This window comes from Chrysoperla carnea, chromosome 2, assembly GCF_905475395.1.
Source record: "Chrysoperla carnea chromosome 2, inChrCarn1.1, whole genome shotgun sequence".
Taxonomy (NCBI): Eukaryota; Metazoa; Arthropoda; class Insecta; order Neuroptera; family Chrysopidae; genus Chrysoperla; species Chrysoperla carnea.
This window is the reverse complement of record NC_058338.1, coordinates 61,123,401-61,195,489: the sequence shown is the minus strand read 5'-3', so window position 1 is coordinate 61,195,489 and position 72,089 is coordinate 61,123,401. Positions and strand designations below refer to the sequence as shown.

At 29.0% G+C, this 72,089-nt stretch overlaps 6 protein-coding genes across 6 annotated transcripts in view; 4 read left to right on the top strand and 2 right to left on the bottom strand.

Annotated features, from left to right (window-relative positions):
* Window positions 1-2,717, top strand: part of LOC123292445 (probable methylmalonate-semialdehyde dehydrogenase [acylating], mitochondrial) — a 6,356-nt gene extending 3,639 nt beyond the window's left edge. Inside the window, exons 3-8 of the mRNA XM_044873111.1 lie at window positions 278-440; window positions 525-805; window positions 932-1,202; window positions 1,274-1,425; window positions 2,113-2,317; window positions 2,381-2,717. Coding sequence (XP_044729046.1) covers window positions 278-440; window positions 525-805; window positions 932-1,202; window positions 1,274-1,425; window positions 2,113-2,317; window positions 2,381-2,649 — 1,341 coding nt within the window. The 3' untranslated portion in view covers window positions 2,650-2,717. The remainder of the gene's footprint in view (window positions 1-277; window positions 441-524; window positions 806-931; window positions 1,203-1,273; window positions 1,426-2,112; window positions 2,318-2,380) is intronic.
* Window positions 2,718-6,384: 3,667 nt separating this feature from the next.
* On the top strand, window positions 6,385-8,674 carry LOC123292825. Its single transcript, XM_044873538.1, has 2 exons — window positions 6,385-6,513; window positions 7,677-8,674. The coding sequence occupies exons 1-2, from the start codon at window positions 6,456-6,458 to the stop codon at window positions 8,672-8,674; spliced, it is 1,056 nt and encodes a 351-aa protein (XP_044729473.1). The 5' UTR covers window positions 6,385-6,455.
* Window positions 8,675-15,343: 6,669 nt separating this feature from the next.
* Window positions 15,344-17,639, top strand: LOC123293511 (uncharacterized PE-PGRS family protein PE_PGRS3-like). The gene is made up of 2 exons (XM_044874361.1): window positions 15,344-15,478; window positions 16,193-17,639. The coding sequence occupies exons 1-2, from the start codon at window positions 15,385-15,387 to the stop codon at window positions 17,581-17,583; spliced, it is 1,485 nt and encodes a 494-aa protein (XP_044730296.1). The 5' UTR covers window positions 15,344-15,384; the 3' UTR covers window positions 17,584-17,639.
* Window positions 17,640-18,380: 741 nt separating this feature from the next.
* On the bottom strand, window positions 18,381-22,668 carry LOC123291831 (kinetochore protein SLK19-like). Its single transcript, XM_044872257.1, has 4 exons — window positions 22,542-22,668; window positions 19,817-21,849; window positions 18,985-19,235; window positions 18,381-18,737 (listed from the first exon to the last, which is right to left on the bottom strand). Exons 1-4 carry the CDS (start codon window positions 22,593-22,595, stop codon window positions 18,421-18,423), a joined length of 2,655 nt encoding a protein of 884 aa, XP_044728192.1. The 5' UTR covers window positions 22,596-22,668; the 3' UTR covers window positions 18,381-18,420.
* Window positions 22,669-25,794: 3,126 nt separating this feature from the next.
* On the bottom strand, window positions 25,795-34,546 carry LOC123292136 (splicing factor 1). Its single transcript, XM_044872693.1, has 7 exons — window positions 33,970-34,546; window positions 33,477-33,608; window positions 31,465-31,540; window positions 28,103-28,255; window positions 27,931-28,037; window positions 27,700-27,866; window positions 25,795-27,316 (listed from the first exon to the last, which is right to left on the bottom strand). The coding sequence occupies exons 1-7, from the start codon at window positions 34,418-34,420 to the stop codon at window positions 26,396-26,398; spliced, it is 2,007 nt and encodes a 668-aa protein (XP_044728628.1). The 5' UTR covers window positions 34,421-34,546; the 3' UTR covers window positions 25,795-26,395.
* Window positions 34,547-68,956: 34,410 nt separating this feature from the next.
* The window catches only part of LOC123292089 (nose resistant to fluoxetine protein 6-like), a 13,131-nt gene continuing 9,998 nt past the window's right edge, over window positions 68,957-72,089 (top strand). The window contains exon 1 of the mRNA XM_044872617.1: window positions 68,957-69,099. Coding sequence (XP_044728552.1) covers window positions 69,007-69,099 — 93 coding nt within the window. The 5' untranslated portion in view covers window positions 68,957-69,006. The remainder of the gene's footprint in view (window positions 69,100-72,089) is intronic.

The following is a 72,089-nucleotide window of genomic DNA, read 5'->3' as shown; positions in this document are numbered from 1 at the left end:
TTTTGACCGTAATTTTTTAAGTAGTGAGATTAGTAAGAGTATCAAAAAATTGTGGAAACTCTATTCAGCATTAAAATGAAAATGAATGTTTTGTGGATTTTAATTACCTTGAGACACTAATTTTTATCAAAATCAGAAACAAGCTTTCCAAGCCGAAATAGGATCCCACAAATTTAAAGAAACGAAATGAATTGTACCTTTATATCTCTTTTAATCTGTTTCTCATTTTTTCAATGCAAAATAAAATGCATTACAGTTTTGCTTTAAAATTTAATAGGCATTTAAAAAATGGAGCAAAACATCAGTTTTAACACGTCAACAATTAATGTTGAAATATCAAAACATCATTCGGCAAAATATGAAAACATTAGCTGAAAATATTACACTTGAACAAGGGAAAACTCTGGCTGATGCTGAAGGGGATGTCTTACGTGGTTTACGTAAGTATAATTCTCTTTCTAAGCAGAATTTCGACAATGAAAATATAAATTAGAAAAATTTGCACTTTGTTAATTATTTCGTAGAGGTTGTCGAGCACGCATGTTCAGCGGGATCATTAATGATGGGTGAATCTTTGCAAAATGTAGCTAAAGATATGGACACAATTTCATATAGGGTACCATTAGGTGTGACAGCTGGCATTTGTCCATTCAATTTTCCCGCTATGGTACCTTTATGGATGTTTCCAATGGCGTTGATTGCAGGCAATACAGCCATTGTAAAACCATCCGAGCTAGATCCCGGCGCGACGATGCTTTTAATGGAAATGTTGAATGAGGCAGGAGCTCCACCCGGTCTTGTAAATGTAAGTATATATATTTATAAGAATGAGTTACCGTAAAACATGGTTTGGTTGTATTGTATTGAATTGGCCTTTGCTTTTGAATTACATTAATTTCTAATTGATAATTTAATTGATTTGTTTCATTAGGTAATTCATGGAACTCACGATACAGTAAATTTCATTTGTGATAATCCAGATATCCGTGCTATTAGCTTTGTTGGCGGCAATGCAGCTGGCAAACATGTATATACTAGAGGGGCTGCCGCAGGCAAACGAGTACAGTCTAATTTAGGTGCCAAAAATCATGCTATTGTAATGCCCGATGCAGAGAAAAAACAAAGTATTGAACAGTTGATTGGTGCTGGATTTGGAGCAGCTGGGCAACGATGTATGGCACTCAGTGTAGCAATTTTAGTGGGTAAGTACTGATTCGATTCAAAAAGTCGCCAAAATTCATTTAGAAAAAAATAAAATTTTATTGAATTTCAGGTGAAGCCAGAGAATGGATACCTGAGTTAGTTGAAAGGGCTAGCAAGTTAAAAGTTTCAGCCGGCATTGAACCAGGTGCAGATTTAGGGCCAGTAATCTCGAAAAATGCAAAGAAACGAATTTTATCATTAATTGAATCTGGAATAAAAGAAGTAAGTATGCTCAAAATGCTTTCCAGATAAAGCATAAAGATAAAAGTCTTGTGTGTAGTTTTTGTGTAATTGATTTTTACACAATATTAGGCATTTAACATTATCTCTTGCGAAACTTTAATAAATTTACCGAAGGTGCTGCAATTGAAGATTGAAAAATATTAAATTTCTGATTGATAATTCGGATATCTATATGCTTTATTTTTGAAGATCTACTTTGTTTTTGATTTGAAGATTCAGAATGACCACTTGCTTCTAAATACATTGAGTAACATAAAAACTTTTAAATTATTATCTTTTACTATTAAGAGGTTATATTACTAAAATAATATTTTTAATCAATGTCGCAAAAAGAGAGAAGTTAAGCTTGACTTGATTTTCTTTATTTGAATCGGATCAATCTCTGACGCAAAAAGAGAGGTGTTATAACTTTGACGTATTTATCTGTGTATCTGTGCGTTTGTCTGTGGCATCGTAGCTCCTAAAGCTATGAACCGACTCGATCGAGAGTGTTGTATAGCTAAGTTTCAAGAAAATCGGTTTAGTTTGGAGGGAGTTGAAAGGAAAAATCAAGATTTGTCGAGGGTTTTCTTTTTAAATTTGTAAATTTAACTTGTTAATTTGTTCATTTTTTATGAATATCACAGTATTAAAATGAAACAAAGATGACAAAAAGTATTTTTTTAGGGTGCTAAATGTGTTCTGGATGGCAGAAATATTAAAGTAGATAAATATCCAAATGGTAATTTTGTTGGGCCAACTTTACTAGCTGATGTTAAACCACATATGGAATGTTATCGAGAAGAAATTTTTGGACCAGTATTAAGTTTAATGACAGCAGACACTTTAGAAGATGCCTTAAATATAATTAATACAAACCCCTATGGAAATGGTAATTATTTTAAGAAGGAATTAGCATTTGGGAATTGTATATTAATTTGTGTAAATATTTTAGGAGCTGCTATTTTTACACGAAGCGGTTCAAATGCTCGACAATTTGTTGAAGAAGTACAAGCGGGACAAGTTGGTGTTAATGTTCCAATTCCTGTACCATTACCAATGTTTAGTTTTACTGGCAATCGTGGAAGTTTCTTAGGAGATTGTCATTTTTATGGTAAACAGGGATTAAATTTCTACACACAAACCAAAACAATTACTTCACTATGGCGTAAAGGCGAGCCGGTGCTAGCGAAATCAGCAACTACAATGCCAGTAATGAACTAAAACTACTATAAAAAAAATAAAAATAAAACAAATACAAAAAAAATATATAAAATAAACAAAAACAATAATCAAGTCTTCCATAATATATTTTTTATTATTAATTCAATTTATTGATATTAAAGATGAAATTAAAACAATTAAGTAGTTTTTTTTCAACGTATTCTATTACCCGACTAAAACCGAAACGAAAGAGCTGGGCTAAGTTTAGCACCGTATGTATGTGTGTATGTGTACGGATTTTCCTCATGTGACTAAAATTTTTAATGAATTTTACGTGACAGGCTAGAATTCTAAAAAAAAACAAGTGAAAACAAACAATTGACTGAGTTAATTGTTGAAATACCATGTGTTGATGACGCAATCGTTTGTTTTTTGACGTCACGAAAATAAAGAAAGATCTTAAATAGCCACACACACATCTCATATTCTCATATTAATACATGCTCTAAAATTTGCACCTAATTATCGCCCTCGTGGGTAAACAGTGATGTTTACAAAAAAAATGTTTCAAACAAAAGTTGTTTATTTTTTTATAAGGAACATTTTTTACATTTAAACTTTTGACAGACAACCGGAAATGGGCTAATTAGGTGATTCTATGAAAACCTATACCAAAAATGTTTTCGTAGCATCAAAATTTTTAAGCGTTACAAATTTGGGACTAAACTCAATATACTATGTATATTTCATATATACATGGTATAAAAACTATACGGTACACTTACCAATCGACAACAGCGCTGCCTCTATGATATGACCAGCACTTTCGAATAAAATCGTAGAGAGCAAGTTTGGTAGGCATGCCAAAAGGAAGCCACATACGAAATTTCTAGTATATATTCAAGTTTCCTTTACCTAGTTATGAAAATATACATTTTCTTATTAATTATTATTATAAAAATATAAAATTAATCATTTTAAAATTTTATATCAAATGCCATCTATGAACAGAATAAATAGAAGTTACCAAAGTTCACAATCACTCACTTAGTGGAATAGCTTTAATTATTATTACATAGGGTTCGTTTTTTGTTACACTATATTTGATTATCTTAGAGATAATATATATTTGTTACGATTTTTTTAGTGTAGCCTCTCAATACGCAAACAAACCACAATTGCGCGATAAAGAACATAGTCGCGCCAAAAAGCAAATAAAGTAACTCCTGCAGCAAATTCTTTTAAGGATCCTTCTATTACGCTCAAATGACAATCGATGTGACCAAAATTGTTCTGTAATAAGTGGTTTGATATTTTGGGCCAGCGTCTCATAGTCAATAAGCGTACTTACAATCAGTTTAATAAAAATGTAATCGAAATATTGATCATAAGTTGTAGAAAATAAATTTTGCTATAATTGACCAATTAAAAAAAAATACTTTTTAAATAAAAATTAAGTTATTGTTTTATTTAATTTAAGTAAAATGTGTTGGTGCATATCAAAATAAATATCATATAACAAAATGAAAATCTATACGTTATATCAATGAAAAATTTGACAACTCAACCATGAAATATTTTATTGTATATTTATTTATTTTATAGTTTTAATTTAATCATATTTTGATTGATTACAATTAAATTTAATAAAAACGAACAGTTTTCATGTATTTCTGGATACTGAATAGTTGATTAACTATATAAGGCTATCTATAGTAAATTTTCTATTGCATCAAGACAATTAGCTCTGAATTTCAAAATTTTGGGGTCTCGTTGAGGATTTGATTGTAGAAACTTGAAAGTGAGCGTCGAAAAAGTGGGAAATGAAAATTTAAAAAACATTTTTCCCCCAGCAACTCAGAAACTACATTTTCTGATTTTATTTTTATACCCATACAACTCATATTTTATTTGTATATACTACTTTCTAGCATTAAAATTGATCGAGATATGTTAGTTTTCTTTTAATAGACCTTTTCATTTCAATTACGATTCATTATTGTTTCGTACACATAGTAATAAGTTGGACAAAGACACAAGATATTTGTTATTCATTTTATCACATTAGTTTTTGAACAAACTGTCCGAAACTAATCACTTTTTAAAATGAAAAGGTCTATATGTGGGGCTCTGTATAATTGTCGCACTATGTAGGCCCCAGAATTTTGATTTAGTGTGGATCGAATTTATTTAACTTAACCGCGATTTAAAAAAATATATGCACATGTTAATAACACTTTAAAGTTTAAACGAATGGATATTGTTAAAGTCAATTATTTTTTTGAAATAATATTTAAAAAAAAAAACTTTTTTTTAAAGATTTAATATCTTTTATATGTTTTCGTAGTCGTATAGTGAATTTTGATAGCAGCCTGGGTTAAATGATCCCCTTTTTTGTGTATAAAATTAATGAGTAAAATGATCCTTCATTCTGCCTTTTATAAGGCGGTTCTTGGAATTGCCGAATCATATGTTTTACAACACAAAACAACAATTAAAATTTTATATTAACTATTTGGTAAAGAAATTCAATACCCCTTTGTAAGTTCTCGAAAAATATTGAATATTTCTGGAAAGGAGATAATTTCAAAGAAAGATCATTTTCACCCAATCTCCTCTACATTTCGAACAAATGGAAAATTTTTTCATCTTATGTAAGATTTAATTTATTTATAGATATTCAAATTAACTTAAGTTCGTTATCAATGATTAAGAAAGATAGATGATTTTATAGAGTTAAGTTACGAAAATACTGAAACATTTAAATACAATACCCACTAAAATTTAATACTAAGAATAATATCGAATATCGACAGTATTATATTGGATAGGGACGAATTTAGGATAGTTTAGTAATCTTTTAATGATTGAATAATGATTTTGGAAATCGAATTGAGAACGATTTTTAAACAAACAAATTTGCAAAATAAACAAGATTTTGTATATCTTTGAATTATTCAAGGTACAGAGGATTTAAAAAAAATGAATATCCAGCTCTTTAGATGATTATTTTTCGAAATATTTCCAGAATCGCACCGAAGTAAAGCTTCTCGTACTAGATTTTAGGCGATATCTCAAAAACTACTTATCCAATCAATAAATGAACCCGTTTTTTGTATTTTTCAGATCAAAATTACTCAATAAATCAAGACTTATTGAATTTTAAAACAAAGTTATTTTTGCAATTTTCTCGATTTTTACAGAGAGGTGGGTGTACCTTAAAAATTGCAAAAACGTTCGTCCCCGATTTAGACAAAAAAACAATTTCTAGAGTAATTTTTACCCAGAAAATATAAAATTCTCTTCGACGTTAGACCGAATAGTTTCTTAGATATCGGCTAATATCGTGTTCGAGGAGTGATGTTCAATCTATACCTCGGAAACTTATCGTTTATTCGCAAAACCAACCAGATTTTCTAACCTTTGGATTATTTAGATTAGATCAAAATCGTAAACGCTTTTTGACGATTAGATGAGTATTTGATTAAAATTACTCAAGAAGCCAAGTTCTTCGATTTAGATAAAAGTTCAATGTTAGGTAACGAAACAAACTAAATGTAGAAGCAAGAAAAATATAAAATTATTTATTACTAAAAAGTACTAATGAAAAGGTCATATTGCCTTGTTCAAAAAATTTTCTGAGAAAAAAATTTGAAAAAGTTATTGAGAATCTAGTTTAGATAACACGCTTGACTTTGCAAATACTTATACTGTTACTAAAAACAGAAATGCGGTTCTGTTATAGCAATAATTATTAAATAAATAAATATTGCACATTCAAGTATATAGGCAGAAGAAACTTGAATTTCTTTTACTTATTTCAATAAATGTTTAGGAGCAACAGTTTCTTCTAAAATTCCAAAATTATGGAGAATATATTTCTAATTTTATTAAAAATATTAATTATTCACAGTTGTCTATCAAGTAAGTAATTTTGTTTTATTAAAAGCTTTTATTTAACTTAATTTGCTGTTTGTTTGTCTACCTGTACAAATTTTGATTAGTTTGACCGAATTTAGTTATCCATAGCGGAAATATAACAACTGAGCTAATGCTGATAGTGTAGTATACAGCACTAGACCAGTTTTGGTTTTCAAGCTAATATATTAACATCATTTCAATCTTGGATATCAGATATTGACCCAAGCCTATCCCTTTGATAATCTAATATTTGCTATGTAACGTAGTCAAATGATTACGTGTGATAATCAGTTTTCAGATTTATACATATTAGGTAGTAGATTTAATAAACGGGTTTGCCATAACCGTATAATTTCAACCTGTATCTGTGCTTGTTGTAAACTAAGCTCATTAGCTAACAACAAACTTGTTCATTAACGTGGGCCAAGTGTTGACAAAGTCAGCGTTGATTTATTGGTCTTAGGCAAGGGCTGTCAAACCAAGGCTTGGAAAAGTAAGACTGGCCCAACCTCGATTCAATCGTCAAAGTTCGCATTTCCTACTTGAATAAAGCTTCAAAATGTTAATGATGATAATAACACATTACAACTTTAAGTAGAAAGCAAGAATATGCTAAAAAATAAGTTTCAGCTTTGTTTAACATGAAGCTCTTTTTAAAAAACTTTATTTTTTTTTGTAAGATTTTTATTCTTGCGAGAACTTTAATCCACTTTGGAAAATACTGTAGTGCATTTTAAGGCGATCAAATAAAGCACATAGTTGCACTTCTCCCAGAATGTATTGAGAACTTAAATGCATCATAATCCTAACCGACATCATTTCCATGCACTTTAATGATCACTCTAGATTCTAGAAGATTTAAAGGAAAATTTCGAGGCAATAATTCAAGTTAAACTGCTGTAGCCTTTTTTCGCTATACCTATATAAATTAATTTAATTTGAACTTTTAATACGAAAAACAAGACCAATTATTTTAATAATTGACACTCTGTAAAAAAGATACTAGTTGCAAGATAACAAGTAAATATTTTTCCTGGTCCACGAATATTTTTAACAGTCAGATACTCATTTTCTTGAATTAAGTATTGAAATCGTTGACTCAAGAAATATTTACTTGTTATAAGAAGAGTAGCGATCCTATACTAATTTTTCGAATTTTTTTACAGCTAATTACAAAATTTTTACTGATTCCAAATCTATTCAGACAAGTGAAAAATCGACTCATTCTGTAATAAAAAGAGAAAATGGGGTTGTTACAGAATCATTCAATATTCCTAATAGTGGAGTCGTGAAAATAAACTTCCCTAAAGCTGACCCTAGTAGAAATTCGGTTGAACGTATTAAACGTGCATGTCCTAATTCTAGATTCCTGAGAACTACTAGATCTTCTGATTATTCCAGGAGGAAAAACTTTATTAATGCAAAAAGGGGATATCCAAGAAAATCTCCACAAGCATTTGTAAAAAAACATCCAAAAATATTTCCAAAAAATTATCAAAGTAAATCCTCAAAAAATTCTCCAAAAGCATTTGTAAAAAAATATTCAAAAAAATTATCTGCAAAAGCTGCAAAAAATTTTATAAATATAGTACCAAAAAAGCTTAACTCATATCGACAGAACTATAATAAACACACTCATACCCCTAAAAGAAGCAACCGATACCAAAACAAAAGGTACCAGCCAAAAAAATACAAAAAAGCCAAATATTCAAAACCCTCCAATAAAGCAAAAGCACTCAGATCTTTTACGAGACCAAAATCTTCTAAGACTCAGCTACATAAGCGACCATATGGAACGCACACACCCGGCCGCATACATAGAATGAAATCCTCAATGAGTCGTGCAAACCAGGAGAATTTAATTCCTTACAATTACTGGAACCGAATCTATAAACCAAAAAGTCTTCGTGAAACCACGAATGTTAAAGTGACAACACCAGCTAATACATTAGTAGGGACAACGAACCCTGACGCGTATGCTACTCTAGCTGGTGAATTAGATACTGGGAACAATGACAATGCTGGAACAACTGAAGATTTTGAAGAAGATGACGATTCATTTGAAAATTTAGATGATGATGGAGATGAGGGAGACGAAGTTGAAGATGGAGAAATCGACGATGAAGTGACAACTAATGTTCCAGAGATTCAAACTCAAACATAATTTCAAAATTTGATTTCATTTCTACTTCTTGTTTTATTTCAAATTTTCGAATATTCATAAAATTATGTAACTTTGTGAATAAGATATTTGTTAAAATAATTCCATTATTTTTTTATTTCGTAAAGAGAGATACAGTAAAATTTGAAAATTAAAAAAATTAATTAAATTATAAAGTTTCAAATATTAAAAACATCGAAAATAGGTAAGTATAAAGCGTGTATAGGTAAGTGATCGGCAGAAAATCCACGATTACCGATTTTGGATGTATTTCGAAACAAATTTTGTGAAAAATCTTTACACTGGTCTTCAGGCACATCGGAGAGTATTTTAAACATCATATTCGTGATTGGCGACTACGAAAACCCCCGGGTAACCACATTTATTCGATTTCGTTAATTACTTACCAAGTAATAAATTTTTGCACGTACAAAAAAAATTCATCCTGGCGATGCCAAAAAAATGTTCATGGATTGTATAGAATAAAAAATTTTATAATTTTATAAGAAATCCTATTATCTCAAACTAGCTCGACCCGTGCGCAATTCCGTTCCCCTGCTACCGGTACCCGTTGCTAAAACAAGCTCCGCGATCTTAGCACCTCATGTGCGGAATTTCGATTGACCAATTATACCATCTGAAAGGTCAGAAATTGGTCATAAAAGGTCAGTTGGTCTCATTAATTGGTCAGCATCAGAAAATTTTTTATTAAAGATTGTAAAAACTCCACCTATGCGCGATCGGGAAGCATTCGCTGATAATTGGTCAGCTAATATAAATAATTGGTCAGTTTAATTTTATATTCAAAAAATAATATAATTTCGAAAAAATTTTCAATTTTTTCAACATTTGTACTAGGAGAACATAAGTGGGAATTAGTAGTTCCTGATAAGGAGAAAGGTGAGTAAGTGTTTTCACCCCGAAAGTCTAAAATTTTATTTTGGCAGAAAGTTATTGGTCTGCCCACTAGAGATCACACTCACCAAACACGGGTGTGCAGACCACTAACTTTCTGACTTACGAGGTGACAACAATTACCTTGCTATCAGGTACTACTTATTCCGTCCGTCCTTGATGTTCTCCTAGTAGAAATGTGAAAAAAATTGAAGTTTTTGAACGAAAAAAAACTAATTTTTTCATCATTTACTAGGCAAACATGCTGTGGTGGAAATTTGAAAAAAAATGAAAATAAAAATCAGATTTTGCTTAAAAGATTTAATGACCTTTTTTTTAATATATGTCCTCACCTAGTTTCGAACCAAGGGACTATTTAATCGAAGTCAGATACGCTAACCATTATACCATTAGGGCTCTGTTATTCTTATTAATAAATAATTATATTCATATTTTCGACTTTCTTAAATTATAACAAAAAGTAAAACTCATTTTCGGAAAATTTTAAGTAGTATTATTACAAAAAAAATGGCAAACGAAGTTTGAAATACTTACCTATCGTGAAGTTCGAAATACTCACCTATTTTTAACTGAAATAATATTGTATAGCTACAGAGAGATGGGGAAAAATAAAATAAAAACAGGGTTTGAGTTTTCAACTTTATTTAAATGAAATCAAAATACATAAAAACTATTTACGAATTACTTGCACATAATTCCATATAATTAATTTCATCTTAAAAAAATTTTTTTGCATCAACTTTTTTTTTACAAACCAAATACCACACAATAATAAAATGAAAATCCAAAAAGAATATTACGTATTTACAATCCAACTTCTTTATCTCACCTATATTTTATAAGAATTTGTTTGTACCTTTACTAAAAAAAAAATTAATTAGTTAATTAATAATTTTGTTCTGAAAGGAAAAATGGGATAGAATAAAATAAAACAAAATTTAAAATATATAACGATATTTATTTATTTATATTAATTTGAAAACGTTATCCCGAAAATTGATTTTTTACTATATAAAATAACCATTATTATTATTCATTCAAATTTTTTATAGGTGACATATGTACAAATATATATAATACAAGTGAAAACAAACAATTGACTGAGTTAATTGTTGAAATACCATGCATAGTCAGTGTTGATTTATTTATCACATTACACATACAAACATGTGACACATACATAACTGATAATCAAGTATAGTACCTATTATAAAATTTCCGCCTAATTGGCGCCCTCACGAGTAAACAGTGATGTTTATGAAAAAAAAATTTTACATTTAAACTTTTGTTCTATCTCTAACGGTTTACAAGATGGGTCCTACGGACCCAAGACCCAATTCACCTATGATGCTCATTTACGAACTTGACCTCACTTTTTACGTCCTGAGTACGCTGTAAAAATTTCAGCTCGATATCTTTTTTCGTTTTTGAGTTATCGTGTCCACAGACGGACGGATGGACGGACGGACAACCGGAAATGGACTAATTAGGTGATTTTATGAACACCTATGACAAAATTTGTATACTAACATCATTATTTTTAAGCGTTACAAACTTGGGACTAAACTTAATATACTATGTATATTTCATATATACATGTTATAAAAAGAGTGAAAAATTTAAATAAAAGGAAAAATTCATTTTTTTAAAAGTAAAAATTTTATCCATTTTTTTTTTTTGATATGTACTACTATCAAATATACATGTATTATTATTTGTATTATTATTTATAAAAAATTATAAAAAAAATATTTCCCCTACTCTGTCTGGTTTATAGTGAAGAGCTGTGCGTAAGTACTCACTGCCCTGATAAAACCATCCGGCTCAAAGCATGCGCGTTACGACAGAGACAACTTTTTTAATTTTTTTTAATATTAAATTACCTAAACTGACCAATTATTTATATTGGCTGACCAATTATCAGCGAATGCTTCCCGATCGCGCATAGGTGGAGTTTTTTATTTTTTCTGCGAATGAGGTGCTAAACTTATTAATTGACCTTGAAAAACTTTAATCTTTAATAAAAAATTTTCTGATGCTGACCAATTAATGAGACCAACTGACCTTTTATGACCAATTTCTGACCTTTCAGATGGTATAATTGGTCAATCGAAATTCCGCACATGAGGTGCTAAGATCGCGGAGCTGCTAAAACAACAACTTGATTGTTGAAATTAGTATTAGGAGAACAGGTTTAAAAAATATTTTAAATAGCTTAATAGTTGTGAAATATCTGTTGTTTCGACTTAATAATTTCCTCTGAATTAGGTGAACATCTATAAAAACTGACATGTTTGCCTTTAAGCTCATTATTTAAATTTATGATATTTTTTCGTTCAAAATATTTGTCTAGTGTGTTTTTTCCTAAGCGATACATTTTTAGATCGTGAGTATATTCTTCGTCAAATCTAGACATAATAAGCTTAGAAATGAGGGGTGAATCATGGAATTTGATAAAGGAATAACGAAGATAAGGGTAGGACAGAAAAAAACTTGCTAGAGTAATAATATTATATAAGATGTGCATAAACTCCCTGAAATTGAGTGTGTTTTTGCAACTGTCAGTTTTTTTAGACAAAATACCATTCTAAATGACCATTTTTTGCAATAGAAAGACTTTTTTGACGTAGATTTTAGAACTCCTTACTATTATTCCAAACGATATTTATTTTATTTATTTATTCTTTTAAAAATATGATATGATTAAGTAGAGCTTTGAATAATAAATATTGAAAAACGATTTTTTGTAACATGTTATCGACGACTAAATTATTTTTTGGAAATAGCCTTAAAAAAATTGATTGCTTCTGATAATAGCATTTTAAATTTCAATTAAAACAATACATCACTTACAAAAATTGCGAGTAATAATTGACAATTAATATACGCCTACTTATATGCCTACCGTTGAGAAAAAAAATTTAGATAACTATTATATAGAATAAATATATCAAATTATTCTTTTATATTAGAAAAAACATTTAATATAGTGCCCCAAATCCTACGATAACGTAATCTGCAAGTAATTCCAATTCGCGACCATTACTTTCCTAAGTATTTGAGAAACTCAATTTATTATGGAGTTAGATTTTTAAAATTTTTTATTTTTTTAAACAGAACGATTATTGGACACTAATCATAAACCATCAATATTTTAAAAACTCCCAAACCCTTATGAAAATCATCCCGAAATTCAATTGATTGAATACAATTCAATTGCAAAAATACGATTAGAATTACACGTCCAATTGATGAATCCATAGTTGTGGGTGATTTTTTCGTATGCGTGCATTTATATAGAACAATAGAACAAAAAAGAAGTAAGTAATTTAAGTTTCGAGTGTATCGTATTTTTTCAAACAGTAACAAAAAATTATTTCATAATTTGTATTTGATATAAAAATTAATATTTATTATTTACAAATCTAAACCAAAACCAAAAACTATTTTTAAATCAAAACTTAAAATTAGATGAATCATGTTTGTTAGCCCAAGAACTTTTTTAAAAATTCACCATTCAGTCAATTCTGGAACTATCTAAAAGAATGGGATTTCATTACAAAGCTTTTTAATTGAATAAAATGGAGCAGTAAAATTGAAAAAATATATATAGGTACCTCATTTTTAAATGATTGTATATGTGGGATAAACTCAAAAACATCTAAAAAACAAATCAGAGATCAATGGAAAGAAAACACAACCTTTGTGTTTTATCACATTGAAATCTAAAATATTTTTATAAATATTAATATCTTTCACTAACTTTGGCAAAAAAGGAAATGATTTAAACTGTAGCAAATTTTACTTAATTAATGTTATAATAGTGTGAAGTGATATTTTCTACGTAAAAGATTTTCTGATAATGAAAATATTTTTATAAATGACAATGTTCCCCTTTGCCGTAACTACTTCGTCTTTCTCTGATTTATCCTATAATTAATACCTCAATATTCAAATTCACTCATTATTCAAATTTTATTGATTTAATAAATTATTTTTGTACATAGGTATTTATTCATTGCGTCATCTTCCTTTTTAAAGAGTAAAATTGTTTCACGAACTTCAAATTTCATGTTATTTCTTCAAAATATCATTAGTTACATTATTTTCATTGGCGGGTATGCATAATACCCAAGATTTTTAAATGAATAGGTGGAAACTTTATGCAGCAAAAACGATTCACCAAGAAATGCCGAAATTTGCACTGAAAAAGTGAAAACAAACAGAGTTAATTGTTGAAATACCATGTATAGACAGTGTTGATTACTCTGTCACATTACACATACATACATGTCACACATATAGGTATAACTGATATTCCCATATAATACATATTATACAATTTACCCATAATTTGCGCTCTCACGGGTAAACAGTGATGTTTATGAAAAAATATTTCAAACAAAAGTAGTTTATTTTTTTATAAGAAGCATTTTTTACATTTAAACTTTTGTTCCATCTCTAATGGTTTACAAGATGGGTCCTACGGACCTAAGACCCAATTGACCTATGCTGCTCATTTATGAACTTGACCTCACTTTTTACTTCCTAAGCACGCTATAAAAATTTCATCTTGATATCTCTTTTCGTTTTTGAGTAATCGTGATGACAGACACACAACCGGAAATGTACTAATTAGGTGATTTTATGAACACCTATACCAAAATTTTGTTCATATTATCAATATTTTTAAGCGTTACAAATTTGGGACTGAACTTAGTATACCTTGGTATATTTCATATACATGGTATAAAAATTATATCTGCGATTTACAAATTTCTATAACTAGGAAGTTGTTGAAACAATTGTACTTCTTATAACGAAGCAATAATCTATAATTGCATGTATAAAATCCAAGCATAAAAAATTGCTGAAATACGAAAGTCGAAACACACAAATCTAGAAAAACGGTTTGCATAAATTTGACACTAGAGGGAATCCCAGTTAAAAACTCACAAGGAGGGCACATTTTTCCTTAAATCTGCCACTGGATTCACTTAAAATAATGTCTACTTTTACTAAAATACGAATATCTACACTAAAAATGCATTCAAAAAATATTTTTATACCATGTATATATGAAATATATCAAGGTATACTAAGTTTAGTCACAAGTTTGTAACGCTTAATAATATTGATGCTACAAAGAAAATATTGGTAGGTATAGGGTTTCTTTGAAGCAGAAATTTTTATAGCGTGCTTAGGCCGTAAAATGAGAGGCTGAGTTCGTAATGAGCAACATAAGTCAGTTGGGTCTTGGATATGTAGAGAGTAAATAGTTTTAAAGCCTATAAAATTCTAAACAAGAGAAGAATAAACTAAAAATCACCACTTATGAAAAAAATTTATAATTATTATTACATTCAAAATCTTAACTATAACATCTAATTTTTCGATCTGGTAATCGTCTGTGACACATATAGTTGTGAGTCAATTTATCCAGGCCACTAATTGGCCTTATTGACTCGGATACAAACAGAATCATAGAAATTTGACTTTATTATTCCACTTGGGCTCACGGTCTATAATGGTTAAATTTTCTTTTAAATTAGGTATTTAAAAAAGGATCCAGAGTCTGAGTAAAATATATAATATGGAATAATAAAACATAATATGTATGCGTAGTTTTTAATAACATGTTTTTGTAATTTTTTTAATCACAATGGTGTATTGTACTTCTAGTATTTTACTACATATATAAATACAAAAAAATTATTACACTCATCACTTTCAAATTTATCGACTCTCAAACAGCATCTCAAAATTTATTTTCTTTTGGAAGTGAATAACAACGAAAAATGTTTACAAGACAACTTGTAATATTTTTATGTGCTCTGCTTTATACACAGGCCGATCATAATAATAATCCAGCAAGGAGTTCAGAAAATAATAGTAAGTGCATTCATAGCTTTTTTTTTTAATTTTCGAACTCTCTTCTTAAATTGTAAAACTAATTTTTTGCAAATTGTTTGTAAAAAATTGTCTTTAATCATGTTACAAGTTCGCGCCAGGGCAATTTTTTAATAAAAGTCTAAGTCAATTCTGAAAATTTTGTGGGCGGGGGTTTTGCCCGATTATTTAAATAAATAAATGACTTGAAAATTAGGCATATTTAACATTGGTTTTATTGTAAAACGGTAGATGGATGATATGTTTCCATAGATTTCTCCAAAAGTAGTCGGTGGAAATTAAAAACTATTTTATGGTAGCATTGACATTACAGCATACATATTTTTTTCTATAAAATTTACATGGTATTTCCATATGCAAACTATCATCTCCTCTTTCACCACCTTAGGGTAAGATCAGGAGGGTGAAAAATACTTTACGACCTATTCTCATACCTAACAAATAATTATGGAATGTACAAATAAATGTTTAGGAGGAGTTCAAACACAAGCACCGTGATATGAGATTTTTTATAAAATAGGTAATACAAGCACAGGCATTCAACACTGTCTGTACAACATATTTTAACAATTAACTCAGCCAATTGTTTATTTTCACTTGTTTTTATTTTGAATTATTCCAACTCGTTGAATTATTAGATTAAAAATACGTCTCAAGGGTTCTTGTTAATTATATCTTTCTTTTGTTCTCCAATAGATGAAAGTAATGTTCGTAATCCAAGAAGTGGTTCATCGTTATGGGGAATGAAATCAAATAATGGTTATGCAGATTCTAGTTACCATAGTGTCCCTTTGTCGTTATTAGAATCTAATAATGAACTTAACTCATACAGTAACAATGCACTATATCAAGAATCTGCAGCCGCACTTGCTGCTAATGGATTATCTGATAGTTATTCTGCCAAAGCATCAGGCCTATCAGGTGCACAACAATATATGGCAAATCAATTAGCTGCAAATCAATTAGCGAACCATTTAGCAGCAGATCAAATGGTTGCAAGTCATTTGGCAGCAGATCATATGGCAGCAAATCAACTAACTGCAAATCAATTAGCTGCACATAGCCTAGCAGCAAATGGTTTGAGTGCACATGCTGCTAATCAGTTAGCAGCAAACCAACTAGCTGCAAATGGTTTGTCTGCAAACATGGCTGTTGCACATGGTCTAGCTGGTGCAAATGGTCTAGCAGCAAATGCCTTGGCTGCAAATCATCTTGCTGAAAATCAATATGCTGCAAATCAAATGGTTGCTAATCAATTAGCTGCAAATCATTTAGCAGCGAGTGGATTGGCAGCACATCAATTAGCTGCTAATCAAATGGCTTCTGGCCAATTAATGTTAAATAATGAACTTGCTGGAGCTTATGGTAATGCTGCTGGTCTTAACGCAAATGGCCTTGCAGGAGCTTACGGAGATGCTGCTGGTCTTGCTGGGGCAGCCAATCTGGCTGACGCTGCTGCTCTTGCTGGAGTTTATAGTGGTGCTGCTGGAGGTGCTTATGGTAATGCTGGTCTAAGTGCAGGTCTTGGCGGTTCGGTTGGTTATGCTGGAATGGGTGCTAATCTTGGTGGGGCTGCTGCTTTCGCTAATGCTATGAATGCAAGGGCAAATGCAGCCTATGTTGCAATGCAAGGTGGATATTTTCGACCTCCATCAGGTCACGCATCTGCCATGAGTGCAGACCATAGTACAAATGCTGCCAATGCTGATTCCTTAGCATCCGGTTCATTGGCAGGTAATTCTGCCTCATCCAGCCATAGCAATTCATTATACAACGCAGCTGGTATGTCTTCAAGTAGTGCTGCGGCAAATGCCGATGCTTCAGATGATATTCTATCTGATCATTCAGCACTGCATGGAGCATCAGGACAGGCCTCAGCCAGTCCATTATTCCAATATACAAAATATCTGCATATTGGAGGTGGTGTAAGACCAGCTGTATATTACCCCTCGTATCCAAGAATTGTAGCTGCACATCCACCATATTTACAGCCAGCATACGTGTACCCATATTCCAGAGTGAAACGGCCATTACTTAGTATAAATCCTAGTTTGAGTGTCACCCATTCACATGGAAGATTGTATTAAACTCAATCATGAACACATAATTAATTTACTATACAATAAGCGTGTACTATTTTGACACCAGGGATTAAAGATTATATCTTTATCTGATTACAGTTATGCTAATGAACGCTTATTTAGTGAATGTATTATTAATGAGTTCAAATGAATGTGATCGATTAATTAAATATTTAAAAAAAAATCTTTTATTGTATATCTTTAATTAATTGATTGATGTTCCATGGATATGAAATAAATATTTTAATTAAAAAATGTTTTTGTTTTAAATCGGTTTTGTCATAGGTGTTCATAAAATCACCTAATTAGTCCATTTCCGGTTGTCCGTCCGTTCGTCTGTGGATACGATAACTCAAAAACGAAAAGATACCGAGCTGAAATTTTTACAGCGTACTCAGGTCGTAAAAAGTGAGGTCAAGTTCGTAAATGAGCATCATAGGTCAATTGGGTCTTGGGTCCGTAGGACCCATCTTGTAAACCGTTAGAGATAGAACAAAAGTTTAAGTGTAAAAAATGTTCCTTATCAAAAATTAAACAACTTTTGTTTGAAACATTTTTTCGTAAACATCACTGTTTACCCGTCAGGGCGCCAATTAAGCGGAAATTTTATAATATATACTATGCTTGATTATCAGTTATGTATGTGTCACATGTTTATATCTGTAATGTGATAAAGAAATCAACACTGATTATTCATGGTATTTCAACAATTAACTCAGTCAATTGTTTGTTTTCACTTGTTCATTTTGTCATATGATATGGGATAATTCAAGAAAAAATCATATTTGATTTGTTAAGTTTTTTTTTATTAAAATGTAGTGATATAAAATCATAACAAACATTTTAAGTATCCTCTTCATCTTCGTTACTATCTTCCTCACTATCTTCAGCATCACTAGCACTCTTTTCGGTTGCACTGTTTTCATCATTGAAACAAGCATCTTCCCCCGAATCTTGTTTTTGTACAAATTTATTCATAATTTCTTCAATTCGTGTATGCGCTTCTTTATGGCTTTCACGTAGTTTTTTTTCTAATTCGATGTCTTTCAATGCTGGATCCTCTAGCACAATTTCCTCTGGATAAGACATTAAATTTTGATAGGTTTCTTTTTGTCTACGTTTTTGTAATTTTTCACCCAATAATTTGAACATTTCACGAGCTGAAAACATTAAAAAGACATTTTTTTCAATAATTTTCCGACTTTTATTTATTTTGTCCAAACTGGCTTATTAGATCTACAACCGCAAAATTGTTTTATTTTTCTCAGGCGGTGAAAGGATAAAACCTAAAATTCTTTAGATATAATTTTTGAACTTCGTGTCGATTTAGTTATCAAAACAGTAATCACATCAGGTCAAGAGTTATTAAGGGTGGATTATTTTGAAATGAACACGCTGTATATTTACCTTCGAGATCAATTTGACTCTCAGTCAGTTTTAATTTGTGGCGTTCAACACACTTTTTTATGCACTTGGTAACATCATGAAGGTTAGGAAATTGTCGTTTTTTATTATATAATTTATTAATAGCTTGATTAATTTTTGAATACTTCGAGCCTTCAAAATTTAATTTCATTAATGTTAAACGACCAGCATTTGGATCTCTATTTTGTAGCTCACATATTTTCTTGTAAATCTGACAACTTTTTCGTTTATACCTAAAGTAAGAATAATATAGTAATTAATACAATTTTTCAAAGGAATATTCTGTTTATACAAATTTTTCGCTTTTAGTATCCCTAAAAACATAACTGCATCGAAATTTTTTTTCAGTAATTCTTGGGAATAGTTTCAGGTTTATACAATCACAGAAATTAAAGTCACACTAAAAGACTGACCTGACCTAAAATTTTCAAATGATTTTATTTTTTGAAATTTTGTAATTTGTATACCTAATTTTTGTGAAATGTATTTTACCACTTGTCAAATAAACTGGATTTTTGTTTCTTTTTGGGGGATTTTCTTTGGCTTAAATATTAAAAAATAAAAAAACATGGATAATTTTGAAATTTTCGGCATCTTTTCAAGTATAAAACTTAAAAAAATACTGCTAAAATCGAAAAAAGCATGAAAGTTTTGTAGGATTAAATTATCGATTTCCCTTGTTTATGGCCACTTTGACGGTATACGTAGTTTATTTTGACAAAATTTTGCTTAGAAAGGTTAGTAAACATAATACATTACTTAAACAAACCGATACGCTAAATAACAAAAAAAAAAAGAAATATACTTATTTTACCTATCTTCTTTTAAATAAGTAGCATTTTCATCCCAATCATCATCCAAACTCATTTCAGCTTGTTCTAACTGACGAATTTTTTTATTTAATAATTTTAACATAGTTTCCAATTTTTTAATTTTCTTCAATGTTTCTTTATCCATATTATTAGATTCATCATCTTTTTCTTGTTTATTATTTTTCAAATCCATTAATACTTCACTAAAGGCAACAGTAGCTGAAATTGGTGTTGCTAAAATTTCTTGAATTTTTTTATTTAATAATTGTGAAAAATTATTTGAATTTAAATAATCAATATTTGCTTTTTCATATCGTTTACGTATTTTTCCAATACTGTCGTTTATAATTAAACGACATCTATTTGGCACCGTGTCACTTGAACATGTTTCTAAAAATTTTTCAAATAATATTTCATTATCATTAATTTCATCGTTCTCATCCTCTTTTTCTGAATCAATTTTATCGAATTGATTTGGTATTTCTATTTTTTCTAATACAACTTTTAAATTAGGACTACTTTGAATAATTTGTTCTATTATCTTTTCAGGGCTTTGTAATTCAATTCTTTTGTAAGGACTTTGTAATTCTATTCTTTTTTTAGGACTTTGCATTTCTTCTTTTTTTGCAGGGCTCTGTAATGCTATTGTTTTTTCAGAACTTTGTATTTCAACTATTTTGTTATTGGTTTGGTGTTCGAGTGTTTTATCAGTATTTTGTAATTCAATTTTTTCAGCATTTTCTATTTGTGTTTTGTTCGGAACTTCTGATATCGACTCTCCTTCTTCTTCATTATGTAACAACTCTATTTCTTTTTCAGATCCTTCAAACTCTTCGATTTTTTTCGTTTTTTGTAATTGTGTTTTATTCTGTGTTTCAGCTTCCTTTACTTTTGTTAATTCTTCCTTGTTTTGTAATTCCTCTGTATTTTCAAATTCTTTGACATTTTCTTGGGATTTTTGTATCTGTTTGGTTTTCTCAATAATTTGTGTTTGTACTGTTTTCTTAACCTTTCCTACATATCTATTCAATTTTTGTTGTAATTTTTCCTGCATTTTTTCTAATTCTGTAGTACCCACATCTTGTATATTTTTTCTTTCACTTTTTTTGTTTGATTGACTTCCTCTTGTATTTTCACTGTCAGTATCTGACGATGAACAAATATCAATATTTTCAATAGCATTTTCAATACAAACTACCTCATCGCTATTCTCATCATCAGGCGGACAATTGCTCACAATTTCCTTGTGATCCTCGCTCTTATTTTCAGTTTTTGTATCATTCTCTGAATCCGAATCTAATGAAATTGTGTCAATTGGATTTTCATCATCAACTAATGAAATAATTTCGGAAGTACTGCTATTATTCGATTTGATTCGTTTCGATTTTGAATTTTTTTCAACGGCACGTTTCCGTTTAATTGTTGTTTTAGCATTTGTTTTGGCCAATGTGTGTACATTTGTGATTTGAAATAAGGGCTTTGCTGGAGTTTGTGATACAATTATATCGGATTTTTGTTGTGATAATTTTTGAATAGCTTCTTGCAATAGTGCCGAAGAATTTTGATCAGAGTTTACGATAAATAAATTTGTGGATTGATTAATTTCTAATGTTGAATTTACTTCAATTTGATCAGTCGTATTATTCTTTAATGCATCAATATCTTTTACTTTTAAATATTGTGCCGACTCAGATTCATTTGTTTTGGTTACAGGTGTTATTGTAAGGCTTGGTAATAAAGGTTTGGGTATAACGTTCGTTTCATTTGTTTGCAAAACAATATCGATTTCGGGGGGTTTCGGTATAAGTTTTGGTAAAGGCTTCTCGATTACTTTTGCTACTGATGGTTGCGGACGTGGTATGACCAATTTTTGTTCTTCCAATTCTTCACGAGTTTTGGTATGTATGTCCAACTGAAATTCTTCATCATCTCCATCGTCATTTAAAGTTACGATACCTAATATTTTTGACTTTTTCGAATTTTTAGCAATATTCTGTGTTGAAGTGTTCTTTTTGAGTGATACTTTTTTCGTAAACTAAAATTACAATCATAAAGTGATTTTTCGTAAATAATACCCCTTAGTTTGGAATATTGAATACATTTCTAAGTAATCAAATTTTATCAAAGTTTTGTCTTCTCAGATGCCTTTTACATCCAATTGAGTGTAATCAGATAAACAAAAACAGTTAATAAACGCACAGTTACAATCACTAATTTTGTACTAATGCAGTTTATCGACAATTCTGGCATTGACAAAAATTTGATAACTTAATTAATCTAATATTCACCAAATTCTGTACAGTAAAACGAGATGAATCGAAAAATCACAGTCAATAGAAATACTAGAATATCCAGCAATAAAATCCTAGATTATGTCCTAATTATGTATGAAAGTTATTAATGAAAGTGTATTCTCGGTTTTCGAATATTTATTTATAGTTGGATAATCTACTGTTTTTATTTAACTTATGGTTTCAATTCATGTTTTACCTGTTTTCCAAATTTTATGCGAAACATAAAATTGATTTTAACAAAACAATCACTAACATAATCAAAACTTTCGATATCTCTGTAATTAAGCAGGTAATCAAATTTAGAAAAAGTTCGAACATAAAATTTCTCGTTGCAAGGCATCGATAAATTTATTATAAACTCTGCAACGGAGTTGGATTTTAGTAAAATAAAGCTAAATCTGCATTTGATGATTGAATATGTAAATAAACTCACTTTTGAATTGTTTTCTTCATCAGAAGACGACGATATTACAACAGCATTATCCATTTTAAATTATTTGCATAGAATATATAACCTTACGGATTATTTGTTTCCCTTTTATTATTTCCAGTAAATTTATTTCAATTTTACTTTTATTGACACTTAAGTCATTTTGTAAATAAAACGATAAAGGTGGCCACACAATGTATCACATTTGACATTAACGTCAAACGTAAGTGTTTTGCGGACTCTGTGAAGATGTAGCTGAGTGTGTTTTCCAAAATCTACATCAGTATACTTAGGAGTAGTAATGACGCATGAATCAAGAGCTACGTTGTATTGGTATGCCATCAAATGTGCTGATGAGAACAGTGTGTCAGATAAATATTTAACCGGGCGTTTATGCATTAGAGTATGTGGTAAAACAATTAAACAATATTTTTATTAAATTGTGTTTCAACAATTTTTCGTAAAGGCTGACACTTCCATTCTTTTCAAATACATTACAGTTAAAATTTGGCTCTGGCCAGTGTATTTCGGAACGAATCATCAGTATGGTGTCATTTTCACTGGCCAGTATACTGATATATATTTCGGAAAACATCTATAGTAAATCCATACTTCCATACTAATATTAAAAATGCGAAAGTAACTCTGTCTGTCTGTCTGTCTGTCTGTCTGTTACTCTTTCACGCCTAAACGGCTGAACGGATTTTGATGAAATTTGGTATGGTGATAGATGACAACCTAGAAATGGTCATAGGCTATAAATAATCACGCCATCGTTCTTAGGGGGTAGGCAGTAGGCAGATAACTAAATTGAGTTAGTGATTTTTAGTCGTTTTTGTTGGGACTTTTGCTCTTTCACGTATAAACGGCTGAACAGATTTTGATGAAATTTAGTAAGGTAATAGATGGTTACCTAAAAACGGATATAAGATCAAAATGACCTCGTCATCGTACTTAGAGGGTAGGAAGTAGGCAGAAAACTGAATTGAGTTAGTGATTTTTTTATGGTTTTTGCTGGGAGTTTTGCTCTATCATGCCTAAACGGCTGAACGGATTTTGATGAAATTTAGTTAGGTGATAGATAGTAACCTAGAAAAGGATATGGAATATAGGGGGAGGGGTGAAAGTGGGAATGTTGCCCAGCAAAGCGGGTAGTTCACAGCTAGTTATTAATAAATAATAAAATATTATATTTCCAATTAAAATGAAAGGCCATCAATCACCATCAATTGTCTTTACATCGATTGAATAAAAAACGTCCCAAGAATTTTGTAATTGGGCAGCTAGAAAAATAAAAATTTAGGTCGATTAGAAAATTTTTTTCTAAATTAACTAATTACCGTCAAATAGTTTAAGTAAACCATCATTAACCATCAAACGATTGGAGTGGGAAAAAATGAGATCGGGTTTTGATGAGCGGGTAAATAAGTGGAGAAGTAAAATAACAGGTGTTTTAAATTTATGATACAGAAACAATTTGTAATTATGATTTTTGATTGAAAATTATGTTATAAAACCTTTGCATATGTATGTAAGAGGAACTGGCACAAAAATTTACATGCTACACATGAATTGAATATAACTACGTTTTATGGAACTGTGAGTTCAGCCTTACAAACATAAAACACAAACACACTGAAGATGAAGATAGCAGTTTTCAGACTAATAACAGGTCTGCGACAAAAAAACTGCATAGGATTCTTTTACATTTTCTTATAGATTTTGACCTCCCAAAAACAGGAAAACTATTCAAAACATTCTATCATATAGGTTTTCATAGATATTAGTAACAACATAAACTAGTCTTAAAGTAGTATTATATAGTATTTTATAGTAATATTATATAAAACTAGTCTTAAAGTAGTATTATTGCACAATATTTTGGCCATTACCCTGGAAAAACTCAAATATCAGGACCATCAATGGATGGTTTGTGGGGACTTCAAAATACTCACGATGCATTTGGGTCAGCAGGCGGCTAAACTAAATACGCATGCTTCTTATGCTTATGGGATAGTAGAGCCAGAAAACAGCACTGGACTAAAAGTGATTGGCCACTACGAGAAACTTTAAAACCTGGGGAGAAAATACTATCAATACTACTTTGGTGCCGCAAAAGTTTTGTTGCCACCTCTCCATATCAAATTGAGGTTGATGAAACAATTTGTAAAATCACTGCAAAAGGATGGAGACTGTTTTAAATATCTATGTACAAAATTCCCGAAGCTGTCAGAAGCAAAGTTGAAAGAGGGAGTTTTCACTGGCCCCGACATAAGAAGGCTTTTAACTGACACTCTCTTTGTGGAAAGTATGATTGAGAAGGAAAAAGAAGCTTGGGTATCGTTCAAGGATAAAGTGCGAAAGTTTTTAGGAAATACTAAGGATCCTGACTACAAAACCATTGTTCATCTAATAGTATACGAAGCTCAAGGCTGCAAGATAAGCCTGAAGGTCCATTTTTTACACTCTCACAAAGAATATTTTCCTGAAAACCTGGGAGCTTACAGTGAAGAACAAGGGGAACGGTTTCACTATGATGTCCGCGATATCAAGGAAGATGGGATGTCACTATGCTTGCAGGCTACTGTATAATTTTTAATAAACGTGTGCTTTTACCAATTTTTTGTGTTTGAATTTGCCAAAAAAATCTTACGTGATAGAAAAAAATGACCATCACTTCTGAAATCAGCGCATTCTAAAATATATAATTCAGTAAAAATATCTCATGCAGCTGACAAAATTTTTTTTCGCAGACCTGTGTAATAAATATATAGAGAACTGAAGACTTAAACTTAGATGGCACTAATTTCATACCTAGTTTAAAAGTAAGCGCAATTAACCGTTGCTAAACATCTTTTACAAGTTTGTTAAATATTATTTGCTTCGAAAAGCTTTAATTTGTTTCTAATTGTTATTTCGTCTTCAGAGAATAATAATATTATCTTTTTTGTAGAATGTTTTTTATTCTTCATTGATTAGGATAGTTTAAAAAGGCTGATTTAAAAGATACAGCAATTTGAATATACTTTATAATATTTATTATACTACTCAAACATATATAACATAATATATAATCAAATTGACAATGAATTGGAATAAATAAAAATAGTCAAAAATTCTATTTTACACATGAGAAAATGGTCAATATTATAAAAATTAAAATATTTTTGTTGTTGAAATTCTTAAAATTTTTATACTAATTTACACAATAATTAATTTTAATGTATTTATTAAATTTATATACTTTTAAAATAAAGTGATCATGTTAATTTTTTTATTTTACTATCTTGAAAAATTACCCGATTCTCTTTCCCTGATCTGTTCAACTATAAAGTTTATATGTAATAAAAATAAATTTAATCTGTTTATTTCCATTATTTTAAAACAAAATTACAATAGACATAATTCAATATTTTCAAGACAGTAAGAGAAATTGATCACTTTTGAATATTATATTTTTAACAGTAAAAAGTTTTCTATTATTTTAAGAAGTGAGAGTTTTCATTTTAAGTATGCTTCTATTTATTGCTATTTTCTTTTGTAATAAGGGAAATAATTATCCAGGGAGTATACTTCATAAAGAAAATTGATTCTTTGGCTCATTTTGTGTAACATATTTTTTATACGCTTTTACTTTTTGTGTGTATTTTCAATGAATCAGAAACCATAGGACGAAAATAAACGAATAAACAAAATTCGTATAATGAAAAATAACAAACATTTCACGAAATGATCCAAGGATTCAATTCTCAGGTTGTTATTCCAACATAAGTAAACCCTCTATTCATAAAATTATTTCCTTTCTCAAACATGTTGAACAGGTTAACAGTTAATAAAATGGCGGCATACTAAAAGATTTATGAAGAAGGAGGGGGTGGTGGAGGAGCTGCAAGTAAATTTGGCAATCCAGCAAAAGTATTTATATCAATGCCTGGAGGAGGTGGTGGGGGAGGCCCTTGTGACCACGGAACAGGTGGTGGTACCATAGCTCCATTACCGGCCGCTTGAGTTACTTGCGGTGGGGGTGGTGGTGGCATCACTGGGGTCGTTCCTGATGATCCTGGTGGAGGTGGTTGACCATTACCGGCCATCCAGGGCATCAATGGGGGAATGTTCGGTGGACTAGTAGCACCTGGCGGAGGAGGTGGTGGCATCATACCTGGTGGGCAAGTGGGACCTGGACCCCACGCCATATTTGGTGGTATACCTGCAGGGCCAGGCATGCCCGGAGGACATGGCATTTGGGGACCATTTTGCCCCCATGGTGGTGGTGGCATTCCATTATTCATCATTTGTGGTTGTTGTTGCATGGGCATTTGTTGGTCGGGTCGCACTAATCCACCCATTATTGCACGTGGTGCCATCGCCCGCTCAAACATATTTGGATAACCAACGTTTCGTTTTAAAGCACCGTTATTACTGTTTAACATATCTGGTGATGGACCTTCACCTAACTCGGCCATTAATGACATATATTCTTCGTCAATTTTAGCACGATCTCCCGGTTGAGGGGGACCTCCCATTCCAGGACGTTTTTGTCGACAATCTCGTGCAATATGCCCGGCTCCACCACAACTAGAGCAAACAATATTGTTTGTAATATTTGGTTTATCTGGACAGAGCCATGATTTGTGATCTGTAGCACCACAGTTAGTACATCTCGGACCATCATTCTCTCGTAATGTTCCATTTAATTGAGCTAATTCTCGTAATTGCATTCTGCGTAAATCATTTTGATTTTCTGGTACTTCTACACCTTGACGAATAACTTCTTTTATCTATAATTTAAAGAAACGATTTATAAATCAACATAAACAACAATTTGAACGACTAAATAATTTCTTGATTTTGTGCGACCAATATATAAACTGTTTAAAATTATAGAAATTGTAAAATTACCATTTAAAATATACATGTATCCAATTTATTTACTTTCAGTTGATTTTGTAACGAATTTATAGTTTATGAATTTATAGTTTATGAATTTCTACATTAAATGTTGTCTCTATTATCAAAATTTTCTAAGCGCTTCAAATTTAGAGTAAATTTAATATATTTCTTATTTATTATCATATAAAAGGTATTAAAATAACTGGGGGTATATTCAACCCACACAAAATCGCTTCTTTAAAAGTTCAAAGCTTCATCAATACATTCTTACCCTTTCAACAGCTTTTTTAACTGCTTCAGGATTTGTGGCTGTAATGTATGCATGAAGTGGTTCATCTTCCCCAGGCAACGGCTGACCATCTTTGCGTCCAACTTTACCTTCTTTGACAGAACCTTTACCACGGATTATAATTTTAGCTCCAGTTTCTTTTTCCATTGCTAAAATAGAATACAAAAAAAAAAAATAATTATTGAGAAATATGAAAGATTTTAAAATACATACTTTTCAATGTATTTCCTCGTGGCCCGATTAACAATCCAACAAAATTTATTTCAGGATGTTGTTCTTGTGGAATCATGACTTTGTCATTTACACGAATTATTGGGGGTCTAAAAAAAAAGAGTAAATTACAAACTTAAACTAATATAACTAACTAAAATTAGTGAACATTTACTTGTAATCTACTGGAGGTTTAAATTCTGGGTTAATAGCTTGCATCTTTAAAACCAATGCATGTCTTTCCTCTTCCAAACGTCTTCGTGTACGAAATTCTCTTGTGTTCAACCGTTTGCCATCACTGCTATAGATTGGTTCTGGTGACGGAGATCTGCACATAGAAAAAATATATTCTGCATTTTCAAATATTTAATTACAATTTAAATTATTGAAAATTCAAAATTTTTTAATAATCAATATAGATAGTAAATACGATGATATCATTTTTTTTAAATCGTGATAAATTTAATGATTGATTATTAAAAATTGAATTTAACCCATTAGTTTAGATAAGACAATCTCGAATAGAATCTTTAGATGTGTGTAACTTATGTACCCAGTTTGAGAAAAATCGGTTGAAAATTGGAAGCTCCAGCTTCGTAACAGACATACCGACACGGACGCAACATTTTTTAAAATCCACTTTTTTGGGAATCGGGGACACTCAAAACGTGTATTTCCGTTGAAACCCCGATATTGATTTTTTTCGATCGCAAAAGAATTTTTTTGTTGCGTCTTTCCATTAAAATTTGATGGTGTCATTGAACTTGTCTACGTTTTATCTTCAAATCGATTTATGTCAAAGTACACGCTACAAGTGATAGAAGTGTTATTCGAAGTGTTGATGTCTAAAATTTGATTGTGAATTTCTTTTTGTAACGAATCTTTGCAAATAGTTTTTTTTTCATAGTGTTCCGCAGCACTAAAGAGATTCAAGCTAAAATTTTTATAGTGTGCTTAGTACGTTTAAAGTGAGGTCGAGTTCGTAAATGAGCAACATATCTTTTAAACCGTTAGAGGTAAAACAAAGTTTAAATGTAAAAAATGTTCCTTATAAAAAATTGGTTTGAAATATTTTTTCGTAGACAGCACTGGTCTCCAAACAAATCTCTATTGAATGAATGAATAAAAAATCTAATGTCACAAACTTTTGGGTCAGTCCGTAACTGCACTGAAGTGTGAAACGCATACGGATAATCATAGTAGTTTTTATCAATATAGGGAATTTTTCCAAGGGAATCCGAATTTACAAAAGTGCTTCACTTCCAAAAAAGGACGATTTATTGTACTAAAGATTCTATACGATAAATGTTTATCAAAATACGTAAATATTGCATGTAAGTAATTTTCTATTGTTAGTCTCAAATATTTTGAGATTAAAAATAAAAAACGATCAATTAGTGCCTATTGGGGAATTCTTAAATTGTTACAAATTATTTCTATTAAAAATCATTTCAAATTATTTATAATGAGTTTGGATATATTGCATAACAGATTTTACACGTACGCTCCAATAAAAAAATTACATTATGCGTACGATTTTCTTCTGACACTTTTAAAACTTACAAGCATTAACATTTTATGAATTCAGCTTTGTCTTGATAAAAAAAATAATTTGTAACGCTATTTAGAATAAGGCTAAATTACTGAAAGATCATTTTATAAATTATTAAATTATAAAAATTGCTAATAAACTGTAAATTTCAAATTAATTAAAAAAACTATCCTGTAGATAAAATGAAAATTATATAATTTTGTTAAGAAAAAAATTTCGATTGAATATTTTATTAATTAACAATATTTTTTTAATAAATATTAGTTTGAAGATTTCAGCAGACTAACTATTTAGATGGCTGTAATTAAAGTTATTAAAAAATAAAAAAATAAATATTAAGTATTAATCTTCATTATCCACGTGACCTATTTAATTTGTTGTTCAGTAATAAGAAATACTCATTATTTTATATTAGGGTAATTGTTCTTATATTATTTTTTTACCTAAATGTGAGAAAAATTGTTTTGAAAATGAAACAAAAACTTGTTAAATCTCACCTACTTTCATATTTAATATTTTCTATGATCTTTAAGAAAGAACACAATCACGTCGCCTCAATATGCAAACTTCTTTTATGAAGTGCACTAAACGACGACACTCAAAATAAAGGAATGTGTTTCAAACAAATCTTGTATTAAGATATTCTTTACTTAAGAAGTTTAAGTTATCGGTCGGAATTAGAAAACTAAGCATAACATTTAATAAGGAAATATATATTTTAAGGTTATCCTGGACACTGAGAGATATAAAGTTTGTACAAATTTTTAAAACCATCGACATTTTCATAATATTTGATGGTGCCACGGACCTATACTATAGTGGATTATGAGTATGCAGCGTAAACGTAAAGGGGCACATCCTCTTAGTTAAAGAAGTGACCCTAAAATTGCATTAAATCAAGATGGTATTGATATTACAGGGGATCATGATATACATACAGTTCATATATTCCGCTACACGAGCGCCATTATAGTCATTTTATTTAATGCTATTTTGTAGCCACTTTTTGAGTCAAACAGCCATAAGAGATTGTTCCCCTTTACCTCTACATTCTATATCATTAGGCAGCCGCATCAAGTAATAAAGGCTAACTAGACAGAGGCAGTAGCGCGGTAATTTTCCATGACTAAGCGCATATGTATTCGATGATGAGTACATGCGAGTTATAAAACTGATCAAAAGTTTAGAATTAGTACCACAATTATAAAACTAAATTTTATCTGGATAATTCTAAAACACCCTGCACTAATCTTATGGAAATTGGGGTACGGTAAAATTTTTTCTCGCAATACGAGCAAAGACATAGACCTAATCAGCATAAGATTAGTGTGGAATCCTTTCAATAAAAATTGAATTGATTATAACCAATTTTCACTCCAAAATATTTTACAAAATTGTAATTGTTTAATTCAAATAAGTTCTTTAAGAACTTTAAGTTTTACTGAACCCTTTTTAGCGGGTTCTGTTTAATAAATTTTTATAAGAGTACAGATTATTCCATATTTGATTTCTATTTCGTAAGAAGCTTAAGTTTTGATGATTTTTAACAAGTTTTTTACAATTTTGGCAACAATTTTTTTAAGCCATATCTTTTACAAGAATAGTTTTAACGAGGCTTTAATTTACTTACCTGTTCATAAATGAAAAACTAACAATTTTGAAAAAAAAATTCATGAATTAATATTTTTTAAATATGTTATCTTCGTATTTTAAATAACAGACGTACAAGACATTAAAATATATCTAATTAAAACATCAAAACTAAAGCCTCATTAAATAAAACAAGTAGTGTTTTCTAATTAATCGATATTAAATAATATTAAAAAAATAATAATTGAATAATTATCAAATTGCTTAGGTTTGATACTGATTGGGTGCAGTAGTGTGGGCTCCAACAGAGTGAAAATTCTCTCTTGAAGCAGGATTGCAGATGTCACACAAACAACACAGAAGAAGATTATCAAAATTGGAACGACATTTGGCACCTTTCTTCAATATTTGCTGGTATTCCAAGGTCACCGGATCTCAATTTTCTGCTCACCTCTTCAATTTGTAGTTGCACTGTAATGAAACGGGTTAGACAAGGGCAAAAGCCCAAAAATTAGATATTGAAATAAATATTAGTCTACTATAAAAATGTATATGTATTTTAGGCGTTCCAATATTCTATCGCTAAAAAAATTAATTATTATTATTTTTAGGAGCCATTTTATTTTCCAATTAATGTTCGTTTTATTCTGAAGGAGTTTTGTTTCCAACCGGTGGCATAATATCTAAAACTAGTTTCGTATCATTTTTGAATTTTCGAAAGATTTGATTGATTGGTTTTTATTAGAAAACGATTATATTCCTTTATTCATTAGGGTTATTCGATTAGATCAGAAAATCTAATGATTTTAGCTAGCTAGTTGATTAAAAAATTTAACAATAGTTTATAATTAATGTCAAAAATACAAAGTTTAAAAAAAACCTATAGTCAGTTAAATAATACAGTGGGCAAACAAACCTTGATTGTGGTTGTTAGCCAATACTCTCTGCTTATTTAAAGTCAATTTTACTTTTGTAAATGTAGCACCCCCTCATTATAATTTACCATTTCCTTAAAGAAAAAGCCCGTAGTGCAAAAAAACCCGAAGTAATTCAATTGAGTACCGCGCCTTTTCTGGAATTTTTCGTTTTCGGATTTAAAAAAAAATATAATCTATGAAATTATAAAAATGCACAGGCGTCATTTCTTAGCTCTTAATAGTTAACCAGCTGACCACGTAATTTTATAATATTTTTTAACTTAAAGTAAATTTTAAAGGTTCTATTTGCCTATTGATACCATCTAAAGTGAAATAGGTACGTTCCTAAATACAACCCATACAAATGTTAATTTATGACATCAAATAGGTCAAATGGGCAACACAGTTAGTATTTAGGAACGTTCGCAATATAAATTGGCATCATACTGCGATACGATATACAATAGATGGTATCAGATGACAAACAAAATAAGACAAAACATAATAGTTTTAAAGAAACTCATTAGATTTTTGACATCATTGTCTACAATCTAAACAGTCATAACTTTTATTTTTTAATTGAGACTTTTGAGTAAAGTTAGGTAAAAAAATTTAACCTGAAATGCGTGTCTAAACTGATTTTAAAAACTATTAATTTTTACAACTAATGTAATTGTTAAATTATTGTTTTCTAATCGAATAACCTTCAGTTTGCTTAATTATTGATATCTCGTTAATATAGATGAAATTAATATTAATGAGTTATTCATAATTAAACAGATTTAAACTGACATTTAATTAAATAAATGTCTGAGAATATGATCAGTATAATATGAACTTTTTTATAAATTTTTAATGAAATACGAATAGGAAATAAATTTAATCGAATAGCATATTACAGTCGTCGATTAATTAACTGCGTTTGACCGTCTTTTTTAGCCATTTAGAAAATGTTAATGGCTCACTATTTCATTTGAATAGATGAGATTCGATTAGTTTAAGCCAAAAATGTTTAAATTGATTAATTTCTCGACAGTTCGATCGCATAAATATTTTCCCAGTTTACAAAATACGTTAAATTAAATTACCAAAATAACATTTATTTTCTTCAATTCGAAACTACCCGTAACGCCATAATAAAAAATAAAATAAAATTCGTATAAAGTACTTTAGAAAAATTCATATTATATAATTTTAATGATTATACAAAATAAAAAAACTACAGGAGAAACGATTTCGAAACTTAATAACGAAATGGAATAAATGAACACAAATATGCTGTAAAATTAATAGATATTATAAGGCAGTTTTGTACATTTTGAACTGTGTGCTACTTACCTATGAATTTAATATAAAAAATTTACTTAATTAAAACCTAAATGTAATTAAAAAAATATCAAAATAAAAACAATCTATTTTTACTTTTTTACAAAATCTTTTCGAATACTAAATATTAATTAAGTAAAATGTTCATTTATGAATATACTTACAAAGATACGCTTCCTCTTGTTCTTTATTCAATGTACTAGGTAATATTGTCGGCATGCCCGGTATAAATGTTTTATCGTGTTCACTGCCACCCCAACGGGATTTTCGTCGTCGTTCACGCCGTTCTTTTTCAGCTATAACAGAAAATTCTCAAATCAATTAAAAGGGCGTTCTTTTTTAGAACTCAGAAGTACGTTAATTTCGCTAAGCAAAATCATAAAATTTTATAATAAAATTAGCTACTAAATTATTTCATTAAAACTATTTTAAAAATTACTCGTAGCTATTTAGTCTCATTGAATTACTTAGCTTATTTATTATTTTCACTTTGATTAATGAGAACTCATTATTGGAAAAGCCTTGAAGGCTATACAAAAAAAAATTTTTAATGACTGTTTAAAACTTGATGAAATTTGTCAGAAATCGTTTTCGCTTAAGCTGTCAATAAATAGTATACGTAACGTTTTTTACTATAAAACTGTGATTCAAACTTACTTTCATTCGGAGGAGCGTCATCACCACTGCAAATAGATCCATTACTATTTTGATTAATTAATTCCTCTTTAACGCTGCTTACCAAAGAACTAAAATTGCGTGATGTAGCAATAGAAGTTAATGTGTCCAATAGTGCAACTTGCTGTTGTTTATCCTCCTCAATAGTTTTAAGGGCACTCCTTTCACGACTGCGATCTCGAGATTTACGATCCCAACTTTTCGTGTCACGGCTTCTACTATCGCGACTTCTACTTCGGTGACTTCTTCTACTACTTCTACTACTACGACGATCTCTTCGTCGATCTTTCGATTTACTACGACGATCACGACTCCTACTTCGACGATCTCGATCTCTATCCCTCGATTTACTACGATGTCTAGAACGGCGATCTCTATCCCGACCACGACTTCGTGAACGATCCCTACTTCGATCTCGATGTCGAGAACCCATTGTTATTTTAGAATGTAATAATTATATACGAATTATTATTTACTTTACAAATTTTTCAAGAACAGAAAAAAAATCAATGTTATCACGTCTAAATTACATCAACATGCCAATATGGCGTATTTAACATTGAACGTCGAACGATCATAACAAGGCGGCTTCGTCAACTCACGAAGTCATTTTACCAACACTAAAAAATGAAAACTAAATATTTTTATATAAGTCAGAAATATCCCTACATATGTCATTTTGAAAACTGGCGGTATTAAAAATTAAGTTCAATTTTGCAAATAATAATTTAAATTCAAAAATAAATTTCTGCACCATTCGTATTTAATAAAATTAAATTACTAAATTTTTTTAAATGAAATTGATTAATATTTATGCTTCTTAACGTTTAGAATTTAAAATTAATCAAATAATAATAGTATTGTGGTTGTAATTTTTATCAGTTTTTTTAGAAATTATATGTATGTAATTATTATTACATGCATGTACAATAATCTGCATATTTAATAAAATATAATGGACTTGACCATTTTGCGAAGATACCAAATGCGAAACAATTTTTAATCAAATAATAATAGTATTGTATAGGTATTGTTATAAGTTTTTTTAGAAATTATATATATGCAATTATTATTACATGCATGTAAAATCATTTGCATATTTAATCAAATATAATGGACTTGACCATTTTTCGAAGATACCAAATGCGAAACAATTTTTAGACCAGAAAACTAAATTTCAGAACAATTGAAAAGAACATCTTTTGACATCTTTTGAACACACGAATTTTTATTTGTAAAATTTTTGATCTCAAGTAAAAAATTAGTCCCGTACATTGGTGGATTTAGTCTTTATGCTATCCTAGACCCGATTTGATATGCCGCAGCTATTTGGTTTTCGAAAGTAGTTTCTTGAATTTCTTTTTCCTTTTTCGATAATTTTACACAAGACCACCAATTGAAGTTACTTGCAAATTTTCAACTACCTATTTTTTATAGTTTGTGAGAAAATGGACACCAAATATAAAAATCTCTTTTCGTTTTTTAGTTATCTTGTTGGCTGGCGGACAGATAGGCAGACAGACAGCTGGAATTGGATAAATTTATGAACACCTATACCAAATAAAACTGTTTCAGGGTGCTGTACATTGTATAATGAGATTAATTACACTAAAAATACGAAAATTAAAAAACATTGAGGAACATTAAAGGTGTTCTCAAAATTATTCAATTTAGCATTCTTTTTATTTGTTAATAATCCATAGTATTTTTCTATAAAGACTATTATTGATAAAAGCCAATTGATCTAAATCTAAATAAATTTTTTCAATAAAATATATTGAATTTTAATAATTGAATTTACTTTTTAATTTGACCTAACGTTAATTTTTTAATAGCTATTAAAAGCTATTAAAAAAAAGCCATTAACAGTTATTAAAAAATTAACATTGCTGCAAATTAAAAGTAAATTCACTCATTATAGATTATACAATACATTTTATTGAAAAAATTTGGATTGCCCTTGAATTGGTTTGCATTTAAAATTTTGATGTTTCGAAAATTTTGCCGCGCCTAAAATTGTCGCCCTAGACCCGGGCCTAAGCCCAAATCCAGCACTGGTCCCAAAGCCCAAAAAGCAATGTTGAGTTTTTTTTTTGGAGTGACCGAAAAATACTGAAAAAAGGATGTATCAACGCCATTGACCCATTGACGCCTAAACAATCACATTTTTCCGAAATTTTTCCCGTTTTTTCAAAAAAATTTCCTAAAATTTTCCTAGTTTATATCTTTTTAAGGTAAAAATTCGTTATCAGCGTGTTAAAAAACATATAAAACTCCAGTAGTATTTTCCATAAATAAAAAAATCTGCGATATTTCTCGATTTGCCGGTTTCCATGTTTATATTGTGGAAAACTGATTCAAAAAACATATAGAAATTCATTTGGCGCGAGCTTTATACGAGTTGACGCGACTTTACTTGCATATAATGATGTATCTTAGGTAACTCGGAAAAAAACGCTACATGTATACATTGATTTTACGATGAGAAAAATATATATTTTCTTATTTAAAAAAATCGTGAGTGAAAGATTAAGATCGGGGGAGTATTTTGCCGTGGGATTTATTGAATTCCATTAAAACACGCTGAGACAAAAAAAATTTGAAATTGGCCATTTTAAGCCATTTTTGAATTTAAAATAGTTATAGCTTTTTTAAAACGCATTTTTTCGAAAAAATCAGTAAAAAGTATTTTATTTTGCCAGTTTTACCCTTAGAAATCATTATCGAATATAACAAACGACTGTATATCTTATATATATAGGAGACTTTCTATAGATATAGATAGATAGTCACTCATCACGATATCTCTGAAACTATAAGACCTAGAGACTTGAAATTTGGCAGGAATATTCCTTTTGCCAAGTAGAGGTCAGCTAAGAACGGATTTTACGAAATTCCACCCACAAGGGGGGTTGCGGGGGTGTTCATGAATAAAAAATTCATATTTTTCAATTATGGCTTTTAATAGTTCAAAACTTGCTCAGAATGTTTTAAATTACATTTAGAAATTTTTTTAACCTTCGGAGGGTAGAAAGGTGTAGCGAGAAAGTGGGAAGGAAATATCGAATATTTACAAATATACCTAAGTGGGGTATCAAATAAAAGAGCATGACCTGTACATTACAAAACTGTTATCCAACGCAAGGAAATGTGGAGGGAGGGGTGCAAGAGGGGATGTTGCCCAGCAAAGCGGGTATATTTTACGCCACGCAAAGCGGGCGGGAAACAGCTAGTATTATATAAATATCTAATTAACGCTGAATTTTTAATAATTTTTGTACAGATGATTTAGATTTAGGATTTTATTTATTATTTTTGCCTTTTAAGTAAGGTATATTATTTCGAATTTTCAAAATCGGTGCCAATTTTACTAAAACTTGATTTAATAGTCCAAATAAAATGGCCAATTTCTTTTTTTAGATATGGTTAGGAATACTTGTGAATATTAATTAAGTGATGGCGCCGAAGTTTGTTTAGGCTGATACTAATTAGGAATTGCGATATAGACCCGAATACCCACTTAAATTACTTAACGAATTTATTTTTAATTTTTTAAAATTATATTAAAATGAAGATTTTATGTAAATTTGAGTAAATAATTTATCAAATTTTTGCGATTTTTTGAAGTGAGTCAGTTACTTCCAGAATCATAATTCGGAATAGATTTTAATCAGTACCAACGTTTTTGACTAGTTAAAATTAGGTTAAAAGAAATTGGATAACAAAATGGCTTATTGAGGTAAAACATTCAAATACACCATGTGTAACCTATGCCTGTCTTTAGATCCATCGAAAATTTTATAGGTCCGGAGTATTGTTGTAATTACGAGTTGGTTGGGTTGAGTTTGTCGACTATAGAGTTGTTTAGCTTTTGAAATTTTTAGCCCTTGCGTTCAAAAAATGGGACACTCTTACAGAAATTTTTTTCGGTCTAAATGCTAATTCATATTAGACTTTAGCCAGTGGCATTATTTTCGCTTGGTTAATTTTCTTATCCACTTACTAAATTTGAAACTGATTTTTAATTCAATAATCTCAATTCGCCATTTGCCAAATCAGATAAATTTAAAACTATTTTAAATACTTGATTATTTATTGTCAATTTTTGGTAGATACAGAATTTAAATAAAATATATTGGATAAGGTCATTTAAAAATTAGGTTACGCATAACACGAACACCTCATTTGAATACTACCTAATTTATTAAAAATTTTATACAATTTGCAAATTTTAATCTAAATAATTGTGAATATTTAAAAGATATTAAAAAAAAAAAAAAAAGAAAAAACAAATACATTTTATTATTATTCAAATTGGAGGAAATGGAGAAGTATTAAAATATTTCAATCATAGGAGATAAACTCAAGGTTTAGAAATTACTCCACTCAAAATAGCTATAAATTAACAAAGTAAAAAAAACAAGCAATGCTACTTCATATACCTACACAGAAAAAAGTTTTCACGAGCTACGTTAGCTAAGCGAATTAACTCAGAGATTGAAAAAATAAGACATTTTTCTTAAAATCGAATATTGCGTTTTAGTTTTCCAAGAATTTTTATTTCGAAAACTGTCTAGAGGAAAAAATCACAATAATACTTTTTTACTTAAAACTGATCAAAAAATACAAAAATATTTTTTATTTTGAAAAAATTCAAAATTTTGTACTTTGCACACCAACCTCCCCCACCCCTTGTTTATCTGTCGATTTTTCTCATTCCAAACTTGATCGTTTAAATATCAAAGCCCTTCTCGATACCAAATTTTAACGATGCTCATTTTTGACATCTATTAGGTAAGATTGATTTGAAGAAATTTTTTCAAAATTCTATCATCAGTACAAAAGCAATAGCTTCTTTTCCTTCGGCAATTCGTTAATAATAGCGTTTTTTGGAAAAATCTACCATTTTCCGAGTTTTTCTGCAGTATACTCAAAAACTGTACATTTTATACAAAAACGGTCTAAAATTGTAAAGCATAACTGCTCTGTATTTGTATACTTTCATTTTTGCCAGTTTTAATATTTTTGGACAAATCTTCATTCATAAACATATTTGATTATAAAACGAAATTTTTACATTTTTGCAAATTTTTTTGTACTTAATCAAAGTCCCTCATACATGATCTCAACATTTATTAAGCTTAACACATTATACCACTTATTTGTTCAAATGAAAATTCGTAATTTGCGTTTTCTATTGAAGTGTAAAGCCTCACCCTCACATTTTAACACATTATACCACTTAAAATGTGAGGGTGAGGCTTTACACTTCAATAGAAAACGCAAATTACGAATTTTCATTTGAACAAATAAAAGAAAGAAACGGAAATCGTCTAGATATCCGGTATAGGATACAACCAACTACGTCACTCCTGTTCTATGTGAGTGGGTCAAATTATATGTAAGCTCTTTGTGTCTTTATTCTATTTGTATGTTTGTATATATAGAATACACAAAAGTTTCACACGGCTATATGAGAGTGATAGGTACCTAAAAATGATTAATTTCTATTGTGAAACTAAATTTTTACCTTTATTTAAAATAAATGTAATATCGCGCATTAAAAAATTATGCCTGCAAAAACTGCACAAAAATTATATTCTTTGAATTTTTTCAAAATAGAAAATATTTTTGTATTTTCTGATCCGTTTTAAGCAAAAAAGTACTCTTGTGATTTTTTTCTGTAGGCGCTTAGTTTTCGAAATGAAAATTCTTGAAAAATTAAAATAGCTATATTCGATTTAAAAAAAATGTATTATTTTTTTCAATCTCTGAGATAATTCACTTAGCTTACACAGCTCCTGCGCTACGAATTTTTTTGGCTGTTATTTGAGAGGTAGTTTAATGGAGAATATTTTAAGCTATATTTCAAGCAAATGTAGTGTGTTTGTCGGGTTTAATGGAGAATGTTTTAAGCTATGTTTCAAGAAAATGAGTTTAGTTTGGAGAGAGCCGCAAAGAAAAAACCGCATTTGTCGGGGGTATTTTAAATTTTGTTAATTTCACTGTCTACTTCTGAAAATCAGTGATATTTCATCTATTTTAAGTGGAGTATGAGTTGTATGTAGGTATTATTGGATAGATAGATTTCTTTGGTGTTTATAAAAGACATACACAGTTACACCATTGTTACATATAATCAGCTAACTTCATATGAGATCCATACATTAGTAGCATTTTAAATATTTAAATTTAAATATCAAATTGTTTGGATATAATTTTATTTATTAATTTATTATTATTATAAAATGGAAATAAAATGTATTTTACGAATATTATTTATAATAGTTTTTTTATTTAATTTAATATTATGTGAAGTTAATCAAAATTTAAATATTATACAAATTGAAGATGCGGAATTTAATGACATTTTCCCAAAATTACCAATTGTTGTGTTCAATAATGATAATAGTAATCAACAATGTTATGATGATAGTGTGATTTTTGTAAATAATTTTAATAATTATACAACATGGGCATATGAAAGTACGTACCAATTTTTATTTATTTATTATTTTTTATTCATAGTTCGTTTTAACCGTTTTTTTTTTCAATTTCACATTCTGTATAATTTAAAGTATTATTAAATAACTATTTATTTACTTAATTATAGGCATGTAGTCAAATTATTTTTTAATTAGTATTATAATAAGAAAAAAATCACTTCCCATCCACCGGTATTCTAGCCAATCCTTTTTCGTATATCCGCTTTTCGTATTTTAATTAAGGCGCATTTGATACAGAATTTATATTAAGCCATTAACAATATTAAATTAAAATTATTATGAAATAGCTTGCTTTCTTTTTTGGACATAAATAATATGTTTTTTTCAATAAAATATGATAAAAAATATGAAGAAAAAAAACTTTCTATCGGTATCGAGGACTTATCATGTTTCATGTCACTGTTTTTAGCATTAAAATTATGGTTCTTTCGCATTATATTGTTCAAAATAAGGACTCTAAAATAGTTTAAATATAAAAAATCGAAATATATAATACATTCGCGTTGACAGGAGTGATAGAGTTTTGTCATAAATCATCGCATTATCTTTAAATTTTGGTAAATCTGTAAAATTTGTTAAATGAAAATCCTCGTGGACACTTTTGGTCGTCATATTAAGAGTTATAACTGATACCACTCATATAAAAAGGCAAGAAATTCAAATTTAAAATTTCCGTTGCCGGATAATCATGGTCTTTAGACTTTGAGTATATAAAGACTTTTGTTTAGTATACTAAAATGTGTAATATCATTTTGAGCAAGTCTCCCCTACTAATAAAATTTTCAAATTTTCAAGGAAATTATGTAATTTTCTACTAAATGCAATAAAAATTCTAACAATGCTTATTGTTTAAACTTGTAATTATTTTTGAATTGTCTGTAATTTGTTTTGAAAATTAGAGTTTTTTTGTACAGCCATAGAATGTTATTTAGCTACTATCAATAATATCACAATTTTTTGAATTTAACTAATGAACTCCGGTCTTTTTTGCAAATAATAATTGTTTTCCCTCCTTTAAGATTAAAATTTGTTTCCCTGCCTTGAATTTTGACCAAAATATAAAAATTAAAAATAACGTTATGATTTTTCCCAAAAATTTTCTGTTTCTCCAAAAGTAAGTCTCTTTATTCGTCAAAACTTTAGTCTTAGTAGTTTCAAAAGTAAGGAGGGAAATCAATTATTAAAATAAAATCATAACAAATGGTTTCGTTTGATATGTCAAATGAAACAAATGGATTTAAAAAAAAATTGTAACAATCGTTTTCCCAAAATGAACCCACATAATTTGATTTTAGATATAGCTTTTGGGTCACCTTTTGGGTACCCAATTTATAATTTAGGCAATCAATTTTTAAAGCAAGTCCACGCGTACTCTGAGAATAAGCTGTGACAAACGTAAAAACAGAAACGAAAGTGGTCCTTTCCTTATCGAATCCTAAAGAAAAACTTCAATTGATTAAAATGAAATAATTTCCTTGACTTTGACATACGAAATACTATTTATTATAAACAATGAGAGATTTGTTGTACATTTAAATCATTGTGAATATTACTTGAGTAATTAAAACAATATTTTAAAATAATTAATTTTCTTATATTTTGGGGCCTCGGCAAATCATTTGAATTTATGTATTTTCTCTACTGTTCCCCAATAATTACAGGATATTGTGTACTTTTTGCTTACATATCTTGGTAAATTGACACTCTTATTAACAGTAAAAGGAAAAATATATAACAAGGTAATTAATTGTTTAAATACCATGTATATAGCGCCAATTCAAGTTGAATATATATGCTATTTTTTAGATTTTAGACTCTACTCTATGACTGATTGATTGAACTCGGGATAAATAAAAGAAATGGTATCTTTGCAAATGAGAATTTTTACTATTATTTTATAAATTTTTGACTGTTTTATTGTTTGTTTTGATTTTGTATTAAATAATATTTATTTTGTATCTGCAGACCTTATTAATTAAGTAAATTTTGTATATAAATATTTTATTACATTACGTAAAAGTTAATTTATATTATACCTATTAGAGACATTTAAATATACAGAGTGAAACAGAAAATTTTTCCAATAACAACAGTTAATGCTGTAATCGAAAATTCAGTAGAAGATATACGCCATTCGGTATAATACTGTAAAACTCAAAAGAAATACGTCATAAATTCCAAAGTAACAGTGGATTTTATAATTAAAATATACAACCTATTTAAAAAATAGTATATTACACATGTAGGAATAGTCACGGAAACAAGGCAATGAAGTTCGAAAAATTTGAACAGTAAGTCAGATTTGAATGCGGTTTTCGGAATTCGATTGGTTAGAGCGTCACAAAATATTGTGACCTAAATTGATTTATAAGAAATTAAAAATATGCAATTTGCATAAATAATATGCATTTTATAATTGCATTTTAAATTAACCCTAAGTTTATATACTAAATTCACAATTCAGTTAATAACAATAAAAATGATTCCAAACTTGTTACTCCAAGATACCTGATGCCTAGGATAAACGGTATCTATGCCATCTTCTGGAGTTTTCGGGAATTCGTTATATAATCTTTCCAAACTCGTAACTCAGGGGTTTTTTGGTCACTGAGCACGAATATCGCAACAGAATTGATATTCGAGATATTTGATGTCCAGAGTACCTCGAGAGCCAATTTAGGCCCATTATATAACCCGATATATAATTATATTAATTTTTTTAACATGAGCAGATTTTGATGTGAATTTTACATGATATCTAAGTATGCAATTTTATTAGCAAAGTTATTTGATTATTGTCCGTCAGAAAATAGATACTTTTTTACCTAAAATTTATCATTCGCAGAGTGTTTTATTATCCCGAATTCGATCGAAAATTCTTGGAAAGAGTTCTAGACAGTTCATATTTTACTTATGGCTATTCCTCCTGACACAGTTCTGATATTAATAGTGTATCAGTACCAGGCCCAACGAGTGGAGGGAAGAAGGACACTGTTAAAGGGCCCATATATGGGAATCGCGAAAAAATTTTGATAATTATGTCATGATATAATATTAGCAATAATAATAATAATGGGGTTTATCCTTCGTTTTTAAACTACATCCATAAATACAATGATAACGTTATGATGTGAGTGAAGTCGGTTACTTCGTTCTTGTCTAAGCGACGACAGTTAGGCAGTATGATCAATTTACCGCCCTATTAATTATAATTATAATTGATCAGACCTCATCCTCCCAGTCAGTAGTTAAACGAGTAAAGTCGATTGCGCTTTTATTGGCCACGGAGCCGGTGTCGGAGCCGGATTGGGGGTAAGGTTCCGAACTTACTGGGCCCATTCACTAGGCTCAGATTTTATCTCGGCCGCTTTGAGGAGTACCTTTATAGAAAGATATTTAAAAACCTTTCTTACACTGATACATACTGTGCGCCAGTATAATATTATTATGAATGTATAGTTAGTTAATTTATTAATATTCTTTTGTTATTGTTAGGTACAAATGTACCCATACTTCTACATATGAATCTACGGTGCTCATAACTAATAAATAGAAAGAAAAAACTTTCTCATTCAAAAATTTTGAAATTACTTTTGTTTTTATTGATAATTTTTTTTTTGTTATTTTTTTGTTTTGTTTTAAAATGTCAATATTGTAGATTTTGTTGAAAATCTATGTACACTACATTTTTTATAGGGCAATAGGGCAATATACTTTTTGCGTTTATATAACAGATGTAGAGTAAAATGCCAACATTTCTTCTAATTTTTTATGCTTATAGACAGGTAGATGTTGTGGTAAAAATAGGATACGTGAGAAGCATGTTTGGCCCGCCTGTCAAGTGGTGAACTTGTTATCCAAGATAACTTTTTGGTACCGATAATTAAGTTAAAGATAATTGATTTATAATGAAGCTTCTTCATAGTTGATTTCAGATTTGTAATGAATATTGAAAATATAGCTGTTTTGATTTTTTGCGCGTATTTTTAGGTGGGGCTTGTATGGGGTGTTTGGCAAGTCGGTGGTAATCATTAAAGAGCTTTTGCTTGAGCTTATTTTTTATTAAACTACATGCTAAAAAGTCGAAAACGCAAGACACTTGAGTTAGAGAAACTTTTAAGTTTTTACGTATGATTTACAAGTTGTTGCGAAAAATAGCTAGCAGTACAAAAAGTATTGCTATTGATTGCATAAAAACTGTTGATTGGAAGCTGTTCACGTGATTTTCCCTCGTTTATTCCTACGTGCATGCGGACGAAGCGGTTAATATCTCTACTTTTAATTTAAAAAAACGATTGATTTTTTCTTTCTTTTTTTCAAGTTTTTTCTGAAATAAAAACCGTGTGCTAACTTGCTGTGTGTATTGTATCTTAAAGGAGTCATTAACTGATTAGAAAAATATGAATAAATTTAGGCGTTTCGTTGACTTGAGAACAAATAAGCTCAAGTAAAAAACCCTTCAAGGTGGCCAATGTATTATCATACACGCTATAGAAATAATGTATATTGTTGGCGCAGAGAAAAATTTTAATTAACTATGTGAATTCAGAATTGTTGAAAAGCAGGTCAATTTAACTTTTTTTTTCGTTGAATCATACAAATCACGCGGGTTGGACCAGATTTACTTGAAGGGTTGCCCTGGTACACCGTCAAAATTTTACCTCGTTAAAGTATAATTTCTGAATATATATTTTGCGTCAATTGTAGTTGAAATTTTTGTTATTATAACCAAGTAGGTACGCTCTGCGTCACAAAATCTGCACTGAGCACATGTAAAAAGGGTATCATACTTTTTTCTCTAAAATATATTTGGTGATATACTTGTGATATATACATGTCATAACTATTTGGTGATATACATGTGATATACCTATCAACAAGACCTTGGTATACTTAAGCTAAGAATATTCGTTATCGTATGTAAAATCATAAATACTGTACAAATCTTTAGAGGCAAATACTCTCGACATTTTAATTTGCGAATTGATCTATTATACATCTTCACAATCTAAATGTTGAAGCAAAACTGATTCAGTCTATTTTTGCTTGTCGTAGAAAGGAAGTATAATTTTTAACCCTTATCAAACATGAAAATCAACGCGTTATACCCCACCGCTTGAAGTTTGCAAATTTGTTATACTTATTATTCTTATTAACATTTCAAATACGACCACATTTTTAAAAACTTTTTTGATAACGCAACGTTGCGAAATATTTTTCAACCTATCTACATTTGATGCTCTGGACGACAAAATATGAAATTCCAACAGTATAAATTCAACAGTAGCCATGAGTAAGAGTGCAATTGCACAATTTAAATCCCAGTTACTTAAAATATAATACAATCTTAAAATAGAAAGGTGAGAAACACCAATTTTGAACTTTATACACTTAAAAAAAATTGTTATAAATTACGTGAAAAAAAAATTAATAAACATATGCCAGAGCATTATTATTGGGTCACGGTTATTTACATAAAGTTAAAATAAAATAAAAAATTAATTTATTAAAAAAAAAAAAGAATTAATTCATTTTAATTACCTATATTCTCAGAGTAATTTATTGAACAGAAGATGAACTTAACATAAAATCAGCAGGTGTGTTATAGAAGTCCATAAATTATCATATCAAAATATTTGTTAATAATTATAAAAATTATTTATTATTTAATCTAATTTGCATTTTTATTGCATTATTAATTTGCATTTGCATATTTCTGATTTTGCGATTCTTTACCTTGATTTGACCGGTATAATTAATTTGAACTATAGCATTGTTTATTTTGGGTTCTTATCTAAATTAGATACATTTTATAATTTATACAATGACATTGTACATCTAAATAAATAGGATTCCTGCTAAAAAATTATAGCAAATTTAGAAGATGTACTTGACCTGGTGCAATTTTTAGTAAGATAAATAATGATATTTTCACGGACGCCACCAAGATTACATTCAGGGAGGTGCATTTGCATCTATACTAGGATCAAAACAATCGACTTTTTTTTACTTCCAATACCGAAAAACTGGCTGCTATGCATTAAATACATAGCTTATCATTTAATTAACATTTTAATTATCATTTTAATTAACAAAATTCATAAAATGAGCTATACGTATATTTGTAGAAAATCAATTGGTCTATAAAAATGACCTCCTTGATTCAATAGATTATTGTAAGCGTTTTATAGATATATAGTTTTTGGAAGTTTTTAATAATTTTATGGAAAATAGGATTTTAACTTTTTTATTTTTTTTTCTGAAGCCCGTTTGCATATATTAATGTGGGGTTTTTTTGTAGTACAATATCTTAGCGTCAATGTTGGATTTATGCTAATGATTTTTCGTAGAAAAAGAAAATGAGACTCTACTCAACCACATACAGGTTTTTCCTGAAAAAAAAATTTTGTTCAGCCTTATCAGATCGACAGCTTTTTCGTCGTTATTGTATGGATCATTAAAAACTTATTGTTTTAGAATAAACAAAAAAGAACGCGAGATGCAATGGGACAACTGGTAAGAACTAAGTTCTTTTCGCTATAATTTTTGTATTTTTAATTAACAAAAATTACCATGGTCTCATTCATGGTCTCAAATTTTCCATCGGTTAGTCTAGTCGGATACTTTTTCGTGTAGTCCCTGTCCGCCAAACGCATTCAGGAAAATATTTTCATAATCTGTAAAACCGGGATGAAAATTTTATAGATTATGATATGAAGAAAGTACCTAAGCACCAAGATAAAAAATATTTCGTATATAGTGTGGACACATTTAGGCATGCGATTAAAAACGAAAGTATTTATTCCCATAAGATAAAAAAGGTTTCAGATCCATTTATATTTGCACTCAATTTAATATGTACTTGACCCAGGTAATTTTATGAATCATATAACGATCTTGAATTTTATTTAACCAAATTAATTTTATTTAACCAAATAATTTAAAAAAAGGCAATAAAATCTGTTTTAATACTCTAATAAATAACTCATTAATTTATTTTATTATCAATAAAATTTAAATTTAAAGATTTAAAACTAAAAAAATTTTGCTAATAAAAATTAATTACAAATAAATAGGGGGAAAAATATTTTAAAATAATAATAATACTCGATTAGGACCACCGTTTTGCCCTTTTTCAAAAATTTTGTTTTAATTGCGTCGCTAGTGGAAGATTCCATTATAGTACCCTTATAAATGTATATTTAACACAGGTGAAAACAAACAATTGACTGAATTAACTGTTGAAATACCATGTATAGACAGTGTTGATTACTCTCACATTACACATATAGCTATACATGTCACACATATAAAACTGAGAATCCCATATTAATACATACTATAAAATTTGCATCTAATGTGTGTCCTCGTGAGTAAATTATGATGTTTAAAAAAAAAATGTTTCAAACAAAAGTGTTTATTTTTTGATAAGAAACACTTTTTATATTTAAACTTTTGTTCTATCTTTAACGGTTTACAAGATGGGGGACCTATGTTGCTCATTTACGAACTCGACCTCAATTTTTACGCCCTGAGTGCGCTGTAAAAATTTCAGCTTGATATCTTTTTTCGTTTTGAGTTATCGTGTTCACAGACGGGCGGACGGACGGACAACTGAAAATGGACTAATAAGATGATTCTATGAACACCTATACCAAAATTTTTTTCGTAGCATCAATATTTTTAAGCGTTACAAACTTGGGACTAAACTTAATATACTATGTATATTTCATATATACATGATATAAAAATGATTCGAATTTTTCGTTAGTTATTTGCGATTGTAGTTTTAAGAACACAGCCTAAACTACATAAATAATAAATTTAGTTGAATATACTAATTTTTTTGTTTCTTCCTAGTGTGGGATGCTTCAGCCAAAAGTGCTGTTGGACAGGCGGCAGGTAGTACATTTAATATTGGACATTTTGATGAATGTTTACAAGTGAATGGACCATTTCGTACCAAATATTGTATGGTGGATGTACATTTAAATTTTCAGCCATCAAAGCAGCTGGATAAATATTCAATTAAATACGATCCAGATGATATTATACTAAATGAACTTTATGTAAGTATTATTTATCTTATATATTATTACTCTAGCAAGTTTTTTTCTGCCCTACTCTTATCTTCCTTATTCTTTTATTAAATTCGGACTCCGAGAAATTTTTGATTTTATCACAATATTAAAACCAACTTTTTTTTTTTACACCTAATTAAAATACAACTAAATTCGATAACAGATAGTGATCTAGAATTATAATAAGGCATTCTAGAGATAAAAAGTAAATATGAGTTCAAGATTGAACAAAATCTAAGAATAGATCTAATGACACAAATGTAAAAGGTTTATGATAAAGAAAAAAGTTTAAAACAAAAAATGTTCCTTTAGTAAAAACATGCATCAATTAATTGAAACATTTTTTCATTAAAGTCATAAAATCCCAAATTTTTATATGTTTATTATTAGTTGTATTTTAATTATCATAAACATTTTTTTAGCCTTACAAACGTTAGACTAAATTTAATAAACCCCTCAAATAGAAAAGTACAATAATATTACCAAGTGTTTTTGTTGTGTAAATAAATTTCCATGGAAATAATCAATTTCCCTGATATGTCATTAAAATTTATGGTAAAAAAGAAAATTTTAATTGTTTTTATTAAACAATAAAATCCAAGAAGTAAAAATTGAAAGGAAATTTACGGGAATTTTTAATAATAAATTCCCTTTTTTTACTTTTCCATAAAGTTGGAATTATTATTATTCTTCGCAAAAAACCCATACATATTTACAGATTCTATCTGTTGGCATATTTGTTCAGAATACCTAAAATAATTTTTGTAGACTTTTAAAAATGAGCATTTTCATTGAGAATACCGGATCGGTTTTTTAGTTCTCTTCTGCTTTTTAATTACTTGAGATTCTTCGAGTGCGACAGATTAAGGCCTCAATTTATTTTGAAAAAGATTAAAATGACGGCAAATAAATTTCGTAAATAATCGAGTCCATACCGAATCACATCGATATTGATAAAAATATGTACCTATAGGCATAGTATGTTATTTAATTCAAAATTGAACATTAGTTTAAGGCACTATTTGTGATATAATATTTTAATTTATAAATAGAGAGATATTTATAAATAACTAAGCATAAATTGTTTTTCAACTATTACTAATACTTCTATTAACAAAAGAAATAAACAATTTTTCATCCGATAAAAAATGTACAAAATATCCAATAAACACGTGAAATTTACAAAATTTAAAAATTCCCCGACAAATTTTTCGGTTACGGAACCCTAAACTTGCACTTGAACCTTAAAGTCGCACACACACAAATAGCGGTCAAACTTATAACACTCCTTTTTTAATTCGGAGGTTTAAAAGAATGATCGAAATCGGACTATTCTATAAAAAGTTGTGTGGTCAAACATACAAAAAAATGGGTTAATTGATTTTATGGGTTTACTTGAGAATCTACTACTTTTTCGATGGTTAAAAATAAAGTTGGTTGTTTTAGTACCATTTCTTCATTTATAAGATTGTGGAAGATTGTCCTTGGGACCTTTGTAATCGTCAGTACCATGATAATTTATGAATAATAATTATTTTCCTATTTTGAGTATTTAATCGTAAAAACATAATTTATGGAAATTTTTATGGCATATAACTTCTGTTTACATATATTATAACTATTATTCCCGCTGTCCATATCAGCACATGATGTCCTTAATACATACGCCTCAAGAAATCCTTGAGTGGTTAATTATATGAAATTGGTCCAGCAAATTTTTTCATTAAGAAAATTGTTAAAAGTAAGGCTTTCTTATTTCGGACTCCGAGAAATTTTTGATTTTGTCAAAATATTAAAACCAACGAATTTTTTTACCACAGCAAGATGTCTGGTTATCGAAGAACCCATTTAATTGAATGTCAGTTTAAATGTTTCAGGAATTAGGGATGCTAAAAGCATCAACTTTAAGCTAGAGACTCATGGGCCCGTGAAGTATAAAGCCTCAGTTAGTTTTTTTCTAGAGATCCTCTATCATTTAATGCTGGCCACATAGACTAAATGTAATAAAAAAAAAAAACTGTGTTAAAGAACGGAAACCACAATTTTATATTAGTTAATATAAGTTATAATTTTTTCACCTTGAATTTTTGCTGATTATAATATTTACTAAAAATTAATAAAATAATTACTAGTCATACTACCTATGATTTTTCTTTTCTTTAACTGTAGATTTGTTATTCACATTTTCTGGAAAAATTGGTTTTACACTTTTTAGGTCTATAATCTGGCTGCTTGATCCCTTCTGTTAATATTTCTTGTGGGTAGCTCCTTTCATAATTTTGAAAACGAGGCCTTGCAAAATAGCCATGTTTCTTTACGAAATTAGTTAGGTACTTATTGTGAGTTATTTCTACCCTTTTGACACTTTAAAGCTATAAAGTCTATCGTTTTCGCAGGTTAATGATCTATATTAATATGTAGATATACAGTACACATGGCAAAGCCGACAATTTTTATCTATTTCGAAAATGGATTTTTTTGACAAGTCTTCTACGAGGAATTTTTACAAATTTTTTAGGTTTTACAATATTTCAGTCTTTAATTTAGTCAAAATTGGCCCCCAAATTCGAGTCTTTGAAGAAGAAGTTTGTCAATTTATTTTTAAAGCGTACGCAGTTTCCCCTTTACTTTTTGAGAACGTGAGCATAATCATTATCAAAGTGCTGGACGTAGCCGCCAAAACTTTCCAGTCTCTCATATATGTCACCAATTTCATCCAAATGTAAATAAATGAAGACATTATGCAAATAAATTTCGAATGAAATCTTTACCTCAAGGGGCTACATATATCAAATTTATTATATATTTACCCAGCAATAAATTATATGACATTTTATAAATTAATTAAGGTTTGATTTGCAAATTTAATTAAGATTTTGTCATACCTTCAAAATTTGGCCTTTAGCTAGATAACTGATATCTGTGCATATTTATTAATATTATATATACAACAATTAATATTCAGGGAACCTTATATTTTTTTTTGATTCTATGATTCATTATGAGTGACAATAGGATTGGGAATTTTTTTTTCACTTATAGAACCTTTCGGGCTTAAGGTGTTCAGTCAAGCGAAATATAATAGAATTATTATTATTACCAATTGATCATGTTTTTTTACTTAAAAATACACTTATACCTATAATTTATTTAAAAATATAATGTTTGATTTAGCAAACTAATTTAAGTATCATTATTTTATGTGTAAAAAAATACATGTAATAAGTGACGATTCATGGCATTATTTATTAAAATACAAGGAGTTCCAATGAAAAAAAGCTTTGGAACCTTGTTAAGGAATATTTGAAGAATATTTAATAGCTTTGGTAACATTAAAATTTTTGGTTTTTCATATTATTTGTCAGAATTGAAAATGGCCATTTTCCCATTTTTTCAAATTTTAAATAATTTACATTTCTGAAACTAGAGAAAATTTTACTTTTTTGGTTCTAAATTGTCCAAATAACCATAAAAATTAAATCATAACAAAAAAATTTTTTCAATAAAAAAATTGTTTAAACATTTTTTTTTCTATACCATTCTTTGTATAAGAGTATGCAAAAAAACCTAGTTTGGAAAATTTTTAAAACGGATACGACCTGTACTATTTGTCTGTTATAATTTTCTACATATTTTGAAAGTTTATTAACTTTCGTATTAATCATTAAGAAGAGATTTTTTGCGTTTAATTACCGTGTTTAGGTATAAACACATACCTTACTTTTAATCAAAAGTTAAAGGTTTTTCCGGCGAAAAATAAAAATTTGTAAAAGAAATTTATTTTGTTGGTTAAAACTTTCTTGGTGGAAATTTTAAGCTATAAATACTTCAGATATCGATAGTTGATGCCAAGGAAGAAAAATTTATACTAAGAAAAGCAACTTTTTCGACATAAAAAAAAATCTGAAAAAATTATTGTAATTCATTTAAGGATGTTCCAGCATGGTATTTGCAGTTTCTATGTTAAAGCAATGGTACAATTTTTTTTTCGACAGAATTTAACGAAAAATTAAATTTAAGAATTTAATAATGCTTACTATTAATTCCCAAAGTTTCAGAAATTTTGACCGTTTAAAATGGGAAATAATTATGCCAACGTCCCAATTTCGATCAATTTACGTCAAAATTAATATCTCGAAAGTGAAAATTAATTTCTAAATTTTTTTTTTTAGAATGGTATTGTATAAACATTTTTTTCTTTATACATTACATTATAAACCCGAGAAAAAAAATTCGGCCAAATCTGTCGAAAAGTGATTTCATGCTGGTACTACCTTAAAAAAAATTTGTTCTTTGTTTGATCTTGTGTTTTACCATTTTTTGACTATGCATTTCGTTTTCAAAATATCTGTTTAATAATTGTTTTAAAATTATACCTATACAAGTGAAAACAAACAATTGACTGAGTTAATTGTTGAAATACCATGAATAGACAGTGTTGATTACTCTGTCATATTACACATACATACATGTCACACATATGTAACTGATATAGCCATAACATACATACTATACAATTTTCGCATAATTTGCGCTCTCATGGGTAAACAGTGATGTTTACGAAAAAATGTTTCAACCAAAAGTTTATTATTTTATAAGGAATATTTTTTACATTTAAACTTTTATTCTATCTCTAACGGTTTACAAGATGGGTCCTACGGACCCAAGACCCAAATTGACCTATGTTGATCGTTTAAGAACTTGAACTCCCTTTTTACGTCCTCAGCACGCTATATTTCAGCTTGATATCTTTTTTCGTTTTTGAGTAATCGTAATGCCAAGGGGACACACGACAGACAGACGACAGACAGGCAGACAGACAATCGGAAATGGACTAATTAGGTGTTTCTATGAACACTTATATCAAAATATCAATATTTTTAAGCGTTACAAACTTAGGACTAAACTTAATATACTATGTATATATCATATATACATGGTATAAAAACATTACCTACATATAAAAACAGGAAAAAAAAATGAGAAAAATGAACTTTCACGATAAATATTATTGCTTTGATTAAGTATTCTTTTAATAAATATGAATTTCTAAATTATAGACAGATATCAAAATAATAGGTTTGTGATTTTTATTTGATAATATACTCATATTATTTGTGTTATTCGATTACATAGAATATTACAAGTTATGGAGAAAAAATTATTTGCAAAATTCTTTTATTTATCTGGCAATAAATAATTATATAACATTTACGAATTTAGGTTTATATTAAACCTATATAGGGTGTTTCAAAACTGCACGTCACTATTTTTTAAGCATATTTAAACATATGCCCGAAAATAATTTATTAATGAGATATTAGAGCATACAGATTTATATTTAACAATCCAATATCAATACGCAACGGATTTTGATGCGGTTTTTTTTAATAGATAGAGTGATTCAGGAGGAAGGTTTTTATGTATAATACATCTATATTATAGTAGAGTAAGGGGTTGAAATAGGGGTTGAAAGGGATATGCTTAAAAAACTAAAAAAGTTGTGCATCGATTAAGCTCAAATATTGACACGATATACAACCAGCTTAAAAGATCTATTGTTTTTATCTACTTTTAACATTCGGAGGGTAGAAAGGTGTAGCGAGAAAGTGGGAAGGAATTATCAAATATTTACAAATATACCTAAGTGGGCTATCAAATAAAAGAGCATGACGTGTACATTACAAAACTGTTATCCCACGCAAGGAAATGTGGAGGGAGGGGTGCAAGTGGGGTTGTTGCCCAGCAAAGCGGGTAGTTCACAGCTAGTTGATAATAATTGTTGAAAGTATTCGCCGTTTTATTGAATGAAGCATTCAGCACGACGGCTTCCACAATCGGATTTCTAAAATTTTTCACGGTATCTTTGAAGACTCACATTTCCTTGTAATGTCACGGCTACTTAAAAAAGATGACTGTTCTGTAAAAGTGAAGAAAGTGGTGTCTCCTGTGGAACATCGTTTCGGATTTGACCTCAGAGGTACTTGGTGCAACGGTTTCTTGTCGTCTTCGATGAATTCGTCATATAAGTCCAAACTCGTTACTAGGGGGATTTCGGAATTGCTGAATACGAATATCATCTATTAATTATGCAATTAGCATATTAATCATGTTAAATGCAAATTTTTAATTTCTTACAAATCAAAACCGAAAACTGCATTCAAATCCGACTCACTGCTTAAATTTTGCGAACTTTATTCCTTCGTTTCTTCCTCTATCAATAATTGTACATGAGTGTCGGAGAAATTCATTTCAATATGAGAAGTATGCTCATCAACCTATACGACCTACGTTACATTAGTTTTCGTTCGATTGTCTATCCACGAGGGACACACTCAGCTCATTACCTCTTGTTATATCGCATACGTGTTTTACCACCTTTTCCATTGATAATTTCAGCCCTTCAATTATTTTGAGAGGTTGAGTACCTGCTTCATGCATATACCATGCACACCACCAGCTCATCACAGCTATTATTTAAATTAATTTATGGTGTGACGGTGGGTTGCGAGTCCAACCCGCTACCCTAGGACCACCTACGGAATTGGTTATGCTTTAATCAACTCACTGGTCACTAGAGTTGACCTAACAAAGAATTAAAAAAAATTAAAATATTCAGATATATGTAGACAGATATTTTTTTAAATACCGCAAACTAATTGTTTTCTTCTTAAAATTTAATAACTAATAATTACTTTATACCAAAAACTTATTGCGGTAATGTGGTTGCAAAAATTTTTCCTTACAATAAGAACTTGAACTTCCTGTAGTGTCAAGAACATAGGGATGTTCGTTTCTTAAAATCCATGTAAAGTAAAACGTTAAATAAGCTGTTTTTTTTTTTTAAATTTTAAATTATTATAATTGTGGATATAAAACTAAAATAAATTGTTATACAGCTTGAATATTGCCTATAAATAACAGTAATGATTGTCAGTCAGTTAAACGTTAGAACAGGGCTGGTCAGTCAGCCCTTTATTAAGAACAATAAAGAGATAAGGTTCATTTATGATTTCCGTGGTATTTAAATGAATTTATTGGAGCTGAAAATTGAAATACAGCTTGTATATTGCATATAGATAACAGATATGACAGTCAGTCAGTTTAACGTTAGAACAGGGCTGGAGAGTCAGCCTTTATTTATGAACAATTAATAGATAAAATTCATTAATGATTTCCGTGGTATTTAAATGAATTTATTGAAGCTGAAAATTGTTATACAGCTTGTATATTGCATACAGATAACAGTTATGACAGTCAGTCAGTCAAACGTTAGAAAAACGTTAGTTAAACGTATTCATATGTTTCTATACGTTTATTTGTCTGTAAACTCTCTAGCGGTCGCAATTTTAGGCCGATTTGAATAAAAGAAAGGTTTTGGTATTTGAAAGATAGGTCAAGTTCGTTATTGAGAAAAATCGACAGTTAAACAAAGGAAGTGGGTGCAAAGTAGAAAATTTTGAATTTAAAAAAATGCAGTTTTAAGGAAAAAAGTACTTGAGTAATTTTTTCTCTGGACGCATAGTTTTCGAAATAAAAATTTTTGGAAAACCAAAAATGCAATATTCGATTTTAAGAAAAATGTGGTATTTTTTCTATCTTTGAGAGAATTCTCTTAGCTAACGCAGCTCCGATATTTTTTCTTTTCTGTAAGGGTTGATTTTATGCTGCAGTGTTCTTAGAATTACCTTGAATAAGTACTTAAAACTTTAATTTAAGAAATAAAATTGAATTCTAATGATTAATAATACTTGAATACTAAAAGTTAAATATGTTTACTTAAACTTGATTAATAATAATTGATAATTTAATAAGTTATTTAAGAAAAATTAGTATTATTCATACAATATATTTAAATAATTATCCCTATTTACAAGTTGTAATTGTAAGAAATGACAATAATATATTTTTAACGCGTAATAATTTATTATGTTTACTTAAACTTTAATAGGTAATAATAATAATTAATAATTATTCTTGAAAAATTGAAGTTATTTAAGAAGATTGGTATTATTCATAAAATATATTTATAATTATTCTTATTAAAAAATTATTATTGTATAAACATATTCAGAAATAACAATAATAGGTAAATTTTTAATGCAAATAGTAATTAATTTTATAATTAATAAGTTTTAGTATGAAATATCCTGAATTTGTTTAGAAATTTATTTATTAATTTTTATTTATTTATGAAAACTATTACAAAGATTGTTTATTTTTAAAGGTTTTTTTTTCTCTCATGTCGCTTAAATTTTATCCCCCCTCTAAAATTTTCATAATTAATTTAGACCTAGCCGAACTTAATATAAAAAATGAAAAATCCTGAATTTATTTAGATTTGTTTATTTAATGAAAAGTTTATAACAAAGATTGTTTATTTTTAAAGGTTTTTTTTCTCTTCTGTCGCTTAAATTTTATTAATAAGATTTTTGAAATATTCCACTGTGTCAAAATATTATCGCAGTATTGAATTCTAATAAACAGAGGAAGATTGCGAAATTTACTAGATAATCATTCGCGCCCGAAAAAAAAAATAAGTCACGAGTTTTTTTGCCAGGACGTAGGAACCAAAAGAAATTTTAAAATTAGCAATATTTTTTTACAGGGTGTCCTTAAAAGGTTTTTACAACGCTCTGTCACGTATAGCTCAGTTTAAAATAAGTCGATTTAGATAAACTTGCTACATTGTAATAAAATTACTACTTGCTACATTGTAACAAAGCAATATTACCATACCAAATTTTATCAAATGTTATGAAAGAGAGACGATTTCAAAATTGCAACTTCAAGAACGTATAGAGCCTCATCGGAGCCACTTTTACTAGGACAAGTTATTGACTATTTTTTGAATAAGATATATGTGATAAAGCGTAAGAAAGACCGTTATATATTTGTTCCTATAAGTGGACACCCTGTATATTTGTTGATATAAATGTGCAAGAAAAACGTATTTATTTGTATCCTCTTCAGTAAAAAATTGAAATAAATTAGAAATCAAACGGAATTAATCGGATCTTTATTTTCCATTCATTCCAATTGAAATTCATTCAAAAATTTGAATTTCATCGAATAAAAGTGAAGCGGAAAAATTACTTTAATTTCCTTTGATTCCCAATCATTCTGACTCCAAATTTTTAATAGGTTGCAATAGTCTATATTTTTTAAATCGAATTGCTATGTTTTTTTTAATTAGAAAAAATTTAAAAAATATATAAAAATTGTTTTTATTTTTTATTTTAATGAAAGGTAAATTTGAATTTTAACCATTCTAATTTTCTCGGGACTGTAAAACCGTTTCGTAGATAAATTGGCACATGACAACGTTATTATCTAATACTAATAGATATCTATCAATAACTAAGGAACGGTAGAAATTAGATGATGGCATTAATTGTGAGAGACAATTTAAATGTTAGAGACTTTAAACGCCCTTTTTTATTTAAGCATCGATTTGCAAATATATTTCAATTTTGCATGCATTTTGAGATATAAGAGTTTCCAATACAATGTAGATAAATTTGGAATGTGTTATTCAAAGTTATATGCATGATTGAAACTTTTAATGATTATAAATATAAAATATTATATAATATTTAAAATGAAAAATAAAATTGAAAAATTAAAAAATAATTAAAATTACTGTTAATCATATTAATTAAAAAGGTTATAAAATTTACATAATAAATAATTATTTTCGCACTATTTTCAATGTTTTTCTATAAGCTGTAATTGTTTTTCAAAGTATTATTAGTAAATTTTTTTCAAATATATTATAATATTAGATTTTTTTAATTATCTAATTATTTTCCAGAATAAAATGGATTTTATTATAATAAAAATAAAAATATTCATAAAAAGAAATTGTATTATTCTTAGTAAAAATTTAAAAAATAATCTCAATAGGGAATAGTCATGTATTTTTTTTATATTTTGAATTCATTGTTCACACCGTTATTACAAAGTAAAAAATATAAATACTGCTTAAAAATGCTGTATTTAAGTGTAAAAAAATATTTAAAATACATTATAATTTTGAGATATTTAAACAACGTTTTTAGCGCTCTCTGTTGATGACGTATAAGTACGTGATCTGTCAATTGGTGACAGTTCAATGTATAATTTACACTTTAAAAAAATGAATTTATAACACAGAATTTACACTCGTTATTATTAAGTTTTCTAATAAAAAGTCGTAGAATAGTATAATTTAATGAAATACCATATAAAATGTAAGAAATTAATATGATACAGTATGTCAAATAATTTGACAACCCCCTACTATGATGTTACGTCCGTATAAAAATTTGAATTTCCGTTTTAGAAATTTTTAAATGCCGTCACTGAATTTGTACTTTTATTAATTATTTTAAGTAATTTGGACCAAATTTAAATTTCAGGAATATTCCCTATTAGTGGACAATCCAGTGGCGGATTTAGAGATTTGCCGCCCGTAGGCTATTCAATTTTTGCCGCCTCTAAATTTTGATATCTTAGTTCACAATCATATCAATTATCTATCAATAAAATTGCAACTTTATGATTTGTGCTCCACTATCCTCATTACATCAACTTTTCCCGTATGGTTAGTATCATCGAGAACTATGGTACCGTGTTAGATCCTTGATTATTTTTACAGCAAAGAATTATCAAAATTATATTATTTAAAAAGCAACTTATCAAAAAGAAAAATAATCGCTGAGCTCATAAAAATTATTTGTATTTTCTAAAAAGGTTGGCTTATTGTGAAAAAGTTAACAAATGTAAACATTCAATTTAAATAATTCGTGTACGACATAAGCGCTTAAGGCATGATCATTTGGATTTTCCAAACTTTTTCTTACTACAAATAAAATAATTAACTGATAAAATGTATCCATTTTCTAATCCACAAATTGTCTAACTTCATATTTAGTAGAGGGAATTTTTTTATTGTCATGTTGCAATCGTTCAAATATCAGTTATTCGATTGATTTAAACAAAAAGACTATACTTATTCTGAATCTCTATAAGATTTCGAACTAGTTTTTTATTTAATAAAAATTAGTCAGTATTTTTTACGCATAAAGAAATAACTTTCTGGAATAGAATTTGACAATTTGCAAACTTGCTGCAGCAATCATGATTAGACCATCGATATTGTATCAAGATTGAATTGTGTAAGGAGATCTCATAATTATTGGAGAAAAAATTATAGTAATTATCAGTGAAGAAAATATGTAAAAATAACTAAATTTCGACTATAATATGGAATCGCTATTGCGATATTCTAAAAATTCATGATCATTACATTATAATCAAAAGCGTTTAGCAATTGTTTATGCAGAGATTTTGAGATATTTATTATTTAGCACTGTATATAGGACTATATTTCGGTTTTTGTTGAATATTTTAATTCCTCTATAATTTTTGAAATTCGTATTTTGTGTGTGTATTATAATTTTTTCTAAATTTTGTCAATCGAAATAAAAAATTTATGAACTAAATTTGCCGCCCCTTAAAATTTGCCGCCCTAGGCTCCAGCCTACTCAGCCTGCTGGTAAATCCGCCACTGGGACAATCCTACTAAGGAAGACTCTACCGATTAGAATTGATCATTTTAGTAGAAACCTTTTTATAGGCCATTTTATAGACATAGAATATTATACGGTTTCGCCATAATTATGATTGTGAATTTTATATTATTTAAAGCGATTATTTACGATTAAATAATTTAGGTTGGCTTTATTTGAATATATTATTTTTGGTTTGTTTTGACAATCGTAATTTTTTATGAAAATCAGATAGAATGCTTTTAAATAGACATTGCTATGAATATTTTACGTAAATTTCCTTAATCATAATAAAAAATAAAAAATAATGGAAAATTAATAAGCCTAACGCCTAAGGGATATTTGGATTTCTAAACTAAGAATTTCGGCAACAACATCCAGAATGAAAGTCTGTTTGTTATTATTCTTAGATAAACTTATGTTATACTAAACTAACTTATAAGTTTATACAAAAAACACTAAGTTTAGGAACAAAAAAAGTTTAGTAAACAAATATTAGAGTAAGCATTTTTATGAATACATTTTATTTAAAATATAAATTTTAAAAAGTAGAAATATATTGTAGTTGAAGAGATTTAAAGTATAAATATTTAAAAGTATTTTTTTTAAAGTACACAAATAAAAAGTAAACTTTTTTTAATGCCATATAATTAAGAAAAAAAATTAAATAAAAATAATATAACTTGCAGAAAACTCAAACACATTATTTACTTAAAATGTTTCCATATTATTATGCACCTCTTAAAAACAACTTATTATTATCCAATTTTATCTAAATTACCAAAAATAATTTCGTAACACTAAAAAACAGGTATTTACATTTGGTCATGAATTTTTTCACTCTTAAAAATTTTAAATTATGTACAATCATAATAATAATAATAAAAAATCAAAATCAAAATATACAAATTAAACCGTTATAAGCGAGTTACAAATAACACATTTTATTACTTTTATTTAACCTTCACCCCAAAAATAAAATCGTATAATTCTATAATTTTTTATAAAAATATTCTCTCATTTTTTTTTTTTTTAATTTTTATTAATGATTTTATTTATTTTGGTTTAATCATAAAATATGTGGATATAACCTTGCTATGAGAAATATCATATTTTAAGAAAGAGTATTCAGTGGTTGATGTAATTAATTATTTATCAAATAATCGAACACATCTATACAGATATCGTTTAATCTATTCTTTTAGAAATAAAAAAAAATGGTGTGAACGCCATGTTCTCTGCGTACATATAACGTTTACGCACCCACAAATTTTTGAGACTTCAATAAATGAAAAAAAATTCAACATATTTTAAAAATTTTAAAATTCTTTTTTTCGAATTTACTCTAAAAAATTATTTTTCTTGATATTCATCCTTTATAAGGCTAATTAAAAAAATCATTCTTGATGCCGTTTTCGATAAAATTTGGAATTCAAAAAAAAAATTCATGTTTAACTCCTCTTTAGATTGGATTTAAAGCTTCAAATGCTTATTTTGCATATGGGCATCTGCGAAATTTGAATAATATTGCTCTAGTTTAGGAGAAGTCCATTTAAACTAAGCAATAAAGTTAAGAAAATTTGAACAGTTAGTCAGAAATATACTAAATTCACATTTCGGTTAATAGTGATGAAAATGATTCCAAACTTACTCGGGACTTTTGGAGTCGCACTGGAGTCCTTTGAGTCAGAATTGGTCTCCGAAGTACCTGGTGCCCATGGTAAACGGTCTTCTGGAGTTTTTGGAAAATTCGTTATATAGTCGGTTCGGTCGCTGAGCACGAAATCCGGACAGAATTGATCTCCCAAGTACCCAGGGTACAGGAAGTATCCTGGTCACTAGGTAGCTAGCTGATGTGCCGATTCTGTCTATTGTTATTCGTGATCAGCTACCCCAAAAACTCGATTATTAAGTATACATTCAGCGACTATTATGAATCCACACGCATTCTGAACATATACACACATGTGCATCCAGACTTTGAAATGAAGATACTTCAAACTTTAAAATTTGTTGAAAGCTCATCAAGTTTACCCGGCAAGTTTAACGGTATCGGCTAAGTAAGAACCACTTTCAATTTAATGAAAAAAAGTAAGATTTCTTTTCTTCATCAAAAATTGGCCGTCATAAAATGTTGAAAAGTTAGTTCCATTGTTTTTTGAAAAAAGGCACATGATGAGCTTTAAATAAGAGTTCCCGAAGTATTGGAATTAAGTGTACTTTTTTTGGAATTATTTGTACGAAGTTAATTTGTGTAGGTGTAGTAAATAACTGACCTTGTATTACGTTGTTAGGGTAGGTACTTAAAGACTACACAAATACATTAATTTTATGTTTGTTTCAAATAATTCTTGCCTTTATAGCAATATATTGGATTAAAAATTTATGAAAATTACTGTATATGGTGGTCACGTGAATATTTTACACCATTTTGAATTAGAATGTTGTATACGTGGACCAGATGTTTTACACGAATTTAATATTTAAAAAATCGATGAAGTGTGATATTTTTGCATACATTATTTTATTTATTTGACAGGTCAATAATCTAATATTTGAAATAAATTGCACTAGATATCAATCAGAATATATGTATATTAAATAATTTATAAAATATTATCATAAATATAAGCGTAACGAATATTCTTAAACAGGAGATGTCACTTAGATAATTTGTCAATCAAAATAGTCTAATCATGGTTTTTTTAAATTTATTTTACAATCAATAAAATTAAGTAATACTGACAACCTAGTTGATTTTTAAGGTTTGCTGATTTTTTGCAATTGTAGAACTTGACAAAGATAAAGTAAATTATCAAAACGTCTTAAATTGTTTGTACACTTTTCCATTGTCAAGTTAAAGTATTTACAAGCTTACAAATTAGATTAAAAGGTCAAAAATTATATTAAATTTACAACAATTGGCTTTTTTTTGTCTGTAGGTATATTCAATAAAAGTAATTTTCATCCCAATACTTAAAAATATTGCGGAATATTTGTAAATCTGGAATGTGTTGAAATAAGATGTGCCATTTCATTAGAAAAAGAAAATAGTTTTTACCCCCGAGGGGTGTTATAAGTTCGACGGCTATGCGTGTCTGTCTGTGGCATCGTAGCGCTTAAACGGATAAACCGATTTCGATTTATTTTTTTTCATTTGAAAGGTAATTTAATGCGGAGTGTTCTTAGCTATGTGAGTATTTCGAGGGCGAGTTTAGGCTTAGTTACCCGGAACAACTAAAAAATAAACGATGATCTTCAAAATCGGTTGAGTTTGGAGAAGGCTCTAAGGAAAAAGGTTATTTAATGGATAGTGTTCTTAGATGCGTTTCAAGTGCGAATTAAGGGTTTCGTACCAGAAAAATTTCTCGGGGGGTTTTTTAAATTTTGTGAATTTTACTTGTCCAAACATTTGCAGCGCAAAATACGTTTTGGCTCCAAGGTTACGATATAATATACCCCAATCATGAATCAGTGTACCTTTCAAATAAAATAAAAATCCTGATGGACATATATGGTTCGATTGACCCAAAATTTCTGATCATACTCGTATAGCTGCCTGCGAGTCTTTAAATATAATTGATAGCATTTAAAAATAGATTTAGTTTGTCATTTTTACAAATTTAATTACTATGAATAATAAATATATGCATATAAACAAACATATAATAACCTATATAACATAAGAAATATAATAATTAATTACATTAATAATTATTTTTAAAAGTTAGTTTCAATACCTACCAGTTTTGCTTGATTGATAATCACCTTGGTTTATAATCATAACAAGATATATTATGTTGATATTTATGCAAATGATAGATAATTCATTACTCTAATGAACTACATACATACCTACCTAATAATTATATGCAGTTACATTGAATATGTAGCGTAATTACAATTATTTTCTTTTAAATACTAAGAAAATATTTTGTTCTTCATAAAAAAATTCTAGGATGAATTCTTAAAATTAACAATAGGAACAATCTTAATTTTATTTCTCACTTTTATAGCTACAAATATTGACGGCGGACAGAATATCCTTCCAAGAACACTATAACATAAAAGCGAAAAGATCGGGAATTTAACTTCCAAACCTACCTAAGCTGAGAAGTCATTTAAAGTTTATATTAGAGATGAAACGAATATCCGGTAACTATCAGGTATTGGGCCTATCCGACCTGTTTTCACTATTCGGTCGGATACCGGATAGTAATTCAGTATCCGGCCGATTTCCGGGTAATAAAATTAAAAAAATTCTCATTATTTTACACAAGTTTATTTTAATAACTGCACGTCAAAAATGTTTGTTTTATTAATTATTTTAGTACTCAAAATTAACAATTAAGTGGCAAATTGAGGTGAATAAATACAAAATTTTCCGCATTTGTTGGTAAGAGGCGACTCCGCTTGATTTCGTATACCAGACCAGCTTGTGAAAATAGCCTTTCGCTGTAAACGTTTCTGCTGCAGAAAGATGAAATCTAGCAAATCTTAACAACTGCGGGTACTGATTCAAATTAACTGATCACCAAATGTATGGGTTTTGATTGTGATCGATTCGAGATGTCTTTAAGAAAAAGCCAATCTCGTTAGCAATTGGATTTTGTTTTTCTTAATCGCGACAATCACTGCTATTATCCTTTGCCACTTCAGTTCCAAAAAGTTTCATGAGCTTCGCGTGTGTAGTTGCATCCAGTTTCATCTTTCATTCGTTTAGCAGGTGATGAAGATGGTGATTATCTGAAACTGTCAGAAGAAGATTCGTCGTAAGAGTTTTTTTTATATACTCTATCATGATTTTCTGCCGGGCTTTTCAGTTTCAGAGTATTTTCAGTTTTGAAAATACTCTGACTTGAATCTTGGGTCTAAAAAGATAGCAATTAGGCAGATTAGATTCTCTCCTAAGGATTTAAAACGACTCTCCAATTCAGCTTTCATAGGAGCTCTCATTTGTTAATCAATCAAACGTCAAACCACAACAACAAGTGAAAAAAGGTGTAACTACTGGGCCTAATATCCGATATCCGGTATCCGACCAAACCTCTATCTGTTTCATCTTTAGTTTATATGATCGATTAAAATCGGAGAATTGGTCTCGCACATCCTTTACACATCTTTTATATCATAAGAGAAAAATTCCAATAAGAAAATAAAAATTCCTTCAACTTTACAGATTCACCGTATTTTCGGCTTGAATTAGGTAATTGCATAATACATAATAAAACTTCATGCCATGTCGTCATATCCGATACTTTACCGCTATCTATTTTACTTCTATATAAAAAGTTATTTAAAATTTCATATTGTTCCTATATTTTGTTCATAAATACCCATATCGTCCGTTTTAATGGGAACATTTATTCGGGTTATATGTCTCTTCTATTTAAGTGGACCACATCTTCCACATATTTTTGGACGAAATGTCTCCCATTTACGTGGTAATATCTTTTTACACGATCCCGTATATATGCTATCCTGTACAACAATAAACATTAAAGTCAAAGTCGTAATTGTCAAAGTCAAGCCAAACATAGAAGTGAAGCCTTTCACAAAAGTCAAGTCTTACACAAAAGTCAAGTATTAATTAAATTATGTTTATTTAGTTAAAACGTTATTCATGTAAACATTTTTCAATTTTTCATAAAAATATTTTTGTTTATTAGATAAAGAAAATATATGTACTTATAGTATAACCTTCTGTTTCATAAATTACCAAAGAGGTTATATGTAACATAGAGGCTTAAAAGCATAGGAAACGCAATAAGTGAATTATTGACCGTTAAAAAAGAGACCGAAAAAAGAGACCGTCTTCCCTCTTTGTCTCGTAGCCTGACAAAGCGCACATAATAATATTTTGAATTATTTTATAAACACGTGCATGTCTGTGTATTTTATAGAGATAATATAAGACAGTCGAAGATAACTATACGCGTACTTTTTTAGGTCTCTCTCGATGACGATCAACCGTTTGGATGGCCACATTACGGCTCTATGTTATTACATATTTGTATATAAATTACTCATTATTTGGTCATTTGGTTCAAAAAAAGGGGTTACCTGGAAAGTTTTCCGGGAGCGGATTTGAAAATGAGCTCTTTTAAGGACTTTGGGTTTCTTATTTTCCTTATTTTAATTTTGTATGTAAATATTTTTCTTGTAACATTACTCGGACAGGAGATATTGTCAAAAAACTACTTTTCGACGTCATTTTTTCAATATGGAGGAGCGAGCGGTATAGATACGAGGTGCCAAAGTGAAAACTTGAAAAGAGCATCTTCAAATCTATACATCCATTTCAAAATTTTCGGAAAACTTACCAGATAACTATCATAGGCAGAATCTTTCAGAAAATGTCTGATTGCACCGGAATTGTATCAGGAATTGTACCAAACCATACGTTCGGGAAGAGAATTATGAAAAATATTTGTTTGCTACAATGGAAACTAGATATAACTGCAAAACTTCATTTTTTCGAGTGTAGGACAAAGTTTTATATTTTCAATAGATATTTTTAAATTGTCTTATTTTTGCAAGATAGCAGTTAATTAAATCGAGTACGAAAAAAGGAATCCTCAATCCTACTCCCGCCCAACTTAACCGCAAAAAAGTATTCTAGAGCTATTCTCCTTAATTACAAGATGCAGAAATTTTAAAATTAGTTCGTAGTTTAGGTTTGTTGGTCTAATTGAATAGCAGCCCCGATTTGATAATATTAATAGCGTGAAAGGGTTGAAATTCGTTTGATCAGAAAATATTTACCCCGTTTTCACTCAAAATTATCAGGCCGGGTTTCAAATGAATCTACGTACCAATAATCTTCTCTCTTTTATTGTTTCGGCGATAGATACCTAAAAATAGGTATATAACTAATTTTCCTTTTTTTTCTTGTAGTATAAAGGCGATAGATCTCAATATCGACGTGATATTGTTACAATGGGATTGTGCGTTCCAAACTCATGTACACATAAAGATTTAGAAAAATCGTTAAACATATATTTAGAAAAAGTATCAAATAAAAGTGTATTAAATATCACATACACTGCAAGTATTTTACCGCAATTATGTCAAAATGATCGACGTGAAGAAACATTTGATGGTTATGATATTGGATTTTGGTGAGTAAAAAAAATTTAAAAAAAAATTCTAATTCATAAATTAAATAAATTATAAATAAAAAAATTAAAATGAACGCTGTTATAAGATACAATAGCGACTAAAATACAGGATGATCTCGCAACATAAGATTTGCGAAATTTCCACTAACATATTTTTTTTTTTACATTTTTCTTATAAGTTCAACCAGCTTCAATTTATGTTAATATCAAATTCTGTTGAATTGTAAAAATATTTATTTGCAGTGTTTTAATTGGAACTTTAGCAGTTTTAACGATACTTGGAACAATTTTATTTTATGATTATGATCCATCATTAAAATCCAAGTCAAGAGGTAAGCTATTTCATGTTAATTTGAATGTATTTATTTTTAACTAGATATAAGTACCCTTTCACTCTTCGCTGTGGTACATTATGGTTGCATGAAATAAAAGAGAAGTTAAACAGCATGTAAACTTTATATTTGATAAACCCTCGATAAAAGAGTTCATAACTTTTAAACGTTTGAACTGATTTTCATATTTTATACTTGGAAAATATTAAAAAATATTCGATTGTTCATCCCACTACCGGAACGATTACGATATCCAGGGCGCCATGATTTGAAGGTGAAATCGGCCTATTTATAGCGTAATAAATGTATATTCATAAATTAAAATTAGTTTGTCTCCAAGACAACTAGCTAGAAAAACGATGAATTAAAAAACAAAAATGGCGAATTAAATGACAAAAATTTCTCTTTTTAGACTTCTTTATCTCGAAAACCAAGCCAAATCCCGAAAATTGATATTCGTCATTTTCGCTCTATTTAAGCGAGTTTGACCATATTCTCTTGTCAAATCGTGGCGTGGATTTCCTGATTGCCCCCTTCCCTCTACTATTCCCCTACCCCTTAGTGCCGGGAATTACTCTTTTGTAATGTACACGTCATGGCTTTTTATTTCAAACCCTACTTGGGTATGTTCGAAAATATTTGATTGTTCATCCTCTCTTCCACTCCAACTCTTCCATCCCATTGGAGTTAATTATAGATAAAATCCACCTCGAAGCGTTATATATCGTGTAAAAATTTGATCACAGTTGATGCAGAACTTTTTGAGTTCTTGAACCATACACAAACGAACGTGACATTTTTATATATGTAATATATAAAATAAGTGGTATTTTGAGCTTAAAATACAGTCTAGAAGTTTGAATATGAAGTCTACTAATAAATCTAACACCCTCACTTTTCTCTATGTTGCACATCTCTGATGGGATCTTTTGCATTCATTTTTGCTTTGTTGTGTGGATAAAAGTTATATGAATATAACGCCTAATTCCAAATATCCTGTTCTAGAAATTTAAAGCAAACCATATTTCTAAATATTAATATTCCAATAAATAATTAAAATAATAAATTCTCAAGAGATTAAATTAATTTAATTTAATCTCTTGAGAATGAACAAAAGTTCGAAAAATTTTGAGATAAAATAGAAAAATTTGTAGTCTTACACCAATATTAACATAAAATTATTTTTTATTATTTTAATTATTTATTGTAATATAGTATGTACTACCAAAAACCCAATACAAATTCAATTAATTAATATTCCACTTCTTATTCAATAATGCCACAATATTTTAAAGAATTACTATAATAAATGTATTTTTTCAGTTTCAGCAATTTCAAAAATATTACGTTCATTTTCTGTAAAACAAAATTTTGATAATTTATTTTATTCAGATGAAAATTCAAATCGCTTAAAACATTTATATGGAATGAAAGTATTTTGTATCAGTTTTATTATCGTTGATCATTTAATTGGCACAGCTGGTTCTGGTATGGTAAAAAATGTTCGTTATGTTGAAGAGGTAAGCGATATTGTAATTAGATGTGTAAATTTCTCTAAACTTTACTTTTTTCCGACTTATTTTGCTCGTTAGGCCTTTTAAATCTTTGAGCCATAACACTTTTATGTAACAAAATTCATTCAGATTTGGGCCTTTTATCTAACTAAAGCTAAACTGGGTAGAGTAAGCAAGAACACTATGAATGAGGATATTAGGCAGTTAGTTGCGTGATATTTTGTATCAAAGTATTGACCAAAAAATTATATAATATATCAATGTGAAATAATATTGGCCTTGTCTACGTTAGAAGCATCATAAATACCCTTTACCAATTGTCAAAATATTAAGCTGGCTAAATAACTTCGGCTTACGAGGTTAGCGCGCAAAGATGTTTAATAAACTACCCCGAGTCCCCACTGTATGCGTATTCTATATTATCAGGTATTTCGAGATTCACTGATAATCATACCTTAATAAGCAACAAACAAACTAGTATAAGAGATATCAGTTATTCATATCTTTGTGCAAAAATAAGCAAGATAAAATATAGTTAGATACATTATTACATCACTACACAATTAGTCCAAAAATTCGTCAATAAAAATAAAATATTCATTATTTAGTAAATTAAAATAATTTAATTTAATATTTCCTTAGATATAACAAAAAAATGTTAATTGCAACATTCGTTTTATTATTATATTTGTAATTTACAAAATAAATATAATAAACTGTTGTAATCGATGTGTAGACAGATGTGGAATTTTTCAAAAAGTTAGTCGCTCTTCTGTTTCAAGTGTCGAAAAAAAATGATTTTTGTAGTTTTTATTCAATTATCTTCTTATTTGAAAATCTTAACCTTGCGATTATAAATTTCCTAGGTAACCTGAAAAGAGTTCTAGGTCCCCTGAAAGATTTTTCTAAGTTCTCAAAAAAAGTTTTATTACGTAAAGGTACGTTTGTCAATAAATGAGATGAAATTTAGTGAGCAATTTAATCTTTAATGTTGTCTTAAATAAATTGTCAGTACATAGTCGGTGTGGTACTGAAGTCGTATGAGTGTAATCCCTGTAGTTCACCGACTAACTTCCCAGAGGGGGGAAAAACATTAGAAAAAGGTCTTGTCAGCCTTCATAGATTATTCTTCGAACATGTACTGCAGCTTATGCTGGAACGATCATTATCTCCATATAAATGATGTTTTTTTATTCACTCTTCAGATTTTGTTTATTCAGTTTTTTTCCAATTTTTTTTTATTACCATTAAAAAACAGCTCAACTAATTCTGCTGAAAACTCTTTCAGTTGTTAAATACGCGATTACGCGTCGAATAAGCCCAGTCACGTGTTAATGTCATAACTGGTTTGCGAGATAATCGAGGCGAAAAAATACGAACGAACATTCGAACACACGCACATACGTACATACACACACACAGACATCACATTGAAAAGGTTTGATTTGGATATTGCGGCCTTGAAACCGCGGAAATATGTAAGACTGGAGGTTTTCAAAATTAGCCCCATTACATTAACTTCCTCTCGGAAGTTAATAATGGGGTTTAACCTCCGTTTTTCAGGCATCTATCTATTACAGAAGCTACCCACACCATTATTTATTATTTAATTTAAGCCTTCTTTTGTCTGCCATATTGACTACTTGTCATTAGTGATTTTTCCCATGCTAAGTAAATGGTTTCAATTGTGTAGGTAGCTTAGAATTTATGAAACTATAAAATAATACTTTAAATATTTTAATAAACTTTTTGTAATTTGTTTGTATGGTCTTTTTTTGAGTGTTATAAATTAAAATAAATTGTGCACGGAACTGAATGGTTATTAAAAAATAAACAATTTCCTAGTCACTCAGTATTCGGTAGTTAAAGTTATAGTGATAAATACTGAGAAGCTATTTAACATGCTTTCTCTTTCTCATGAGATTTAACACACATTTTTTTTTTTTATTTGTAAAGAAATGTGTTACTAACATTGAATCATTTCTTTTGATTAAAATATACATACACAAACACACATACATATTTACATTCATCAAAGAAAATGTATTATTTAATAATAATATTGTACAATTTAAATTACTTATATCATTAGTTACATACAGCAACTCTTTTAGTCTTTTATACCGGGTGGGATTATGGTAGATGAGGTACTGGACCTTTGGTATACTTAAACACAAAAATGTGGCTCATTTTGGAATTAAACGATGGAGTTAATGAGCTCGAAATTAAACTAGATTTTTGTTTTCCTGGTTCTCTTTACCATGAATAATATAAAGAAATTAAAGTCTGCTTGTTTTTGCGAATGGGGCATAAGTTTCTGAGGCAACGACCGAAGAAATTACTCCGAGATATCTCTTCTGGATTTAGAAATTTTAGTGTATATCTCAGAAAGAAACCGTCCAACCTTCCTTTTGGCGAACGAAATTATATCTAAAAAAAATTTCGAAATTTGAAAAGAACTTGGTATATGGAAATAGGGTGCATTTAACGGGTGGGTAGTTTTAGAAATATCAATTAAAATTCCGTACGAAAAGCTTTTATTTCGGAGTAAACTATTGTGGAGTCATTTCGAAAAATTTTCATCTAATCGTCAAGTAAGAAATTCCGGTAGATAATTAAAAAACACGAAAATTTGATTGAAGAGCCAGTTTCTAATACAGAAACAGAGATTGTACCGGGATTTCACCCTACATATGCAGTTTTAGACAAAATCTCAAACACTAAGCGTCCAATCGTCAAATGGACCGGTTTTTTGAAATTTCGACCCATAAAAAAGTATGAGTATTATCAAAGATAATAAAGATATCTCTAGGATTTTTCGAATAAAATTTAAATTTTTGCTTCAATTTTCTAGATCTATAACGCTATTTATAAGACTAATTACGAATAGCTATTCCACACTGACAATGACTATAAATTGATCTCGGAATCGAATACGTATTTATATAATACAAAATTTTATCTAAATGATAGGCGAACAATTTTTCCTGATTCTT

Excerpts from the sequence above, each read along its gene's own strand:
- LOC123292825 (XM_044873538.1), top strand. The coding sequence starts at position 6,456 with ATGGAGAATATATTTCTAATTTTATTAAAAATATTAATTATTCACAGT. Across the intron at positions 6,514-7,676 it reads TATTCACAGTTGTCTATCAA|CTAATTACAAAATTTTTACT; the intron begins GTAAGTAATTTT and ends ATTTTTTTACAG.
- LOC123293511 (XM_044874361.1), top strand. The coding sequence starts at position 15,385 with ATGTTTACAAGACAACTTGTAATATTTTTATGTGCTCTGCTTTATACA. Across the intron at positions 15,479-16,192 it reads AAGGAGTTCAGAAAATAATA|ATGAAAGTAATGTTCGTAAT; the intron begins GTAAGTGCATTC and ends GTTCTCCAATAG.
- LOC123291831 (XM_044872257.1), bottom strand. The coding sequence starts at position 22,595 with ATGGATAATGCTGTTGTAATATCGTCGTCTTCTGATGAAGAAAACAAT. Across the intron at positions 19,236-19,816 it reads ACTTATTTAAAAGAAGATAG|GTATAAACGAAAAAGTTGTC; the intron begins GTAAAATAAGTA and ends TTCTTACTTTAG. Across the intron at positions 18,738-18,984 it reads GAGTCAAATTGATCTCGAAG|CTCGTGAAATGTTCAAATTA; the intron begins GTAAATATACAG and ends TAATGTTTTCAG.
- LOC123292136 (XM_044872693.1), bottom strand. The coding sequence starts at position 34,420 with ATGGGTTCTCGACATCGAGATCGAAGTAGGGATCGTTCACGAAGTCGT. Across the intron at positions 28,038-28,102 it reads AAACCTCCAGTAGATTACAA|ACCCCCAATAATTCGTGTAA; the intron begins GTAAATGTTCAC and ends CTTTTTTTTTAG. Across the intron at positions 27,867-27,930 it reads ACGAGGAAATACATTGAAAA|CAATGGAAAAAGAAACTGGA; the intron begins GTATGTATTTTA and ends ATTCTATTTTAG.